Consider the following 72,089-nt stretch of genomic DNA (forward strand, 5'->3'; position numbering starts at 1 on the left):
CCTTACGGTCTTTTAGCGTGGAGGCTGCCAGATCCTGTGTGATCCCAATTGCTGTTCCTTGATATTTGAATTGTCTCTTTCTGGCTTCTTGTAAGATTTTTTCTTTTGCTTGAAAGCTCTTGAATTTGGCAATTATATTCCTGGGCGTTTTCTTATCTGGATTGAATGTCGTGGGTGTTCTATGGATCTTTTCAATGTCTATATTGCCCTCTTGTTTTAGGACTTCAGGGCAATTTTGCTGAATAATTTCTTTTAGTATGGAGTCAAAATTTCTTTTAATTTCTGTTTTTTCTGGAAGACCAATTATTCTCAAATTGTCTCTTCTAGACCAGTTTTCTTGGTCTGTCACTCTCTCATTGAGGTATTTCATGTTTCCTTCTATTTTTTCAGTCTTTTGACTTTGATTTATTTGTTCTTGTTGTCTTGAGAGATCATTAGATTCTAATTGCTCAATTCTAGCCTTTAGGGATTGGTTTTTGGCTTTCATCTTTCGATTTTTGGCTATGATCTTTTGATTTTTGGTTTTAATCTTTTGGTTTTTGGTTATAATCTTTTGGTTTTCGGCTATAATCTTCTGGTTTTCCTTTTCGCTCTGGTCATTTCTGGTGTTCAATTTGCTTATCAGTTCATTTGATTTCTGAGCCTCCAATTGCAAGATTCTACCTTTTAGACTGTTATTTTCTTGCCAGATCTCTTCCATTTTCCTCAAAATCTCAGTTTTGAACTCTTCCATAGCTTGTGACCCATTTTCCTTATTTGAGGTGGGTCTGAATGCTTGTTTGTTCTCCTTCTCTTGTTTGCTCTGTTGTCTGGATTTTCTCTGTGTAAAAGTCGTCAAGTGTTAAATATTTTTTTTTCTTGTTGTTAATATTTCTCTTCTGAACTTCCTGAGTCTGGGTAGCCATCATTATCCCAGCAGCTTCTCAGCTTTATCCTCGCACTCAGGGTCTGTCCACAGTCTTTTGGCTCCTGAGGTCTGAGGTCTGGTTTTTTCCAAGGTCACGCCCCCTGGTGAACCCCCTTGCTTGATCCTCTGCGGGAGGTTCCTTTACAAGTCTCTGGGCACTGCTTCCACAGTTGTATACCATCTGCACTGGTTCCCCACTCAGGGTTTCAGAGCTTTAGCTCATGGCTGTGTCTCCCTCCACCCACGCCTCCACTGCTCCTACGCTCAGCGTCCTGTGCCTGCACTCTGCGTCCTGCACCTGCGTTCAGAGTTCGTGTGCGTTCTTTAGCTTTTTGGGGTCCCAAATCTAGCTGCTCTCAGCAACAGGCCCTGGAGCTTCCAATGACTTGATGGGTGCCCCAAACTTGCTCTATTTCTTTTTTGCTGGCTTTGGTGCTATAGGTGGGGGTGGGGTGGTTGCTCAGCCTGCGATTTAGTGAGAGCTGTTTCACTGCTTTATAGCATGGAAATGTCCCGATTCCATGTACCTTCCACTCTGCACCCTGTTGTGGGGTTCCTCTGTTCGTCTGGACTTTTTTTTATGTCCCCTTAAGAAGTCTTGTGTGTTTTGGTCAGGAGAGGTTAAGAGCTGCTTTTTACTCGGCCGCCATCTTAACCCGGAAACTCCATATTTATAAGTTTATGCAAAGTATATACATGACAAATATAAGACAGTTAGGGAGGGAGGACATTAGCAGTAGGAAGAACAGGCATGTTATTCACATACCATGTTGTACTTGAACTTGATGTTTAAGAAAATAAAGGAATCCAGGAGGTGAAGATGAGGACAGTATGTTCTAATTATGGAAGTAATTCAGCATCAAAGCATGGGAATTGGAGTTACAGATGCAAGGAACAGAGAGAAGATCAGATTGACTGGACTATAATTTGAATAGAGAAAAATACTTTGTATAAAGTATAAAAAGATACGAAGGGATCAGGTTGTGAAGAGCTTTAAAAGCTAAACAGAGCAAGTTGGAATATTATATGTATAACATAAATTTTCATACACTATTTCATTCTCATAAAAAATCTCTCTTAATTTTTCCTTCTTTTCCCTATATATCATATTACTATATATAGTATATGTAACTTTATATATATATGAAGAATATATATATATATGCATATATATATATTACATGAAGAGCTTTAAAAGCTAAGCAGAGCAAGATATGTTATAAATACAAAATATACTCAAGGCAATAGAGTACACTGTGATTTTTTTGAGTAGGAGTGTCACATGCTTATAATCCAATAGCCAGTAGTCATTAAGCACATACTGGGTTTCAAAAAGTGTGTTAAGTGTTGGAAATGCAAATAGAAACAAAAAGAAATATTGTCCCTCCTCTTGAGGAGCTCATAATCTAATAGAGAAAGAAAACATACTAAAGGAAAGAAACTAAAAAAAATAGGATTGTGGAGTTTGAGATAATGGAAGAGGGTACATGGCTGGGATTGGTACATGATGAAACCTTAAGAAGTTCCAAAGCAGTGTAACTGATGGGAAATGTCAAAGCACTATGCTGAGCCCTTTCTTTAAATGGAGAACCTAGAGTTCAGAACATTGTCTTCAGTTGTATGATCCAATCAGGTTGTCAGAGACTACTGATGAAATGTGAATATCAAGGCTTATTCAATCTTTCAGGACAATAAGAAGACCCATTGATGAGATTCCCGGGGCAGGAAAACATGATGGAAAACAAAGAAGTCCAAAAACTCTAGGTGGTAGTGTTATGGGGGGGCTATAGGTAAGCCCCTGAAGTTCAGAATGGGATTGTTCAGAATGCAAGTTCAGAATGCAAGACTCCATAACTTGGCTTAAAATAAAAATAGAAATTCATTAATTTAGAAGTTATATTGAATTTAGCTAGGAGGATAACATACAGGGATTTGACCTTGCCTCCCTGAGGAGATGGATTGTCGGTCTTTTTATACTATATTGACAACAGGTGCCACGTGACCAGACAAGGGTATGAATTTAGGCAGAAGTTGTGGAATTGGTCACCTGGTAGGGGTCAGAGTGGTGTTTTATGTGCCAAAGACATAGGTTTGGCTGGCCATAGCTTAGTGCACAAGTAGATGTCCTAGATTACAGCCTGATGGTTTTGGGGCATAACCAGAATATGTATATCTGTGTCTATCAGGAAATCTAGGGAAAATCCAAGGGGAATATTTTTCTCAGGGGTCTTTCTTATCATGAGTCTTTGATATTCAGAATTACCCTTTCCTCAACATTAACAAGAAATTCAAGGAAGCAAAGGAATTTTCCTGCTAACAGTTTGACCAGAAGAACTTCTACAATTTGGGATATGCAAGGGAAATGAAGAGTCCCATGCCTATAGGAGTTGGGGTTACTGTAGTTAAAGAAAAGGGTCTTATTACCTTGGATAGTATGAATTTTAATAGGGGAAAATTTGAGACAAGAAGACTAATTAAGAGTCCATTTCAATAGTTCTTGAAAGAGGTGATAATGAGGGCCTGAACTAATGTGATGGCAGTTGAGTAATGAGAAGAGAATGCATGTAAGAGATAAGGAGGCAGAAAGAGTATATTTGAAACTTAATGAATATTGGCATCAAGAAGAAAAATGAGATTTTAAGCCAGGGAGAGTGGAAAATTTTTCATATCCTCAATGGTAATAATTTTTAATAGTTATGTATATTTTTAGGAATGGAGAAGATCATATATTCACTTCTGGACATGTTGAGTTTGAAATATTTACTGAGCATCTAATTTCAAATATCTAATAAGTAAATGATTATGTGGAATAGGACCTCAAGAGAGAAATTGCCTGGATACATAGATCTGATCATTAAGCCCAACTGGAACTGATGACCTAACCAAATGAGAGGACAAAGAGAAAGCAATAGGCCCAGGATATAGCCTTAGAGTATAACATACAAGCAGGGAGCATGGTGTAGACTATAAGTCAAAAAAAGGAAACCAAGAAGGAACAGTCAGACATGTAGGAAAAGAACAAATTTAGATGATTATCCAGAAGGAGAGTGCTGGATGTCAAATTATAAGAGACTTAAGGATAGAGAAAAGGCCATTATCTTTGAAAATTAAGTGATTATTGGTAACTTTTGGTAGTATAGTTTCAGTTAAATGATGAAGTCAGAGGACAAATGGATGGAAAAAGAAAGTAAAAGAAATTTGATATGAGTAATTTAAATAGGTTTTTTTTTAAATAGGAGTTTGTCTTGGAAAGGAGAAAAGATACTGTTAAAAAACATAAAGAGCACGATATAGGGTCTGTCAAAGGTTGCTATTATCATTACTATTATTATTATTTTGGTTGGAAGAGACTAGGGTTAGGAACTACTAGATGGGGATATATTGAGAGAAAATATGTAAAGAGATTGAGGGAACAGCATGCTGAAGAAGATTGGAAGAGATGGTATTAGCACATGTCCAGGAATTATTTTTTAACCCTTATTTTCTGCCTTAGAATCAATACTGTATATTGGTTTCAAGGCAGAAAAGGGGTTTAGAGCTAGGCAATGGAGTTTGAGTGACTTGCCCAGGATCACACAGCTAGGAAATGCCTGAGGTCAGATTTAAACCCAGGACCTCCCATCTCTAGGCCTGGCTCTCACACCACTGAGCAACCACACTGCTGTTGAAAGGAGTTATTCTTGACAAGAAGAGAATACCCAATTATCAGACCCCTTCTAGCTGGCTTCTGATACTGAACTTCACCACAGTAGTCAATTGCATTCTTCTCTGGAATATCCTTCTTCCATCAAGCTCCATTTTTCATTGGGGAAAGTCCCTCCCAGTCTCCATTTTTGAGGCAGGCTCAAGATGGATACACTTCATTTACCTTCAAACTATGTTTTTGACTTAAAAACTTCACCACCAAGTTACCCATCCAGTGGGTACTTTCTTCATTCTCCATTGTCTTAAACTCATTTTTATGTGTTGTCTTCCCCTATTAGAAAGTAAACTTCCTGAGTATAGGGACTTTTTCTTTTAAAATTTTTTTATTTGTATCCCCAGTGCTTAGCATACTTCTCCCATATAATAGGTACTTAATAAATATGTGTTATGTTCTATCTGTCTTAAAAGAGATTAGGAGAAGATGGCAAAGGGTTTTGAGATGAGAAGAATGAATAGTCTTAACTTTCTCAGTAAAGAGGTGGAGTTCTCAGTTCAGAGTATAGGGGAGAAAGAATTATGACAGATAAGAAAAAAAGATACTTTAAATCAGTCTATGTGAGTAGTGAGAAAGGAACTGATTAGAAAGGAGAGAAAAGTTTCCCTTTATACTATAATGCATATATATAACATATATAATATATATAATATATGTATCTATGTGTATATATCATCCATGTATCTATACATATACATGTACATGTAAAGAAGGAGTGTTTTCCTTCTTTAATATGTATATAAATTATGTTTATGAACTATCATACATGCATGCTACATATATGATATATGTAATACCATACATAATTATCTGGTATCTTCCACATGGCACCATTTTCTCAAGATTGGAAATCAGAAATGAGCTTAGCTATCTTAGTTGACATAGACACCTCTTAAGTGAATATGTCATTTTTACATGTAATAATGCATTTACTTTTATCTGTTCATATTATTTTTCTCCTTAGAATGCCAATCCATTTTCCTCAGCTGACAAATGGTAAAAGGATATGAACAGGCAATTCTCAGTTGAAGAAATTAAAACTATCTTTATTCACATAAAAATGTTCCAAATCACTATTGAAAACCACTCTGAGGTACTACCTCACTACTATCATACTTGCTAACATGACAAAAAAGGAACATGATAAGTTTTGGAGGAGATATGGTAAAACTGGGACACTAATATACAGTTGGTAGAGCTACAAACTGATAGTAACATTCTGGAGAGCAATTTGAACCATACATAAAAGGCCATCAGACTGTGCATACTCTTTGACCCAGCAATATCACTAATAGTTCTATATACCAAAAAGATCAAAGATAATTGAAAGGGACCTATTTGTACAATAATATTTACAGCACCTCTTTTTGTGGTAGCAAAGAATTAGAAACTAAAGGGATATTCATCAGTTGGGGAATGGCTGTAATCTGCCATAAGAAATGATGAATAAGATGATAAAAAAAACCTGAAAAGATAAATGAAATGATGCATAGTGAAGTGAGCAGAATCAGGAAAATGTTGTACATACTAACAACAATAACATACTTTGGTCAACTGTTAATGAATTAACTATTACCAGCAATGCAAAGATCCAGAAAAATCCCAAAGGACTCATGATGAAAAAGGCTAACCACCGCCATAGAAGGAACTGAAAGAGTCTGAATACAGTTTGAAACATTCTATTCTTTATTTTATTTCCTCCGTGAATTTTTCTCTAGTGTAAGTGATACCTGTTTTTTCATAACTTGATGAACATGGAAATATGTATTTTATGATAACACATATAGAACATCTATTATTTTACCTGTCATCTTGGGGAGGGATGAGAGATCAGAGGGAGGGAGGCCATGGATTAAAATATGTCAGAAAACAGTTGTTAAAAATTGTATCAGTATATATAAAACTGTTAAAAAAGAATTAGAGAAAAGAAAAAAGAATTAGAATACACCTTCCCTTCCCACAAAAAAGGAAGGCAATCCATATTTGTCATGCTTGGATGATGTATTGATTAGTATTACAAAACTACTCCCCTTCCTCATTTTATTTAGAAAGACAGTTTTCTAGGAAAGGAAGAAGGAAGGATATGTCCTTTCAGAAACAAAAATATAGATGCATATGTGCCTATGCAGGCGTATTAATATAAATTTCTTGAGGTCAGAATTTTTTAAAATATTCTCTTTGCATTCCCAGAAACTAGCAAAGCATCTGGCTCAAGTAGGTGCCTAATAAATACTTAGAATTTAATCTGATCATAACTTTCTTTATTTTTTTTTCTGCCAGTGAAGGTAATATGTGATGTAGAGTCTCGAGTAGCACAAACTATGTTTCTATCAACTTAAACCCTTGTGACTGCCCCTAATCACCAGAGTGGAATAAGGAAAATAAATCCATAATCAAATACTAGCAGCTTCAATTAGTCTTTCCCCTGAACTTCCTCTATTAACTATGTACTCTCTCTTTACCAAATATAAAGAAAAGCAAGTGAATTCAGCTCCCTTTCATTTATTTAGCTCCCTTAAAAATGCTCAGTAGATGTGACAAAAATTGCTACTTGGTCCAGTCACTAACCAAAGTTCTAGATATAGGGAGAGGAGCCCAAGTAAATTGTCCATGTATAACATGACTGCTGTTTGTTTCCACCCCCCACATCTTATAGTATTTTCTTATTTTTATTATAATGTTGCATCATCCTTCTGCTCTTATTCTCTCTTCTATTGTTTTCTCCTTTACTCTCATCTACACATTTAAACTCCTGAACCTTTGACTAACTAGGCAGATATTGACTGTTAACTTGGTAACACTTTATATAACAAATGGAGATTCTGAGAGCTCAGAAGTCTAAGTGGCAACAGCATCAATTAAGTCACTGAAAAACAGCATTTGCAATCCACACCCTTATTTTCTATCTTAGAATTAATACTGTATATTGGTTCCAAGACCAAAGAGAAGTAAAGATAGACAATGGGGGTTAAATGATTTGCTTAGGGTCACACAACTAGGATTTGAGGCCAGATTGGAACACAAGACTTCCTGTGTCTAGGCCTGACTCTCAACCCACTGAGCCATTCAACTGCTCTGCATTTGCTATTTTTAAAAACATTATAAATTTATACTTAGGAGGAAAAGCAATTGACCTTTGATTTAGCCAACAAAAGAGAATACAAAAGGAAATGCTCTATCTTGCTTCCTGAAATTGCTTTCCATTTGCATGTTGCTACTGGGTTTTTTAATAGAAAGCATAGCTAAAATACAGTAATAACCACACCTAGTTAAGTCTTTGGCTCTTCTTTTATTTTTTATTATAATAAGTTTTATTTTTCCAGATTATACAATTTAATATTTTCATATTTTCATATAATTTAATATTCATTTTCTGATACTTTGCAATCCACGTTCTCCCTCTCCTTCCCACACTTCCTCACCTCCCCAAGAAGGCAGCTAATATGATATAGGTTGTATATATTTTATTACTTAATAAATATTTTCATATTTTTCATGTTGTAAAAGTAGATATATGTGTATATGTATTATATGTTTGTTGCTTACACTAAAAAAAAATTGATGGAAGAAATAAGATAAGGAATGATGTGTTTCAATTTGCATTTCAACTCCATCTGTTCCTTATATGATGGTGGATATCCTTTCTTTGTCACGAGTCTCTTGCAGTTGTCCTGGATCCTTGTCTTGTTGATAATAGTTAAGGAATTCACAGTTGATCATCAAATATTATTGTTATTACTTTGTATCTTTTCTTATTTTTAAAGACTCATGAAGGAAAGGAAAAATTATTTTAGAACTTAATTTTTTTATCTTCATACTCAATTTATTCAACCTCTATCATGAAGATACAGCTGATGAGCAACAATAACAAAGAATAACCTTTGTAAATTTGTGCACCAAGGAGAAAGACTTTAATTTTCAAAAAATTTGTTATACACTTCATGTGCAATTGTGCCATTGTATTTTTCTTATTATAATACTTCAGAGCATGTGATTGTTTATGAAAAGAGAGACCGATGATCCATTTTGAGAGAAGCAAGTGAGTTTCTGCCTCTAACAGTAGTCAACACTTATGATTATGGAGAAAAGGTGTGTAACTCACCCTCACCTAATAACCCAAAAGAAAATGTTATAAGATTTAATACCTGCATTTTCATACTCCTCATACATGTCACCAATTACAGTCATATTCATAAGATCATAAAATGTGATCTTTAGTGCTGAATGGGATCTTTGATGCCATTAATTCATAGGCCTAGAACTAGAAACCATCTCAGAGGCCTACACTCCAATTTCTTCTTTATTTAAAGTGTTGGCTTTTTTCCCCATAATCTATGATGAACAGAGATATTGAGTCAGCACAATACAAAGAGGTCTCTATGTACTGGCTTCAGTGGTCATCCAAGAAGTGACCAAATAGAGTTTCAAGAAATCGTGAAGAGAGTTGTCAAATGCCAAAGTGAAGGCAAATGGTCCTTTCTGGAAAACATGTTAAATAATGTTAAAATAATCATAATGGCTAACATTTATATATCGTTTTATGGTTTGTAAAGCCCTTTACAACCTCATTTGATCCTTACAGCGACCTTGGAAGATAGATGTTATTTTTTCTTATGATAAACTTTTATATTTTTTCCAGATTAGATATAAATACAATATGTTTGTCTGTTTTCTGATATTTTGCAATCCATGTTCTCTTCCATTCTTCCACTCCTTTCCTCTCCCTAAGCAGGCAGGTCACATGATATAGGTTGTACATGCAAAATACTTATTTACATGTGATCATATTGTGAAAGAAGACATATATTCTTTGCACTAGAGAAGTATTCATGGAGGAAGTAATGTAAAGAATAGCATGTTTCAATTTTCATTCCGACTTTCTCTGTTCCTTCTATGGTGTTGGATATCCTTCTTTTGCCATCAGTCTCTTAGAGTTGTCCTTGATCCTTGCCTAATCAATAATGGTTATTTATAGTTGATCATCATGCATTATTTTTACTGTGTACCACATTCTCCTTGTTCTGCTCACTTTACTTTATATCACTTTATATTTTGTTCCAATTTTTTGGTGATCATTTTGTTTGCCATCAGTCTCCTCTTTTTACCATTTAGGAAACTGGGCTCACAAAGGATAAGTTTATCCGGAAAGGAAAGTGAGATTTGAATCTGTCCTCAGACTCCAGAGTGAATATTATTTCCAGTTCATAATATGATCTTACTAAAGGAACTCAGACATGAGATGAAGAGAAATTCTTCCAAATAGGCAGCAGAAATAGACTTGCCATTATTCATTCTCTTTTCTATTTCAATCATTTGAAGATGTTAAGACCACAATTCCCTTACTGTCTTTGCTTATGAGAATCTGATACTCAGCTCTCAAATACCTATAATGTGAGAAAGTTACAAACAAAGAAGAGATAGGTGACAAGCATTTATTAAGCACTTAGTATGGGCCGGGCACTGTGCTAAGTATTGGAGATAATAATGGGAAAAGGATAGATATAGGATAAGATTTAAGAGAAGTAGAAGGCTGTCTTTATGGTGCATACTAGGAACTCAAGGGAAAGGAACTTAGCACGCAGAAGGCAGAGGAGGAAGAATTTGGAAGAGACATCAGGGAGAGTCAGTGACTTCCTGGAGGAGGAGGTGGATCTCTTCCTGTCTGGAAGGGTGGAGGAAAGGTGGCTTGTTGGAGCTTAGCTACCTCAGCCTGCCTATGGAGAAGGAGAAACCCCTAAATCATCTTTGGAGGTACTACTCTGTTTGATTGAGAATATCTAGAAAAGCATCTGATAATAACTGCTGTGCTTTCCAGAAGGGTTTTATCTAAAAATCCTCTCAGATCAGCTATGAGGTTTTATCTCAGGGGTCAGATCCCATGGGGTGGACCTAGCCATTTGAGAGAAATCCTAATGGATTTTGGAGACAGTTTTTGGACTATATCAAACTAACTACTGAGGGTCATAGAGAGGTAGCTTAGTCAGCTTTTGGGGAACACCTAGATAGAACTAGAGAAACTAGTAAGTTAGCCAGAAGACTTGAAGGCTCCCTCTTGCAAGGGACATAGAAGATTTTTTGGTGAATAGTTAGATAGGGATCTCTTTTTCTGATCCTATTTGTATCCCACTTGTAATAAAAGAGAGACTGATTTTACATATCAATTGTCTCCAAACATTTGCACAACTGGCCAAATAAGAGAAAGTGATTTTGCTTCACTCTCACTAACTGGAATTTAGAATATCCAGAGATCCAGACTTGTTATTCAGGGGCATCCCTAAGTGGATCTACTACTATCTACTCTGAGTCTCTATCTACCTTATATCTTTTTTTAGGATACAAATACAAGGAAAAGAAAAAGTCAATTCCTGCCTTCACAGAGCTTAACTTTTAATGAAGGAAGATAATACATCAGAGGAAGCTAAAATGCATTGTGGTGGGAGAATATCTGCACAGGGGATAGTAGTGAAATTCTGGAAATCAGAAGAATCAAGAGGCAAAAATGGAATGGGAATTATTTCTTCTGTTAAGTTAGAGTGTGAACTATATACCACACTATCTCTTCCTCTTGTACCTTGAAATTAAGAGAAGTACCATTCAGGAGAGGAGAGGACTATTTGGAAAAGCAGGCCACCATTTTATATTCTGAGAACTTGTCAACTTTTCTTCAATTGAAGAATGTACTGAACATCTGCACAAACATTCTCCTAAATTACACAAGTTAGTGTCTGGGTGAAAAACAAACAAACAAACAAACAAAACTCAACTTTTTAGAAAAAAGTAAAGTTTAATGTTTTCAGAACATGTTAACACATGTGTGGATTTAGGAAGAAAAGAATAAAACACCCTATTTCTTGCTCATCAAATTATAAACAATTTCTAATGTAAGGAAATTATTCTTTTATCTAATGCTGAGCAGAGTACCTTAAGCAAGGAAAGATATAGAAATATTTTAGTACTTCTAATTCATCCTAACATGAGTGGAGCCACTCTGCTATGGGGGGGATGACATGTGAAGGGATATAAGATTTATAGAATATAACAATTTAACGGAGAAAGACAACAAGATTTTTTGTAACAAAGAGGCAATCTGTTTGCTTCTGTTTCTCTTGGAATCTCTCTCTCTCCCTCTCTAACTGACTGTCATATGCCCAATGTCTTTCTCTCTCCCCTCTCTTCCTCTCTTCTCTTTCACCTTTCCATCTTCCCCCTCTTTCCCCTCTGTTCTTCCCCTCCTCCTTCCCCCTCTATAACTATATATAATAACATAACTAACTATAATATAATTATAAATATGTTGTGTGGGACATTGAATAATAATTAAAAGAAGTAATCCATTAAGACCTCATATTCTTAGAGCATTACCTATAAAACATATTAAATGTCTATTATATAATTTTTTTATTATAAGTAACATTTTCAAATAAATAAGTTATAACTTGGAAGATATTTTCCTCCTCTTCCTTCTCCTTCTCCTTCTCCTTTCTTTCTCCTTTTTTTGAGTCCTTCCTCCTCTTTCATATATCTGAAGATAGAATGAACTTAAATCCAGATCATGTGATATTCATTGTCTAGTTTTATTTGCTTTAAAAAATCCTCCTAAGTAAACAGCATTTATTTTGCATCTCAAAGAGCAAAAAAACCCGCCATTATCTAGTTCTCTAAAGTGTTTCTAATAGTTTTATGCACAGAGGAAAAAATGCTATAAAATATTTCTGATGGAAGATCATTTCCTATTAAAGATAATAAGGGAGGAATATCCTAAAATTCTTTTTTTTGGTAATTTTTGCTATTTAATAATTTTCAATTATGTCCAATTCTCTATGACCCCATTTAGAGTTTTTTTTTGGCAAAGATAATTGAGTAATTTGTAATTTCCTTCTTCAGTTCATTTTGCAGATGAAGCAACTGAGGCACACTGGGTTGTGACTTCCCCATTATTGTCACACACAAATATTGACCATGTGCTAGGCCATAAAAATTCCCCCCAAATTTAACCATATATATATATATTCTATGGACATGTGAGAGACTTTGAAACTACATTTCCCATGATTCTTCATGGCATACAGGAAGTATGATGATGTAAGAGAGGGGTTAAATCTTCGGGGGAGGAGGAAGTAGCTCTCTTTAGCTACCTGAGCCCATGAAGGTACGAAAGATAAAAATGGCTAAGGCAGGAGTTTGAATACTTACAGGCGTGTGGCCTAATGATTTTACCAGCATGGCCATGGCTTTAATTAAAATACTAATTTCTATAATTATAGCAGCCTTTAACATTTTTAATTGTAACATTGATGGCAACCTTACAAAGTTTGTAATTAGAATTCTCAGTTTTCCTGATAGCCTAAAGAGAGCAAGTATCTCCTATACAAGTCTATTTTCTCATAAACAGAGATAAGTCAATTCTTAATTAAAAAAATCATTCTCCAATTGATAAATGGTTAAAGAATTGTAATAGGAGGTTTTCAGATGAAGAAAAATAGTGCTAAATGACTCTTGAATAGTGACATGCAGATTAAGACAACTCTGAGACTCCACATCACACCTATCAAATTGGACAATGTGGCAAAAAGTAAAATGATAAATGTGAGAGAGGATGTGGGAAAATTGGAAAACTAATGTGCTGTTGTTGGGTTTGTGACATAATCTAACCATCCCAGAGAAGAACTTGGAACTCTTCCCAAAGGGCTCTAAAACTGTGCAGACTTTTAGTCCAGCAATATAAATAGTAGGTCTGTATTCCAAAGAGAAAAAATATAGGAAAAGACCTCTTTGTAAAAATTATACTTATTTTTACAGCTCTTTTTTGGGGTAGCAAATAATTAGAAATTAAGAGGTTGTCCATCATTTAGGGAATTCCTGAACAAGCTGTGATATGTGAATTAAATGGAATACTATTGATGAGAAGGATATTTTGGAGAAAAAAATTTAAAAAGAATTACATCTATGAATGACCTAATTTTTCTCATCAATACAGTGATTCATGATAATCCCAGAAAATAAGCCAAAAATAGCATCAAGGAAGGGCTGAAGTTTAAGAGAGTATCCCAACTCCCCAGAAAATGGAGCTTACCTATAATTAGATAGGGAAAATGAGCAAACAAAAAAAGCACCTAACTAAAGAATTTTTATGTAGACAAAGAGCAAGGTGCAAACACAGAAAGGGACAGTGAAAGCAAAAGAAACACACACAAAGTACAAAAGAAAAATAGGGATTCGACACACAGTCTGGAAGAGCTAAAAAAAAGACTTCAAAAACCAATTAAAATAGGTAGAAGAAAAGTGAGGAAGAGAAATGAAGGTGATGCAAGAAGAAATCAATGTGATGCAAGAATTAATGGGCCAATTGAAAAAGGAAAACCAAAAATTGACAGAGGAAAACCAGGCCTTAAAAAATCAGGATTGACCATTTCATGAGAAATCAAGAAACAACAAAGCAGAATCAAAGAAATGAAAAAATAGAGGAAAACATGAAATATCTTATTGAAAAAACAATAGACCTAGAAAAGATATCTGGCAGAGCCAATATGTGAATTATTAGGCTACCTGAAAGCCATGATGAAGAAGAAAAAACCTTGGATATCATATTACAAGAAATTAGCAAAGATAACTGCCTAGTGATCCTTGAACAAGAAAATAAAATTGAAATTGAAAGAACTCACAGATTGCCTCCAGAAAGAAATCCTCAATTGACAACTTCCAGGAGTATAATAGCTAAATTCAAGAACCACCAAACCAAAGAAAAAATACTTCATGCAGCCACATAGAAGCCATTCAAATGCCCTGGAGGTACAATCAGGATCATGCAGGACATAGCAGCCTCTACATTAAAGGATCGAAAGGAATGGGATATGATATTCAAGAAGGCAAAAGATTTGGGTTTACAACCCAGAGTCACTTATCCAGCAAAACTGAGCATATTTTTTCAGGGGAAAAAATAGACATTTGATAAGAGAGAAGAGTTCAAAATACTCATGAGGAGTAAGCCAGACCTAAAAAAAAATTTGAAGTCCAAACAAGAGTCACAAGAGAAGCCCAAAAAGGTAAATAAGAAAGGGAAAAGTTAAGGGACTCATTAAGGTCAAAATGTGTATATGTATACATAGAAAGAGGATTTCTGTAATTCTCAAAAATTGCTCTTAGTAGTAGAGAAGACAGAGGGAATTTACACATAAAGAGGGTGGAGAAGTAAGCTGATTATGATGATACAATGTAAATGATGTGGCATTCATGGCCCTGAGAGGGGATGAAGCTGGATCATAGAATTCCATATTGCCCCCGAGAACTCCAAGGGAGGGGCAGTTAGGGGAAGTTAGAGACAGTTGGGGACCTGGTATAAAAGGCCAGGTCAGCCCTCTGGCAGGGTCTCTCTTGGAACACTCCCTATGGGTTCAAGGGCAAGAGGGACTGTTTCTCTTACCGCCAGAGCTGTTATCTCCATAGTTGAACTCTAGTAGATCTTCAACAAAACCAACTATATACCTTCAATTTAGTTGCATAGGACTTAGGAGAAGACTATTTTAGGGAGTTAGTTTGGAGTCAAGCCATTTGGTATATATCTCCCCCTTTTGGGGGGAAGGTACTGCTTATTTTGACATAGCTGATTTAGATAGCTTTCCCTTACCTCTCATTCCTAAACCATTTCCCTTCTTCCTATCCACAGAAACCATTAAACCCTTACTATTTAGAAAATGTGCCTGGATACAGATAATTTAGGGTGATACTCACATATTCTATAAGCCAAGTTTCTCTTTCTAGTGGCTCTGAAGTTGATCCCGGCTGCAGAGCCAGTGGGCTGCTCCTAAAGAAATTAAGCCTCACCTATTTCTATCCTGTGGGGAAATAATACATATAGAGAAAGATATTATCATAAGGGTTTAGTCTTTACCATTACCAGCTTGAATCCTGAATTTACCTAGCCAGATCTAGCTTCCAATACTTGACTAGAAGATATCAATAACTGATTTTAACATCTCACTGTATGGGGGTGGAGGAAGATTCTACCCCCTCACTTTCACCTCCCTTTAGTGAAGCCTGTCCTGTCACTTCTCAGTTCAGGGACCTAGAGACAATATTGTTAACTGGACTGTATCATCAATCATTCAGTCCCTACTCTTACAATGATGATATATAATGATGATGTATATGTAAATGTAGTGATATAGAATGATATGCATGTATGATATGATTTGTATGCATATGAATGACATGCAAAAAATCAATCAAGGGCTGAAAGAGAGGGTTGCACTGAGAGAAAAGGGAAGGGAGAGATAGAAGAGGGTAAATTATATAATATAAAGAGGTGAGAAAAATTCGTGTGGGGGGAGGGTTAAGAGTGGTGACAGGCAATGCTTAAACTTTACTCTCATTGTAACTGGCTCAGAGAGGGAAAAGTAAGTGTTCTCAGTGGGGTATAAAATTCTATCTTACCCCAGAGAGAAGTGGAAGGGAAATAAGCCAAGGAAAGAGGGAGCAATTGTAGGGCAATGGAAAGGTGGGGGGTAAGGCAATTACAACCATCATCATTAGAGCTGAGAGAGAACAGTGATACTGTCATTCAAAGATCATCAATAGCCTTCCCAAATTTTTGGCTTGGCTCTGGCTGATTCAGGCCAGAGTTAGTGAGAGGGTGAAGAACCTCCAATCTCTACCTGATCTAGCAGCTTGATTATTTGTTTAGACAACTAGCAATAGGGTACCCCAAATCCTCTATCCTTTCCCTTGTTCCTAACCCCATTAACTAGAATTAAATATAGTGGTTTTGTTACAAAGTATCTTTGGTGAATATATCTAAGCCCTTGGGAAGGGGAGTGAGTCACCCAGTCAGATCCACAGCGTTATCCAACCAGCACAACAATAGCTCTTATCAATAATCATTCCAACACCAGGTTGAGGTACTAGAGAAGCTAACTATACACACAGCTTCTCAGTTGTTCCCTACCTGGGTGGCTGTTAAGAAGAGACAGCTGACAGGCTCACTCTATCAAAGCCTGTCAGGTGGGGAGAGGCATAGCCTTTCTGTCAACAGCATCTACACTGAGGCCTGTGGGTGAGAGTGTGTTCCCTTTCTCCCATCAAATACAATCCAACATTTTGGGGCCACATTATCTTCTATAACACCATGGAAGAAATTTTTTTCTAAAAAATAAAATTTAAAAAAATTTAAAGAACTAATATTAATAGTATACAAATTATTTGACAAAGTAAGCAAAGAAGGATTTTTACCAAATTACTTTTATGACACAAATATAGTACTGATTCCAAAGCCAGGTAGAACAAAAACAGAGAAAGAAAACTACAGACCCATTTCCCTAATGAACATAAGGGCAAAAATCTTAAATAGAATACTAGCAAAAAGACTCCAGGAAGTTATCATGAGGAGTATTCTCTATGATCAGATAGGATTTATACCAGGAATGCAAGGATGTTTTAATATTAGGAAAACCATACACTTATTTGACCATGTAAATAATGAAACCAACAGAAATCACATGATTAACTCAATACATGCAAAAAAAGCCTTTGACAAAATACAACATCCATTTTGATTGCAAGCACTAGAAAGTATAGGAATAGAAGGACAATTCCTCAAAATATTAAACAGTATATATTTAAAACCATCAGTAAGTATCATCTGCAATGGGGACAAGTTAAAAGCCTTCCCAATAAGATCAGAAGTGAAGCAAGGATGTCCATTACTACGTCTATTATTTAATATTGCTCTAGAAATGCTAGAGATAGCAATTAGAGAAGAAAAAGAAATTGAAGGGACTAAAGTAGGCAAAGAGGAAACTAAACTATTACTCTTTGCAGATGATACAATGGTATACCTAAAGAATCCCAGAAAATCAACTGAAAGGCTAGTGAAAATAATTAACAACTTTAGCAAAGTTACAGGGTATTAAGGCTGCTATTAAGCTGCCATCTCTGTTCTGGTCCCTCTGAGGAATAATTTTAAAGCTGGTTTTCCAGCCTTTCTTTGAAGATAATAGGAAGTTATTTGTTACACTGATCCAAAAACAAAATTGGAACCCAAAATATCTATATTATAATTTCATTCCTGCTCTTCATTATCTACATAAGCTCGTGCAATCATTTAATCTCCATAAGCCTAAATTTTCTTAACTTAGAAACACTTAAGTTTGCAATGGATAAAATGCTGGGCTTGGAGTCAGGAAAATCTGACTTCAAATTCAGTATCATGTACCTATTATCTGTGTGGCCTTGGGCAAGTTACTCCACCTCTTCCTCAAGTTCCTCAATTATAAAATGGACATAATAATAATACTTACCTCCCAGGGTTATTGTAAAAATTGTATTTTTAAAGTATTTAGCAAAGTACTATGCACATATTAAATGTTCAATAAAATGCTTATTCCCTTTATCTGTAAAAATTGGAATTGATAACAGATTACCTCCAATGTTTATTCTAGCTTAAAGACTATGATCTTTTTTGGAAAACATATGAGTATCATTCTAAAATAAAATCTAAAATAAAATCCAAAGCAGTAAAGCCATTGTATTGAAAAATAAATAAAAATAAAACAGGAATCATATTCTTTCCTCTCCTTAAATTATTTGTAGTAGCAAAGAAATAAAAAATGAAAAGATATCCATCAATTAGGGTAAGGTTGAATAAGTTGTTGTATTGATATAATGGAATACTATTGTGTCTTAAGAAACGATGGACAGGATGAGTTCAGAAAAACATGGAAAGACTTATATGAACTGGTACAAAGTAAAGTGAGACGAACCAGGAGAACAATGTATATAGTAACAGAAATATTGTATGATGATCGATTATGAAAGACTAAAGTATTATCAGCAAAACTGAGTTCTAAGATAGCCTGAAGAAATTCATGATAAAAAAAAATCCCATCCACAGCTAAAGAAGAGATTAGTGGAGTCAGATTACAGATCAAAGAATTCCATCTTTCATTTTGTTTATTTATTTCATGAGTTTAGTCTTGTATCTGTGACATGTATCTTCTTTCATGGCATGAGGAATATAGAAATATATATTTCATGGAAGCACTGGTATAATGTATATAAAATTATTTATTGCATCAGGGAAAGCAGGGAGGGAAGAAGAGAGCAAATGAGGAGGTAGAGAATCCGAACTTCAAGATGTCAGAAAACAATCATCAAAAATTGTTTCCACCTGGAATTGAAAAAAAAATAAAATTAAAATTAAATAATAAAAAATAAAATTAAAAGATTTAAATATATAACTTAGTGATAAGTTACTTCTTTGTGGGCACATTAAATTAGAGGAAAATATATTTTTAGAGAAAATGTGAGTAATAGAATTTTGAGAAAAATTCCAGAGATATATTTGTGGTAAGATGAAAATATTCTGACTATATGATTAATAAGTGTTAGATAATATGTTATCCATAGAATTAATATTTTAATATCATCTATGTGTGCTGGGATATTCTTTAGAATTTTAATCTAGAGTAAACCCATCATTTTCTAGATTAGGAATCAGACTCATTTCGTCTAACCTCAAAGGATAAGCTACTAGGTATCCGATGTCACACTGATAGTTATATTTACAGCCAGGTGCTTTTGCTTGAAATCCTGCACATAATATTATAAAATATAGGAATAATTCATTTTGAGATTTTTTTCTGTGTGTATGTATATTTTTGTATGTTTTCATAGAAGATCCCTTGAGTGTTGTAGTATATATATATTAAAAAAAATAAAAACAAACATATAACATTTGATATAAAAAAAAGTTCAGGGACCAAGTGATATCACAGAAAATTCAGTTAAGCCTTTTAAGGGAAAGAAAAAGGTCAGCAAAATAAAAGATGAAGAGGGGAGGCAAAGTATGTTAATGATATCCAAAGGGGCTTCAAAAGAATAAGTAGGGATCTTATAAAGATATCAGAGAGAAAAATACTGCTAATTAATGAGCAGGAGATAATGAAATCCACAAAGACTTTCAAATGACTTCAGATATTGACCTGCTTTTAAAAATCATCTTAATCTCCCCACCTCCCCACAACAAAGCTATATCAAAAACAAATAAGGAAAGTTCCAAGGAGTAGTATATGAGGTAGGCTTTGTAAAATATAATAAGGAAATAAGGATATTGTAAACTGATTCTGATGTCATGAATTCTAGTATATTACCAAAATAATTATTAAATTTATATTTTATTTTTTAGACATAATGAAAAACACTCACTATAACTAGTAAGTTTGCCAACTAAATTAAGAAAAATAACTGTTATTTTCATTAGCAGTTATAAAGAGAAAGAAAGGATGAAAGAAAGGAAGGAAGGAAGGAATGAAAGAAAGAAAGAAGGAAGAATGAGAATAGAAGCTAATATCACTCAGTAAAATAAGGGAACAAATCTTTAGATAAATATTAGAAGACATCTAGAGGATAAATGAATTATGAAAATCAAGCAGTCAAGTTTTACAATGAGCAAATCATGCCAGGCAAATTTAATTGCTTTTTCTCCTCTTTGGATACAGTCATGAGATTAATAGATGAAAGCAGTAGTAGATGTAGCATATCTTGTAGCACTGGATACCATGGCTTATGAAATTTTACTCAAAGAATTAGTTTAAATTAGCTCAGATATGAACAGTCTTACATAGATGAAAAATTGGTTGAACTAATACATGAAAGGGCTAATGATAAATTACTATTTTCTATTTGGGAAGAGGTTTCTAGATGGGTGCTGTCAGGGTGAGTGTTAGGTCCAGTTCTTCTAAACATCTTCATTAATGATCTGAAAGAGGAAGTAAACAGAATGCTAATTAAATTCACAGATGACATTAAGATGGGAAATGTTGCGAACATCAGTAGGGCTCAAGAAGCAATAATGAGCTCTAAAGAGGTTTGAAATTGGTCAAAACTCAACTTTAATTCAAATCTTACTTGGAAAAAATGCAAGAGGGAAAATTCTAAACCTCACAAAATATTGAGCAGGGATAGACCTGGAAAACCTAATATATTACAAAAAGATGAAAAAAAAAAAGAATCTAGATACATTTGAACAGAGGTAAGTGTTTTGGGGAAACTTTCCAGTACAATTCTATTTCAGGATTAACAATTAAGATTCACTGTGTGGCTCTCCTATGGTCTATCTGGCAAACTAAATTTAATATCATTGATCTTGTTTTGGGAAACATGTTTACAAATTAGAGGAAGTTCAAAGAAGAAAAGATACTGAATTAGTAAGGTGTTTATAATAGAAGTAATTGAAGTAATTTTGGGGATAAAGGAGCTGTCTGAGTTAAACAAAATAAAGGATTAGGGAATACTTGAGGAAAAGAGGACAATATGGATGAGGAGATAATATCCTCTAGTAAGAGTTGAAAGATAAACAGGTAGTCAAATAATAACCTGAAATGCAGATTAATGATCATAGAAATCCTCTAATACAGACAAAATTTAGGCAAAATACCGATAAAGACTGACAAGCAAAACAATCAAAATAAAGAATAATTTATAAAATCATAAGTGAGATGATAGAAGTAACATCCCTAGCAATGTTTCAATATAAGTTAGAAAAAGAATATGAAAATGTTTATAAAAATTGATACCTATGCAGGCAAGTTGATTTTTTTTATTAGAACCCTTACCTTCCATCTTAGAATCAATACTGTGTATTGGCTATAAGGCAGAAGAGTGGGAAGGGATAGGCAGTGGGGATTAAGTGACTTGCCCAGGGTCACACAGCTAGGAAGTGTCTGAGGTCAAATTTGAACCCAGGACCTCCTATCTCTAGGCCTGACTCTCAATCCACTGAGCCACCCAGCTGCTCCTGCAAGTTGATTATTAAATAAACTCTCTCCCACTAACTTAAATGTTTTCACCTGAGTTGTGATTTCCCAGTTAAAATTATATTATAGATCCTTATTGACAATGATAATTGACTCATTTGTTAAAATCTATTAACTCTCCTAAGATCTTTGCAATTAGTCAATGAACATTTCATAGAATCTTATATCTGCCCAAATATTAATGATGTTAGGGATTCTGGAGAATATAAATGAATAGAAGACACAATCTTTGTCCTCAAGAAATTTGTACTCTATTTGGGAAAATATAGAAAGATAAAATAAGCAGTAACATTTATAAAACAATGCACACACATATACAAATTAATAAAAATTTAATAAATGAACCACTCAGAGAACAGAGGACTCCTATTACTTTAATTTTTTGGTTGAAATTAGGATTAATAAAGTATTCTTTTTGTTTCATTTCTGATTATGAAATTCTGCAACAAATGCATTGATTTCATTTTGTGCCACAGTAAGCTAAGTATATTAAACGTAATAAAATTTTCTTCTTCTGATTATGGATATGGTAAATACCGTACCATCATCATAAAAATTATGCTCAACAATGACTCCTTTCAAATAAAAACTATAGAAGAATCTTCTAAATTTTTCCTGAGTCCAGAGGCCAGTTAAAAAAATCCTTACCTTCTGTCTTAGAATTGATATTAAGTATCAGTTCCAAAGCAGAGTGCTAAGGGCTAAACAATTGGGAATAAGTAATTTGCCTAGAATCACAAACCTAGAAATATCTGAGGCCAGATTTTAACCCAAGAACTCACATCTCTAGGTCTGACTCTCTATCCACGAAGCCACCTAGTGGCCCTACAGTATGCTACTTTTAAAAATATTTTTTCATTACCAACATATTAAATTTCTTTTTTTTATTAAATTAATTTCCTCCTACTTGCATGTAAAGTTTCCAACATTTTGACAATAACTTTGAATCTTGAATTTCCTGCCTTTCTCCCTCTCCCCTCGCTCAGATGGTAAATATCTGATCTATATTCTCTATGTACATTCATGTAAAACACTTTTCCATATTAATCCTTTGGTGGAAAGACACTTGAAGAAAAAAATTAAGAAATAAAATGGAAAAAGTATGCTTCAGTCTGGATTCAAACTCCATCAGTTCTTCCTCTGGAAGCACATGGCTTTTAAAAAAATTATTATGAGTCCTTTGGGAGGGTTTTAGATCATTGCTGAGAATAGCTGTTCTTCACAGTTTTACACCATACAGTATTCCTGTCACTTTCTACACTGTTCCCTTGGTTCTGCTTGCTTCATTCTGCTTCAGTTCCTGTAAGTCTTTCCAAGTTTTTTCTTATCTCTTGCTCAACATTTCTTATAGCACAATAATATTCTACCATAATCATATATTATAACTTACTCCAGTCCTCAATTGATGGACATCCATCCCATCACTTCCCAATTATTTGCCCCTTACAAAAAGAGCTATTTTAAATATTTTTGTACATATACTTCCTTCTCATTTTTGTTTTTTTACCTCTTTCAGATAAAAACACAATAATGCTATTTCTGAGTAAAAGTATGTGTACTGTTTTATAGCCCTTTAGGCCTAAGTCCAAATTTCTCTGCAGAATGGATGAATCAATTCACAATTTTGCCCAACAGTACATTAGTGTCTCAATTTTCCCGTATCTCTTCCAACTTTTGTGATTTTCTATTTGTCACAATAGTGAATCTGACAGGTGAGGGATACTACCTCAGGGGTGTTTTAAGTTCTGTTTCTCTAATTAATAGTGATTTATACCATTTTTTTCTGCATGACAATAGAAATCTCTATGTTGTCTGAGAGCTGCCTGTTCATATGCTTTTATCACTTATCAATGAAATTGTTATCTATTAAATTTGTTCTCTATGTATTTAAGAAATGAGGTCTTTTTTATAAAGACTTGTAATTTTTTTTTACTATTATGATGACTATTTATTACTTTCCCTCTTATTTCCCTCTTATTTGCCCTTTTCCTGAACCTTTCTGTCCTTCCTCAAATGTACTTTGCTTCTGACATCTTTTCCAACATTCCCCTCTTCTCTTCTCTTCTTCCTATTCTACTTTCTTGTAGGGTACGAGAGATTTCTATCTCCAATTGATTGTTGTATGTTCTCTGCTATTTGAGCCAATTGTAATAAGAGTATGGTTCAACTGCTTACCTCTACATCCTCCCCATCTTATCTTTTCTATGCCTCTTTTATAGTAGTGTAAGATTAAAATTAATATCCAGCAACTCCAAATATTATATTTTATTAAGTGTATTAATAATCACTTGAAGTAGAAGTAAAAGAACAAAAATAAAAACTTGAATAAAGCCACATGAGTAAACTTTTCCTGTCAAGCTGTCCCCGCAGTCTCCCCAGCTTCATTCTGGGAAGAAGAGCCAGGGCGTAACGTGAGAAGGAACATAGGAAGCTGGGATTTAGAGACCTGGGGTGCAAAATTCTATCCACACAGTAGATAATTTACCCATTCTTATTCTCCCTTCCCCCTTCTCCTACCCCTGAATTTAATTTTTTCTAAATATCTTCTATCATATTCAACTCATACCCCTGCCCTCTGTATTTGTATATTACTTCTAAGTTCCCCAATAATTATTAAGCTCTTGGGAATTGCATAATCATCTTCCAATGTAGGGGTATAAACAATTAAACCTTATTGAATATCTTTTTAATCTTCTTCCCTGTTTACTTACTAGTGACTTAAAGTTCATTATGCTCCTAAAAAGTAGAGTTAAACAATTATTTCAGTTATTTTATGAGTTTGGTTAATTTAATTTCACTTTATTCACTCATTTATTAAATAAGCATTCATTAAATCCTTACTATATTTAGTCCTGTGCCAGATTCTATGTAATAGTAAAACAAAAATTCATCAGTTTCTGCCTTTAAGACCTGTATATTGTATTAGGAGAAACACCAGGTAAATAGATATATAAATACAAAATATGTACAAAGTCAATGCAACATATTTTCTAGGGTACAGGATGATAATAACTATTAATAATGGGGTAGATGAAGGGATCTTGATAGGAATTGGTCCTCTGGGATTCTATAAAGTGTCCATTTGGCTGAACTTTAAATGAACTTAGGAATTCTTTTAAGGAAAAGTAAGAAGCAAATATGTTTTTTAGATATAGTGGCTAGTCTACACATAATCATAAGGATGGAAGATGTAATAGTGTATAACAAGAGCAGCAAAGAGGCTACTTTAGCTAGAAAAAAGAGTATAGGAATAATGTACCATGAGACTAGAAAGGAGTACTGGAGTCATGTTTTAAAGGGCCTTAAAAGCCAGAGACTTTTCTATTTTGTCCCAGAGGCAGAAGGAAGAAATTACAATTTTCTGTAGTATGTATACATAAAAAAAGTCCTGAGGAGATAAGAAATTGCCTGTCCTAAGTAACTAACACTAACTTTATTCCATGCAACTGTCAGCTATTTTCATGAGAGGAGAATAAAAGGTCTCTTCTTTGTTAGGTTATGTAAAATTTAAGTCTGATCTTCTATAGACAGGGAAGCTTTTGGCTTTTTATCTAACAATAATGACATCAACATTGAAAAAATAAATTTAAATCCTTACCTTCCATCTTGCAGTCAATACTGTGTATTGGTTCCAAGGCAGAAGAGTGGTAAGGGCTAAGAAATGGGGGTTAAGTGACTTGTCCAGGGTCACACAGCTGGGAAGTGTCTGAGGCCAGATTTGAACCTAGAACCTCCTGTCTCTAGGCCTGACTCTCAATCTACTGAGATACCCAGCTTCCCCCCCAACATTGAAAAATTTAAGTCAGTCAGGAAGGGAAGATGGATAAATATAAGACTGGATAGATGCTTTTGAGCATTAGAATAGAAAGGCATGCATTTTACTGTTGGAATATAGCATACCTTCCTGGAAAAAGCACTGGGTTTGGAATCAGAGGACTTTAGTGTCCATCCCGTGTCTACTGCATTTTGTCTTTATGTCACTATATATTTTACTTATGCTCTCAGAGACTCTAGTTCTAGAGTAAAATGATAGGGAGGTTCTGTACTGGATGACTTCTAAAGGCCCACCTAACCTTAAATTTATTATCTTATGTGAAAATGAGTTATATAATTATTATGTAAAATCATATTTTTATACATTTCTCTACTTGAATAGAAAGGAATTATAATACCATGGAGGCTGAGACTGGTGGACCTGTTGTGTCCAGAGGTTCTAAACTAAAATGGGCTAAACAGATTAATGAAGAAAAGGGACAGGGACATGGCAATCAAATCTACTGAGCCAGGGAGAGTAGAAATGGACCTGTGGATAGTCTTTGTATTTCTTGGATGACATAAAGAGACCTAATCTTTTAAAAAATAAAAAAAAAGTAATGTAAAAATAAGTAATATAAAAATCTTTCTAGGGTTGGAGATCAAGGAAATCTCTCTTTTTAGTCTATTTACTATACTATTCAAGCAAGCGTCTGTAATGCCTTCGAATGAGATTCAGAATAATATTCTCTATTTTCATTTTAATCTCTGATTTTACAATGTGTATGTGAGGACTTGGGAAAACAATATATAAACATATCATTTTTTTCATATGAATATAAATTAAAACATATTTATGGAATATCTACTCTATATTAAAAGTTGCTAGAGCTATAATTAAAAGCAAAGTGGACTATTTAAAAATGGGAGTTTTTGAAAATGCCAGATAGTTTCTTGTTTATCCTTCATTTTTAAGGAGGAACAATGAAATCATGCCTTATGTGCAAATTCGATTTAAGTGAGTTACAGTTGCACAGAGTCATTACTCTTAGTCTCTTTTCTACTCACTCAATTCCAGTTACAAAACAAAAGTCAGGATGACTGGTGATAGACCAGGATGCAATGGATGGTCTTGACATCTTTGATGTCTGAACACACTCTAAGTGATTCATAGCAGTGATACTTCAGCTGCCTTCATGGCTATTGGAACAAATTTTTCTCATCCGTCCATTCCACTGGGGAGAAGACTTCAGATTCTCAGAGTAGACAACTCTTTGACTTATAAACAGGTTTGTAGTCCATTGATTACCTTTAACATGGATTAGCCCATATACTGAGATGGTTTTCTGGGGTTGTGGCGCCTGTATGTGTTATAGTTTCTTGGAGCCACAAGTGAGAATTGAACACCAGGTGGACACCAAATGTGGATGAGCAGCCCTGAAGAGGGTTCAGAAAGCTCTCATATCAGAGGTGCCAGTCCTTCTTAAACACCCATACACACCCATAGACTGTTTACATCTTTTGAAAACAATAGATAATGCAATACTAAGGGATGAATCAAGATAATTATTCTATTTGCCAGAAAATGGAATTATCAAAAGAAATGTTTTTGAAGGCATGGCACATATTGATAAAGAAAATAAATCATAAAGAACTGCTTGATTCATATAATGGTTAAGTTGCTTATTCGTAGTTTAATATCTAGTAAGTATAAGAAAAAGCCTATGAGCTCAGAACTCTAGCCCCTAGACTCTACTATCTCTATGAGTGCAGTTTTTCCCCTCAAAATCTGTGAATTTATCCATATTGGAAACTCCCAATGTGGAAAATCCCTCTACAAACATATGTTAGTGACTTTTAACTTAGTTGAAGCCTTAGCACCTGGAACACTGAATGTCAGTGCTTTTTCCCTTGAGATGACACTTAGCATCTGTCAGAAACTGGTCTTAAACTATGGTTTTCCTGATTCTAAGTCCGATGTGAATACATTATATCCTACACCTAAGAAGAAAGTATACATAAAATCAATGTAGAAGACCAGATCTAATAGGAGGTCATAATAAACATTTTACATTGGAATAAAAGAATTATAATAGGAGAGTAAAATATGCTAAGAAGAAATTAAAACCGATTAACTAGGAGAAAATGTAAACAATAACATTATGCTCAGATAGTCAAGCACACTAGGAGGAACATTGGCTTTGCAATCAAAGGATCATTATTCAAATCTTGATTTTGATAATTGCCAGCAATGTATTTTTTTAATTTTTCCTTTATATTTTAAAATTAATCATCCTCAAACATACATATCACTACTGTTGCAAGGAGGATTACTTAGTTATTATTTAGGAGACCTAGCAGGAAGGCCTTGAGAATTCAAAATGGAATGGGAAAGCAGGAAGTGTGGCCTTTCTCTCTGAGACAGACTCCACGGTGGTTGGGACAAGTTTTAACTGACCCTGGGAGACCTCAGAGGAAGTGGAGTTTGTACCCTGATTGCCTGAGATCCTGAAGGAAGACTGTCATCTACTTGTGGGAGATTTTTGGTAGAGACTATTAATCCCAACCTGAGTTGCAGGTTAACTTGGGCTGGGTTAGCTCCCAGAATCTACCCACCTGAAAGAGTAGAGCTAGTGGTCCTGGAGGAGCTGCAACATCGCTGGAGTGTGTCAGGACTCTGCTGTGAGGATTCCCACTTCAGTCCTGCTATTCTCTGGGCCCTGCCTGGTTTAGGTCTCAGTTCAGTGTAGATAAGTCCCTCCCCTGACCCTGTGGTTTGTCCATAGTCTGGAAATGTAGAAACCCCTATTCCCATCCTTTACCATAGATCCCTTGATTAAATTTGTTACAAACTCTTGTCATTTGCTTGCTAGTTTCCATAGGGTCCTTGTCTAGATGGTGCAGGGTGACAGTTATGCTTAACTACCACTGCTGTAACAGACATTTTCCTTAGCAGTTAAACCCAGTCTCCCTAACTTGTTAAGTCCCCATCTTTTGTCATTCCTTTCTCCTACACACCCTTCTGGACCCACATTTATAGTTTTAAGTTCTCTCTCCTGGTTTTCCCCATTAGACTACACAAAGAAGAACAAAAAGAGGACTATATTAGAAGTGTAAGCTGTTAAGTGTAGTTTTGTTTTTTCAAAGAAATACAGTATTTTATTGTCATAGCATTAACATATATGTGCATGATTTATTGATTATAGGTAATGTAACAAGGTAATATAACGTATACATATATTTGTGTATATGAAAATAGGGAGAGAGAGACAGAGAAAGACAGAGAGAATAGCATTAGCACATCTTAACCTTAATGAATATACCTAACAAGAAGCTCTATTGGGTAATTTTATTGGATATGAATATCTCTTTAGTTGAGGTATAGAATCAAACAATTAGGTAAACAATGAATTAAAGCATATGATGCTACCTGTGAAATGTTTGGTGGCTGACTGAAAAGACTCAATCATGCCCCATGAGACTTAAATAAAATATTAAATCAGTTTGGAAAAAAGGCATTACAATGGGAAGCTATCTTTTAAAGTTCACTAGATCATCCTCTAGTGGGAAGATGGGAAGAACACTCCTCTCAATCCCCCCATACACATCAAGTGATTGTTGGACTTGATGAAGCAGCTTCAGTTGATATGGATCTAATACAATTTTTATTGTGTGATAAAATTTTATTCCGTTATGGGAATTGTAAGAAAACATTAATGCATTGCTTTAACCTAGCCCTGCATGCCTAAGAACCTGGACCATCTCTACCTATTATTTAGAGATCCTTAACAAAATTTGCCTTAGCTTATGCTGTACAGAATCCCAATCAGATATAAAGATTGATATGAGTAGTAATCTCATAATTATAAATTTCAAGCAACCTATTATCCAAAAATTGTTCCTTTACTGGTCAATCAGTTACTGTTTCCTTGTGCCTTTGATTGAAAATATATTGAAAATGGAAAATAAATAGGAGGGGGAGGGGACACTCCTTTTTCTGATTTCAGGGGAATGGACCTATTTGCTATTCCCCTGACAACATGGAAAGTTCCTAATCTTTCCTTTGATTAGAAGCTGTATCATCTTATCTTTTATGTTCATTTATATCATGTTAATTGTTTGCTTTTAATGCATAAAAATTTGTCTCCCTCTGTATTTGAGGAACAAACAAGCTAAAGAAGTCAAGTCCTTATTTATTATACAATTAATATGTATTGTTTAATAAATTGATATGCTCAGAAGCTCAAATTTTTACCCTCCATAAGGAAGAGGAGTGCTTTAAATTAAATTATGAACTTTAAAAGATTTGAAGTTCTGGTCTTCCCAATAGAGTCATTAGCAATGGCCAATGGCATTGTCTGTGTTGGAACTAATGATAAATTAGATGTATTGGGGGAGGAAGCTTTAGGCTTAGAAAAAAGCATGGACTCTGGAACCCCAGCAGAAAACAATATGCTGAAGAAGAATTTCATAAGGACTCTTCAAAGGGAGAAAAGACTTTAATAATCAAGAATTAAGAGTTACTCCTTTTCTATATGTTTTAAGTGCAAGTCCACTTTCCCCTCAGCACTGCATATATGAGTATGAGAGAGGACATATCAGAATTTTGGAAGGATTGATTTTGTATTAATTTTTTTCATTATGTCTGCTTATAAAATTCCTAAATAAAAAAAAATTCACATTGGCTGGTTATCTTGTAAACACATACAAGATTGGAGGTAATGAGCAACAAATACCATACCCTCCAGCACTTCAGTATTACTTCTAAAATACATACACACATAAATATATATGTATATCTATAATACACCCAGGGATATGTACACACATATGTGAATATGAAATAACAAAGTTTAACAAAATTACTCTGTTTATTATAGTTCTATATATTTTTGTTTCCTATTTTACATTTTGGGAGGGAATAGTATAAATATGATCTTGGCAAGTCACTTAATATTTATGAACTTCTGCTTTCAGTGTAGAATAAAGGGTTTAGAACATAATGTTCTTTGTGATATCTTTCCATTCTCATTCTCTAGTCATATAATGTGAAATAGTTCTATATGTTAAAAAAAAAAGAAAGAAATGGAAGGGGGGGAATTAGAACTAACCATAATGTATCGGAGAAGAGATGAGTAGTGTCTTCCTTACTTAATCCCTTGGATTCTGTTATTAGTGGAATTAGAATTCAGGGAGGTTTAGAAGCAGCAAATCCTTCTGAGATTTGGTTACATATTTAAAATACTCCATGAAAAAGCTATATCCCATTTCCAATCCTAAGTTTAAAAATGGGAAAAGATTCAAGGATTTATTCACTTTAAATTTGTAAGTTGCATCCCAATGGAAGCTGGTGAGGGAGGGAAACATAAATATAAATATAGTTTAATACATGTATTAAATATGATATTTAAGGACATTGTGATGAAAATTAACTTTATTAGTGTAGTGAAAAGATTGCTTTTAACCTATATTTCTATTTCCTGCATTAAGATTACTGCCCATGGGAAGATATTGTCCATATTCACACAAAGATGTTGTAGTTACAATATAGAGAATTCATTACATGCAGGAAAATTAAGGGTTTTGTTCTAAGGATCAAAATATGACTTGTATTTTTTCTACCTACTCAGTCTTTATGAGTCTATACAAATAGGACAGCACATTTACTAAAAAGTGTGGAGCTGTTCATCTTGGTTTGTGTGTGTGTGTGTGTGTGTGTGTGTGTGTGTGTGTGTGTGTGTGTGTTTTACCAAAGGAGATCTTGATCTTTCCTTTAGTTTGTCCACATTTCTTATAAGAATGCCAGCAGGGGCTTTACTGTTTCTAGACTAATGGCAGAGGAAATAGAAATATTACAGCTGCTGCTCTGCATGTGGTAGTCATTTTGAAATACCACATTTTGGATTCTCACATTGAGCTTTCTTTGCAATCCCCACTGTATCGAACAATACGAATATCTGCAGGGCTGTATTAACTTTACAAAAAAAAAAGTCAGTACAGCCAATTTTAGTGCAGATAAAGGAAATGGCTTGAATTTGATGCTTCCCACCCCTCCTTCTTTTCCAAAGATATCTGGGATAGATGTCTGTTACTCTTATTAGCATGTAGAGAGCTTTCTCTTTCCCTGAAGATAACCCTTCAAAGATTTCCCCCAAATTTTCCACTTTTGACTGTCTAGACATGGGAGTCTCTTCAAGCTCTATTCATTCAGTAAGCAACATAACTAGCACTCTTGGAAGATCCATTGGATACAGAGAACAAGTGATAGAGAAAGAAAGATATCTTTCTCTAAAAAGAGCCTTTTGAATTATTATCCAAAGACTACCTGGAAATTTCTAAGTTTAAGGTTTTTTGAATCATACTATTTTGAAAACTTTATGGAATAGGAAAACATACATGAGTTACACAATGTAAAATAATGATATTTACTACATCAATTATTTTGTTCATTTCTCAATTAAAAAGTCACCAATTATAATATATTTTAACATTCTAATTCTAATTTGATTAAAAATGACCTACCACTCTTAATGGGAAGACTTATTTACAAGAAAAGTCTAATGAACCTTTGATAAAAAATGTTTTGTTAATGATGGAATGAGATCACAGACACAAAGTTATGAGAGCCTATTCTTGTGATTTTGACCCAGGTATTTTTATATATTATTGACCAAAGAGAAAAAAATTAAAGTACATGCAAAATTATTGCTAAATTCTTCATATTCAAATAATAAAATGAATATGCAATTAGAATAACAAACTTATGAAATAATATTTAATTTAAATATATAACTATTATTTTTAAACTTAAATTTTTTAATTTAATTTTAAAATTTAATTAAATTTAATTTAAATTTTCATTTTACAATAAGGAAAATACTCTTTTGAAAACCACTAGCATACAAAGTGTCATTATGACTGAAATTTTTCTCTGCATTGAAGTAAATTCACTGTAATACCATCTGAGATTTCTAGCTTGTTTATAAGAGAATATAAGGAATGATATTTTAATAGTCATTGAAAATACTCTCATTTTATATTTGAAATAAAAGTTCTTGATGAAATTGCTTAAATATTTAGTTGATGAAAGGAGTTGGGCTATTTTAAATATTCTTAGTTTATCATTCCTTGACCAATAGCCCTTAATTACTACATAAAAATAAGAACAATTCATATTGCCACATGATCATATTAGTGATTTCTTCACTTTGAATTTTGAATTTAATATTTTAAGTTGGACAAGAAGCACTTATTTTAATTCAAATTATAAGTAAATATTTTGTTTATGCTATAATTGTGTATTATACTTCAGAATCCATAAGACACATAAAGAATTGCTTATGTGTCTTGCTTACCTTTGGTATATTTTTTTAACCCATGATTTTTTTTACCTTTCATGTATCCTTCTTGATCTATTTTGATCACACTTTGCTCATTAATAAATCTATTTATAGTTTTCCTGTGCTTTTCTTGCATCATTATTTCCCCTAGAAATAGTTCCTACATCTGGGCTAAGATGGCTACAATGTAGAAGGAACATCACTATTCTTCCTACTACCAATCAAACAAAGCAACTCAAAAGGACAAAAATAATATCAGATGAGGAAAGGGGCTCAATCACATGGTGTAGCCTGGAAGGTAAGCAAGGTTTGGGCATTTCCATGCTATAAGGGGGTAAAATTACACCTACCAAAATGAGATATTATCACACACACACATACAGCTCCAGAGTCAGAGCTAAGGTCAGGGCAATCTCTAAATTCTTGGGAGCTGGCTGAGAGCACCACTGTCTTACTCCTGAGCCTTGGCAGAGAGACTTGGGACCCACAGAGTGCAGGAGCAGAGATAGTGCAAAGAAAGTTTGCCCACAGCAGATTGTCATGGAGACTTGAGATATAGCCTCAGGGCAAAAATTGCTCTGCAAGTGCTGTTTGCCCTCCTTACTCAGACTGAGAAGGGAAGCAATGGCCACTAGCACCCAAGAACTAAAATCTGCAACTACTAAAAAAATTAGAAGAAGCTTCTGACCCTATATATCTTCTATGAAGAAAAATTGCCGGCTATGGAAGTGACAGCAGAGAGCAACTAACAAGTGAATAAACTGAAACTTTCAAAAAAATTAATTACAAGATCTTGAGGAACTAAAATTGGAGTTCAAGAACAAAGTAAGAAAGATGGAAGAACAATGGGAAGAAAATAGTAGAAAGAAAGGCAAGTAATTCAAAAGGAATATAATAGTTTAAAAGACAGAATCTCCATGTTAGAAAAAGAGGCACAGAAATCACATGAAATAATAAGCAAATTGGAGATGAGAAAAGACCTTCTAGAAGCCATGAAAAGCAGGTTAGACCAACTGAAAAACAAAATCAAAAGATCATAGCTGAAAACCAGTCTTTAAAAACCAGAATTGGGCAAGTAGAAGCTAATGATCTCACAAGACAGCAAGAATTAATAAAGCAAAGTGAAAAGAATGACAAAATAGAAGGAAACATGAATTATCTTAATGAGAAGACAACAGACTTGGAAAACAGGACCAGGATAAACAATTTGAAAATCATAGGTCTATCTGAAAACCTAGAAAAAACAGAAGTATTATTGTCATATTATAAGAAATTATCCAAGAAAACTTCCCTGATATTCTTGATTAAGAGGGCAAAATAGACATTGAAAGAACCCATAGATCACACTTTATACTGAAAAGACAACACACAGAAATGTAACTGCCAAATTCAAGAGCTTCCAAGCTAAGGAGAAAATATTACAAGAAGCCAGAAAGAGACAATTCAGATATCATGGAGCACATATGAGGATTACATAAGATCTGGCAGCCTCCACACTAAAGGATCTCAAGGCTTTTGATCTGATATTCAGAAAGGCAAGAGAATTTGATCTAGGACCAAGGATCACCTACCCATCAAAACTGACTATATACTTCCAGGAGAAAGTATGGGCATTTAAAAAAAGAGAAGATTTCCAAGTATTTGTAAAGAAAATACCAGAACTAAATGGAAATTTTGATGTCCAAATACAAAACTCAAGAGAAACGTGGAAAGGATAACAAGAAAGAAGGGAACAAAATTTTAAGGGCTTCAGTTAGGTAAAGTAGTTTATATTCTAATATGGAAAAATGATATTTGTAACTCTCAAAAACTGTATTCACTATCATAGTAGTTAGAAAAATTATTCATAGGTAGAGTTTGGGGTACTAAGTGGTTTATGATGATATGTAAAAAAAAGAAGGTGGGGAAAAGAAGATAGCACCAAGAGAAAATTGAAGGAAGAAGAAAAAGGTATAAATTATGCCACATAAAGAGGTATATGGGAGGGAGAAGGGAAGAATATTATTATAAGGAGAGGAAGAGAGTACTAATCAGTAATACTTAAATTTACTCTCAGTGGAATCAGTTTTGGGAGGGAAGAACATCTAGATGCATTTGAGTATAGAATTCTATCTTCCCCTACAGTGAAGTTGAAAGAAAAAAAACAAGAGAGGGACTGGGATGGTGAGTACCAAAAGAGAGGAAAAGAGGGGGGGGATGGAATTTAATAGACCCTAAAAAATAAAATGGGAATAAGAAGAGAGAGGTAGGAAGGGAAGCAAAGTAAGAGTGGGGATTAGGGGGAATGATTAAGAGCAAAACACTGGTGTAGAAGGGAAAAATGAAAGAAGAAAGAATAGGACTAGGAGAGGAAATCAAAATGATGAGGAATAAACGTGGTAATCATAACTCTGAATGTGAGAGGGATGAACTCACCTTTAAAATGGAAGTAAATAGCAGAGTAGATTAGAAATCAAAATCCTACCATATGTTGTCTACAAGAAACACACATGAGGTGGTAGATACACACAGGGTAAAGATAAGAGGCTGGAGCAAAATCGATTGGGCAACAGCAGCGAAAAAGCAGGACTCACAATCATGATATCTGACAAAGGCAAATTAAAAATAGATCAGATTAAAAGAGATAGAGAACATAATTACATCCTGAAAAAGGCAGTACAAACACGAAATAACAGTGCTCAACATGTAGGCCCCAAATGGAAGAGCATCCAAATTTCTGAAGGAGAAATTAGATGATCGTAAGGAGGAAATAGATAGTAAAACTATACTAGTGGGAGACCTGAACCTTCCTCTATCAGATCTAGATTAATCAAACAAAAAAATTAGAAAAAGGTAAAAGATGTGAATGAAATCTTAGGAAAATTAGGAGTTAATAGATATATGGGAAAAAATGAATAGAGGCAAAAAGGAATACACTTTCTTTTCAGCAGCACATGGTACATTCACAAAGATTGACAATGTACTAGGGCATAAAAACATGGCAAACAAATGCAAAAAAAAGCAAAAATAATAAATGCAATCTTTTCAGATCATAATGCAATAAAAATAATAATTAGTAAGGGAGGAAGCAAATAAAAAATTAATTGGAAATTAAATAAATTGATTCTCCAAAATGTTTTGGTTAACAAACAAGTCACAAACAATTAATAATTGAAGAGAATGACAATGAGGAAACATCATATCAAAATCAATGAATGCAATCAAAGCAGTACTCAGGGGAAAATTTATATCTCTGAGGGAAGAGGTCATGAATTTGACAGACAAATTAAAAAAAAAAAACCTAGAAAGAGAATCAATTAAAAATCTCCAAGTGAAAACTATATTGGAATCCTAAAAATTAAAGAAGTTAATAAAATTGAAAGTAAAAGAACTACTGAATTAATAAATAAGACTAGGAGCTAGTACTCTGATAAAACAAATGAAATAAAGTATTTGTTAATCTAATAAAAAAGGAAAGAAGAAAACCAAATTAATAGTATCAAAGTTGAAAAGAGCAACCTCACCTTTAATGAAAAGGAAATTAAGACAATTATTAAGAATAATTTTGCCCAATTATATAGCAATAAATATGGCAATCTAGGTGATATGGATGCATATTTACAAAAATATAAATTGCCAAATTCACAGAAGAGGAAATAGAATACTTAATTAATCCTATATCAGAAATATAAATCAAACAAGCCATCAAAGAACTCCCTAAGAAAAAATTCCCAGGGCCAGATGGATTCACAAGTGAAGTCTATCAAACATTTAAAGAACAACTAATTCTAATACTATACAAACTATTTGACAAAATAAGCAAAGAAAACGTTCTGCTAAATTCCTTTTATGACACAAACATGGTACTAATTCCAAAGCCAGGCAGACTAAAAACAGAGGAAAGAAAACTACAGACTAATCTCCTTAATGAACATAGATGCAAAAATCTTAAATAGAATATTAGCAAAAAGACTCCGGCAATTGATCATGAGGCTTATTCACTATGACCAGGTGAGATTAATACCAAGAACGTAAGGATGGTTTACTATTAGGAAAACCATCCACCTAATTGGCCATATCAACAAGCCAACCAACAGAAATCACATAATTATTTCAATAGATGCAGAAAAAGCCTTTGACAAAATACAACACTCATTCCTATTAAAAACACTAGAAAGAATAATAATGGAAGAGCCTTCCACAAAAATAATAAAGAATATATATTTAAAACCATCAGCAAGCATCATCTGCAATGAGGATAAATCTCAATAAGATCAGGAGTAAAACAAGGATGCCCATTATCATCTCTATAATTTAATATTGTGCTAGAAACACTAGCAGTAGCAATCAGAGAAGAAAAAGAAATTGAAGGTATTAAAATAGACAATGAGGAGGCTAAATTATTACTCTGCAGATTTATGATGGTCTACTTAAAGAATCCTAGAGAATCAACTAAAAAGCTAAAGGAAATAATCAATAACTTTAGCAAAATTGCAGGATTAAAAAGTAACCCCACCTAAATTATCAGCATTTCTATATATTTCCAATACAACTCAGTAACAAAATTTAGAAAGAGAAATTCCATTTTAAATCACTCTAGACCAGTGATGGGCAAACTTTTTAAAGAGGGGGGCCAAAGGAATTGAAATGCTCATCTGTCAGTCTGTTTCTAAGGCAACTCTTTCCAAGTTTCATTGTATTGTCCTATTCATTGTAATCATCAGATTAGGAATAATGTTGTGGGGCTGGATAGAACATTTCAGGGGGCTACATCTGGACCACTGGCCATATTTTGCTCATCACTGCCCTAGACAATATAAAATATTTAGGAATCTATTTGCCAAGACAAACACAGGAATTATATGAATACAACTACAAAACACTCCACACAATTAAAACTATATCTAAATAACTGAAAAACTTTAATTTCTCATGGGACAGATGAGCTAATATAATAAAAATTAAAATGCTACCCAAATTAAATTGTTTATTCACTGCCATACCTATTAATCTACCAAGAAATTTTTTTTACTGAATTAGAAAAAATATAACAAAGTTCATTTGGAAGAACAAGAGATCAAAAATATCAAGGGAACTAATGAAAAAACTGTGAAGGAATGTTCCCTAGCACTACCAGATCTTAAACTGTACTGTAAAGCAGTGGTCATCTAAACAATATGGTACTGGCTAAGGAGAAAGAAGGGAGGATCAATGAAATAGGTTTGGGGTAAATGACCTCAACAAAATAGTATATGATAAACCCAAAGATCACAGATTTGGGGATAAAAACCCACTATTTGACAAAAAAAACTTCTGGGAAAATTGGAAAACAGTATGGGAGAGATTAGGTTTAGATCAACATCTCACATCCTACACTAATAAATTCAGGATATGTGAATGACTTAAATATGAAGAAGGAAATTATAAGTAAATTAGTTAACATAGAATATTGCAGCTGTCAAATATATGGAAATGAAAGATTTAAAGACCAAGCAAGAGATAGAGAATATCACAAAATGTAAAATGAATAATTTTTATTACATTAAATTAAAAAGATTTTGCACAAACAAAAGCAATGCAACCAAAATTAGAAGGGAAGCAACAAATTGGGGAAAAAAACATTATAACAAAAACATCTGACAAATGTATAATTACTCAAATTTGTAAGGTACTAAATCAATTGTACAAAAAAGCAAGCCATTCCCCAATTGATAAATGGGCAAGGGACACGAATAGGCAATTTTAAGGTAAAGAAATCCAAAGTATTAGTAACCATGAGAAAAAGTGTTCTAAATCTCTTAAAATTAAAGAAATGCAAATCATAACTCTGAGGTACAACCTCACCCCTAGCAGATTGGCTAATATGACAACAAGGGAAAGTAAAAAGTTTTCAAAGGTATGTGGTAAAATTGGTATGCAAATGCACTGCTGGTGAGTTTGTAAATTCATCCAACTATTCTGTAAGGCAATTTGGAACTATGCTCAAAGGGTTTTAAAAGACTGCCTGTCCTTTGATCCAGTCATACCACTGCTGGGTTAATATCCCAAAGAAATAATAAGGAAAAAGACTTGTACAAAATTATTTATAGCCCCTCTCTTTGTGGTGGCAAAAAATTGAAAAATGAGGGGATGCCCTTTGATTGGGGAATGGCTGAGCAAATCATGGTATCTAATGGTGATGGAATACTATTGTGCTAAAAGGAATAATGAACTGGAGGAATTCCATATGAACTGGAATGACTTCTAGGAATTGATGCAGAGTGAAAGGAACAGATCCAGGAGAACATTGAACACAGAGACTGATACACTGTGGTACAATCGAACATAACAGACTTCTCTACTAGCAACAATGCAAGGATCCAGAGCAAGGCTGGGGGACTCATGAGAAAGAAAACTAGCCACATTCAGAGGAAGAACTGTTGGAGGAAAAACACAGAAGAAAAACAACTGCTTGAACACATGGCCTGATGGGGATATTATTGGGGATGTAGACATTAAACGATAACTCTAGTCCAACTATGCATAATATGGAAATATGTTTTGATCAATGACATATGTAAAATCTAGTGGAATTGCTTGTTGACTATGAGAGGGGGGAGAGAGAAGAGCAGGGCAAGAACATGAATCATGTAACCATGGAAAAATATTCTTAATTAATTAATTAAGTAATTAATTAATTCAACTTAAAAAAACCAAATAGTTCCTGAATATCTCTGAACTGCAGAAAAAACAAACAACTGCTTTACAGATAGTATGCACTTAGTAAATAATTTTTCACATATCAAATCTCATCCTTCTTTCCAGTTTCAAGTCCTGTGCATCATAATTTAATTGTGAAAAAAAAAACAAAATAATCAACTGAATATGAATCTTTTCATATCTTTACCAAAATTTTACTAATTTTATTTCCCATAACTATATCTTTCCACTCAATATAACATTTTATTGTAGAAAATAAAAATGTAAGTTTGAAGAGAACATCATTTAGCAACCAGGAAATAAATTCTCAATGTAAAGTCATTAAGCATTTTATTCAAGAAACACATTGTGTATTCACTTCTCCATGCCCTTCAACCCACTTGTTTATATTCAGAAATCAACTTAAAAGTGATTGAATCCAAGCAGCTTCCCTATAGTTATGGTATTTTTAGTGCAAGTCCCTTAATCCCAATCCATTCTAGGAAGGAATTTTGGAACTTTAGCATATGTGTAAAAGGCAATGTGTAGTCTTTATCAAAGAAATAAAAGCTATTTTAGTGAGAAAGGGATTTCTCACAAGCTACAACGTCTGTGAAAACAAAATTTCCCTTATATTCCATTTAGAAATTTGTCAACCAACAAGACTTCATTAGGTACAAACTGTATGCCTGTGGTATAATGCTGAGTATACGGAAACAATGAAGCAAACAATTCAAAGATTAAGTAACTAATATCTTTTTTAAATCCTTACCTTACATCTTTGAGTTAATTTGGTGTATTGGTTCCAAGGCAGAAGAGTGGTAAGGGATTAGAAATGGGGATTAAATGATTTACCCTGGGTCACACAGTTGGGAAGTATCTGAGACCAGATTTTAACCCAAAATCTCTCGATATGGCTGTCAATCCACTGACCTCCCTAACTGCCACCAGGAGACTAACATTTTAAATGAAGGAAGACAATAAGAACCAGTACAAACATTTATTTGTATTTTGTAATATACTTAATAAACACAAACAATCCATACAAAGTAATTAAGTATAAGGTAGTTCACAGGGACATATATATTGATATGTAAGTGACTTTGTACATAGACATATATATTTAATTTTAAGTCACTGAATCTTAAAATTTAAATCAATATATTGATCAAATTAGTCTATATAAATATATTTATATATAAATTTGTACATATACATGTATATCATTTGTATGTATATGGGTATCAATATTAATATCTATCTTTATGCTATGAAACATAATTTCACTAATTATGAGTCATTCTTTATATTAGATAGATATGTATATAGACATATGTCTGTGGATGGAAATATCTCTTTGTATTAATTCATCATATTAGCACAGATGGCTACATATATACATACACACATATATGCTGGTGGCTAAGATCTGTATTTAGGACATAAATCTTCATGTCACAATATTCTTAATAAATGTTATTTTTTATAAGACATGCAAGAAATTAAACAGTCCAAATGTAAATAGTCACTAAGCAAGTATAATTATTTTTGTAGGAATAGGCACTATAAGCATGTCTTTGGTTTCATAGATAAAAGAGTGAATTAATAAGGAAACTTTCTTTAACAATACACAAGATGATTCCTCTCCAAACCACTTTAAAATAATGACTCTAAACAAATTCTTAAGGGGCAGAAGCAATAGAAGGATGGGGTAAAAGGGAAGGCAAAAGATTTGGGTTTACAACCCAGTGTCAACTATCCAGAAAATCTGAGCATATTTTTTCGGGGGAAAATGGACATTCAATAAGATAGAAGATTTCCAAGCATTCATGAGGAATAAGCCAGACCTAAACAAAAAATTTGAAGTCCAAATGAGACACAAGAGAAGCCCAAAAGGGTAAATAAAGAGAAAATTTAATGGATACATTAAGGTAAATATGTTTATATGTCTACATGAAAGATAATTTCTGAGAAGTTTAATATGATGATGAGATATATATGATGATATATGATGATATGATATATATGTAAATATGATGATATGGAATAGAATTCTATGCATTATATGATGTTTATGCATATTAATGATATGTAAACAAGAGTGAAAGAGAGGGTTGCCCTGAGAGAAAAGGGAAGGAACAAATAGAATGGGGTAAATTATATGACATAAAGAGGCAAAGAAAATCATTATAGAGAAGGGAGTATAAGGGTGATGACAAGCAATGCTTAAACTTTACTCTCATTGTAACTGGCTCAGAGAGGAAAAACAAGTATACTTAATGGGTCATAAAATTCTATCTTACTCTACAGAGAAATAGAAGGGGAATAAGACAAAGGAAGGGGGAGGTAATAAAAGGGAGGAGAAAGTGTAGGGTGACAAAAAACAATACAGTGGTGAGGAGGAATGGAGAGAAAGAGAATAGAGCAGGATCTAAAGGAGATAATTCTATGGAGGGAAATACATAGTAATCATAATGTTGAATGTGAATGTGAATTTCTTAAATAATCCAGTCTCAGAAAATGAAATTAAACAAGCCATCAAGGAACTTTCTATGAAAAAATCCCCAGGGCCAGATGAAACATGTTGTTTCAAGCTGGAATAATGTCTCACTTTGACCTTTGTTCCCTCTGCCATCCTAGAATTTGACTTAATCCATTAATTTAAAGTTGTTTGGAGGAAAATATTGGGAGAGCCCAGGTGAGTGTTTTCTCTGTTCCTCTATATATATACTCAGACCTTGCGGCCTTGTTCTAGGCTTTCAGGTAGAATAATAATTCTCAAACTGTATCTCCTGGCTAAGTTTCTGAGTGAATAAAATACAGAGAAGGCATTGAATATTATAAACAGAGATAGATCCATCGTCTAAGACATAGTAAACAAATAATAAGTCAATTTTCTATCTAACAAAGTCTACTAAAATACATATGCATTTTCAGTGTATCTTTCTTTTGCCTTTTAGTAGTGTGGAGGTTACTTTACTATATAGCACTCTAATTAAAGAATATTTTTTGGCTAAATTTTGGGGAAAGGGCAGTGAATCCTTATTATTTCTTTAAAATTTGAATATATAAAAGAGTCTTCTCTTCAAAATAAATAGGTTTTCTTCCAGGTTAAGATGGCAGCAGAGTAAAAAGCAGCTTCTTAACCTCTCCTAACCCACACACATAGGACTCCTCAAGAGGACATAAAACCAAAGCTAGATGAACGAAGGAACCCCACAATAGGGTGCAGCATTGAACGTATGTGGGATCAGGGCATTTCCGTGCTATAAGGGGGTGAAATAGCTCTCATTAAAATATGAGCTGAGCAACCCCCTCCCTTCACACCAACTACAATGCCAAAGCCAGCACAAAAGAGTTAGAGCACATTTAGGGCATTCATTAAATTATTGGCAGCTACCTGGGATCACCACGGCCTGCTCCTGAGAGCAGCAAGACTTAAGACCCCAAGAGGCTAAAGAATGAGCAGACTTTAGAAACAGACCTTGAGTACAGGCATGGACACAGGCACAGACACAGACACAGATGCAGACCCTGAGCACAGGAGGGGACCTTGGGTGGGGACCAAGCATAGAGGGGTACCTGACTGTGGAAGTGGTACCCTGAAATTGTTAAAGGAGATTTGGGCAGAGAAGCAAGCAAGGGGACCACCAGGAGGCTTGACCCTGAGAAGAACTAGACTTGAGACCTCAGGAGTCTAACACATGCAGAACAACCCTGGGGGTGAGGATAAAGCTGGGAGGAACTCACCATGCTTTGACTCAGAACAAAACTGCTCCTTAGCTCTATAGGATAGGCAGAAACCCTGTCTGTCTCATCCAGACTTCTGCCTGAGAAAGAAAGAATAATAATTGCAAGCCAGTCACAAGAACCCCAAGAGAGAAAAATCAAGAAGAAAACTTTAACACTTGACAACTTTTACACAGAAAAATCCAGACAACAGAGCAAACAGCAGAGCAGAACAAACAAGTAATCACATCAAAACCTTCCCCCAAAAAAGAAAATTCGTCACAAGCTCTTTAAGAGTTCAAATCTGAGATCATGAGAAGATAGAAGAGATTTGGTGAGAGAAGTGGGAAATAGCTCAAAAGAAAATTAACAGGTTAAAAGACAGAAACTCCCAATTGGAGAAAGATGCCCCAAAATCAAACAAAATGATAAACAAATTGAAAACCAAAAATTAAACAGCTGGAAAACAGGATAGACCAAAGTGAAAAGGAAAATCATAGGATTATAACAAAAAACCAGTGTCTAAAGACCAGAATTGGGCAAGTAGAAGCCAATGATCTCTCAAGACAGCAATAACAAATAAAACAAAGTCAAAAGAATGATAAAATAGAAGGAAACGTGAAATATCTCACTGAGAATTTGACAGATCAAGAAAATACATTTAGAAGAGACAATGTGAGCATTATTGGTCTTCCTGAAAAAGCAGAAATTAATAGAAATTTGGATTTCATACTAAAAGAAGTTATTAGCAAAACTGCCCTGAAATTCTACAACAAGAGGGCAATTTAGAAATTGAAAGGATCCATAGATCACTCTTTACACTAGACCCAGAAAAGACAACCCCCAGGAATATAATAGCCATATTCAAGAGCTTCCAAGTAAAAGAAAAAATATTACAAGAAACCAGAAAGAGACAATTCAGGTATCAAGGAGCACCAATAAGGATCACACAGGATCTGGAAGCCTCCACACTAAAAGACCTCAAGGCTTGGAATAAGATATTCAGAAAGGCAAAGAGAACTGGGTCTACAACCAAGGATCACCTACCCATCGAAACTGACTATATACTTCCAGGGGAAAGTATGGGCATTCAACAAGATAGAAAATTTCCAAGTATTTGCACAGAAAAGACCAGGACTAAATGGAAAGATCGATATCTAACCACAAAAACCAAGAGAAACATGAAAAGGTAAATAAGAAACAGAGGGGAAAGAAAGAAAACTCTTATTTTTAAATTTGCCACTTTACGGGCTTTAATAAGATCAAATTATTTATATTCCTATATGGAGAAATGTTATGTGTAATTTTTAAAAACTGTATTCACTATTATAGTAATTAGAGGAATTATTTATAGGGAAAGGTTGGAGTGCTAAATGTTCTAAGTTGAGAAGGGGAGGGAAAGAGGAGAGTGAATAGTAGATGGCACCAGGAGAAACTTGAAAGAATGAGAAAAATAGGACATTCTATGCCACACAAAGAGGGCATGGGAAGGGGAAGGGATGAATACTATTATAAGAAGGGGAGGAAGGCAGCATTAAGAGGTAATATTTACACCTTACTCTCAGCGGATTTAACCCTGAGAGGGAAGAGTAGCTATATCTATTGGGATATAGAATTCTATCTAACCCTACTGAGAAAGTCAGAAGGGATTAACCAAGAGGAGCAAGGGAGTGGGGAGGTCAAAAAAAGGTAGGGGAGGGGAGGAGGAAGGGAATTTCTTTAGACCTTAAAAATTAAAAAGAGGGGAATAATAAGGGAGGCAGTGGAAAGGGAAGTAAATCAAGGGATGGGCCAAGGGGGGCTGGTCTAAAACAAATCACTGGTTTAAAAGGAAATAGAATAAGAAGTTTTCGAACTAGAAGGGGATAGCAAAATTTTGGGGAATACACAACTGATAATTATAACTCTGAATGTGAATTGGATGAACTTGCCCATAAAATGGAAGCAAATAGCAGAGAGGATTAGAAACCAAAATTCTACCATATGTTGTCTACAAGAAACACATATGAAGTTGGTGGGCATACACAGGTTTAAGGTCAAGGGCTGGAGCAAAATCTTTTGGGCCTCAAATGAGAAAAAGAAGGCAGGAGTGGCAATCATGATTTCTGACAAAGACAAAGTAAAAATATAACAATAAAATAGATAGGGAAGGTAATTACATCCTGATAAAAGGCAGTATAGACAATGAGGAAATAACAGTACTCAACATGTATGCACCAAATGGTATAGCATCCAAATTCCTAAAGGAGAAACTGGCAGAGTTCAAGAAGGAAATAGATAGTAAAACCATACTTGTGGGAAATCTAAATATTCCTCTTTCAGATCTAGATCAATCAAACCAAAAAATAAATAAGAAAGAATTAAGAGAGGTGAATGAAATCCTAGAAAAATAGATTTAAAAGATATGTGGAGAAAACTAAATATGGGCAAAAAATTAATACACCTTCTTCTCAGCTACACATGGTACATTCACAAAGATTGACCATGTAATAGGGCATAGAAACATTGCAAACAAATGCAAAAGAGCAGAAATAATAAATGTAACCTTTTCAGATCATAATGCAAATAAAATAATAATTAGTAAGGACACATGGACAGGCAAATCAAAAACTAATTGGAAATTAAATAATATTATTCTCCAAAACCAGTTAGTTAAAGAAGAAATCATAGAAACAATCAATAATTTCTTTGAAGAGAATGACAATGATGAGACATCCTACCAAACTCTGTAGGATGCAGCTAAGGTAGTACTCAGGGGGAAATTTATATCCTTGAGTGCATGTATTGACAAATTAGAGAGGGAAAAGATCAATAAACTGGGCATACAAATTAAAAAACTAGAAAGGGAACAAAATAAAAATTCCCAGCTAAAGACCAAATTAGATATTAAAAAAAATTAAAGGAGAAATCAATAAAATTGAAAGTAAAATTACTATTGAATTAATAAATGAGAGTAGAAGCTGGTACTTTGAAAAAAAACAAATAAAATTGACAAAGTATTAGTCAATCTAATTAATAAAAGAAAAGAAGAAAACCAAATTACCAGTATCAAAGATGAAAAGAGAAACCTCACCTCTAATGAAGGGGACATCAAGGCAATCATTAAAAACTATTTTGCCCAAATATATGGTAATAAATATGGAAATCTAGGTGAGATGGATGAATATTTACAAAAATATAAATTCTCTAGATTAACAGTAGAAGAAATAGAATACTTAAATAATCCCAAATCAGAAAAAGAAATTGAACAAGCCATCAAAGAACTCCCTAAGAAAAAATCCCCAGGACCAGATGGATTCATAATTGAATTCTATCAAACATTCAAAGAACAACTAATTCCAATACTATACAAACTATTTGACATAATAAGCAAAGAAGGATTTCTACCAAATTCCTTTTATGACACAAATATGGTACTGATCCCTAAGCCAGGTAGATTAAAAACAGAGAAAGAAAAGTACAGATCAATCTCCTTAATGAACGTAGATGCAAAAATCTTAAACAGAATACTAGCAAAAAGACTCCAGCAAGTTATCATGAGGGTAATTCATTATGATCAGGTGGGATTTATACCAGGAATGCAAGGTTGGTTCAATATAAGGAAAACCATTGACATAATTGACCACATCAATAAGCAAACCAACAAAAACCACATGATTATCTCAATAGATGCTGAAAAAGCCTTTGACAAAACTGAACATCCATTCCTATCGAAAACACTAGAAAGTATAGGAATAGAAGGACCTTTCCTAAAAATAATAAACTGTACATATCTAAAACCATCAATAAGCATCATGTGCAATGAGGATAAATTAGAAGCCTTCCCAATAAGATCAGGAATGAAACAAAGATACCCACTGTCACCTCTATTATTTAACATTGTACTAGAAATACTAGCAGGAACAATTAGAGAAGAAAAAGAAATTGAAGGTATGAAAATATGCAATGAGGAGACTACGCTATCACTCTTTGCAGATGATATGATGGTCTACTTAAAAAATCCTACAGATCAACTAAAAAGCTAATTGAAATAATCAACAACTTTAGCAAAGTTGTAAGATACAAAATAAAATGCACATAAAAATCATCAGCATTTCTATACCTTTCCAACACATCACAGCAACAAGAGATAGAAAGAGAAACACCATTTAAAATTACCCTAGACAATATAAAATACTTGGGAATCTATCTACCAAAATAAACACAGGAATTACACAAAAACAACTGTAAAACACTTTCCAAACAATTAAAACTAAATCTCAACAATTGGAAAAACATTGATTGCACATGGGTAGGATGAGCTAACATAATAAGAATGACCACACTACCCAAATTAACTTACCTATTTAATACCATAATTATCAAACTACCAAAAAACTTTCTTACTGAATTAGAAAAACATAAGAAAGTTCATTTTGAAGAACAAAAAATCAAGAATATCCAGGGAAATAATGAAAAAAAATGAAGGAAGGTGATCTAGCAGTACTAGATATTAAACTATACTATAAAGCAGCAGTCATCAAAATAATATGTTACTGGCTAAGATACAGAAGGGAGGATCAGTGGAATAGACTTGCGGTAAGTGAGGTCAGCAAGATAGTGTATGAGAAACCCAAAGAGCCCACGTTTTGAGACAAAAATCCACTATTTAACAAAAACTGTTGGGAAAATTGGAAAACAATATGGGAGAGATTAGTTTTAGATCAACATCTCATAACCTACACTAAGAAAAGAATGGGTGAATGATTTGAATATAAAGATGGAAACTATAAGAAAATTAGGTGAACATAGAATAATATACTGTCAGATGTATGGGAAAGGGAAAATTTTAAAACCGAGAAAGAATTAGAAATAATTACAAAATGTAAAATAAATAATTTTGATTATATTAAATTATAAAGTTTTTATAGAAACAAAAAAATGCAACCAAAGTCAGAAGGGAAACAATAAACTGGGAAAAAATCTTTATAACAAAAAACTCTGACTGAGGTGTAATTACTCAAATATACAAGGAACTAAATCAATTGTATAAAAAATCAAGCCATTTTCCAATTGATAAATGGGCAAGGGTCAGAAATAGGTAATTTTTCAGATAAAGAAATCAAAAGTATCAATAAGCACATGAGAAAGTGTTCCAAATTTCTAATAATTAGAAAAATGCAAATCAAAACAACTCTGAGGTATCACCTCACACCTAGCAGATTGGCTAAAATGAGAGAAGGGGAGAGTAATGAATATTGGAGGGGATGTGGCAAAATTGGGACATTAATGCATTGCTGGTGGAGTTGCAAACTGATCCAACTATTCTGGATGGCAATTTGGAACTATGCCCAAAGGTCTCTAAAAGACTGCCTTTTCTTCAATCCAGCTATAGCATTCCTGGGTTTGTACCCCAAAGAGATCATAGATAAATAGACTTGTAGAAAAATATTCATAGCCTTGCTTTTTGTGGTGGCAAAAAACTAAAAACGAGGGTATGCCCTTCAATTGGGGAATGGCTGAACAAATTGTGATATATGCTTATTTTGGACTACTATTGTGCTCAAAGGAATTCCACATAGGGGGCAGCTGAGTAGCTCAGTGGATTGAGAGCCAGGCCTAGAGACGGGAGGTCCTAGGTTCAAATCTGACCTCAGACACTTCCCAGCTGTGTTACCCTGGGCAAGTCACTTGACCCCCATTGCCTACCCTTACCACTCTTCTGCCTTGGAGCCAATATATAGTATTGACTCCAAGATGGAAGGTAAGGGTTTAAAAAAAAAAAAAAAGGAATTCCACATGAACTGGAAAGACCTCCCGGAATTGATGCAGAGTGAAAGGAGCAGAGCCAGAAGAACATTGTACACAGAGACTAATACACTGTGGTAAAATTGAATGTGATGGACTTCTGTACTAGCAGCAATGCAATGACCCAGGACAATTCTGAGGGATTTATGGAAAAGAATGCTACCCACATTCAGAGGAAGAACTGTAGGAGTGGAAACACAGAAGAAAAACAATAGCTTGAACACATGGGTTGATGTGGACATGGTTGGGGATATAGACTCAAAAAGACTACACCAATGCAACTATCAATAATATGTAAATAAGTCTTTATTAATACACATGTTAAAACCAATGGAAATGCACATTGGATATGGGAGTGGTGAAGGAGGGGTGAAGGGGAAAGTAAAAACAAGAATCATGTAACCATGGAATTTTTTCTAAAAAAATAAAATATTCAAATCTAAAAAAAAACAAAACAAGAAAGTGACCAATATAAAAAAATATTTTTCCATATTTACATGATTCATTTTCTTTCCCTCCCTCCTCCCAAAGGCAAGAAGCAATTCCACAGGGTTACACAAATATTTTCACTTGATACCTATTTCCATATTATTTATATTATTTTAAAATATTTAATCTTATATAGGGGGATAAAATTATGTTTTTTTTTTGTATTTGAATAAGGATAACAAGAATCTATAGTATCACTGAAAATATCTTCAGGATAGCTCCAGTAAGTAGCATACAGGATCACAGAAATGGCATGTACTCTCTCTTAGTGGTTTAATTTCTAAGGTTTTTAAGCTTTTTATTCCTTGCAATTTGGAGATAATGAGTATTAAGTACGAAGAAATGTACTAAAAACTTTATTCCAGGTATTTTGGGGGTGGATTCCATATTCAATAAATGTCCAGTCATTTGTGACCAACAGTTTTACCTATAATGATGCTCTTACTCCAGTATGCTTCATTTGCTAAAATATATTTTGGGGTTTATATTTGCAGTTTGGGAATATTTCATCTTTATTTTGTAAAGGAAACAAGGTTTGGGCATATACTTCAAGAGATCTGTTTGGATCTTCCTAGATATCTAGCAGATGCTAAAAATTTGCAAGCTGTAATGTTATGTTGCATAGTTTCCACCACTTCATTATATAAGCTGTGTTGATCAATAAGCCTGAGATTCTTGAGAACAAAAAATAAATAAATAAATAAATAAACAAACAAACAAATGAATAGTTTTAGGTGGCAATTTGATTATGTCAGAAATAGAGCTAAGCAAATATATAAGGAAATGACCTAAGCCATATATTTATATTGCTGTTTTGTCTCAGATTTCACATGAAAGATCATTCTTTCAAATATAATTATTATCAAATAATAATTATCATGATGCCAGAAAATTATATGAGATAATACTGGAATATACTCTTAATCTGGAAGCATTTCATCTGGAAGGTCACTCAGTAACTACATTCACTGCTCACTGCATAACTCAGATTACCCTTGGCTGAAGTGTGTAGCATAAAAATTCCTAGTCAAAATTAATTCAGTTCAGCTGTATGAGTGCCAAATGAACAAAGTAAGGTTCTTGGGGAATCAGCCACATGAAGGAATGTGTATGTTGCTTTTCCTAAAATACCAAATTCCATTAATGCTACTAAAACTTTTTTACTGGTGTTATGAAGTTGTCCCATTAAAAAAAGACTATAGAGGGGAGATGTACAAACATCTGTTCTTTAGGGAAGTAGGAGAATGCATTTGTGATTTTATTGGAAGAAGGAAATATATTGATGTGGAAAATCCTTCCTTCTAAAAATTCAGTTCTGAACCTTTCTAACCTAGAGTTTTTAAAAATTTCCTAGTTATTAAAACTTAAAATATATTTTAAAAAGGCAGAGTATCTGGTCTGGATGGATTTAATAAGCAAATTCTATGACATTTTAAAGGAATAATTGATTAATATGTGAATTAATAATTCATGTTTTCCTCTGTTTTTTTTCCCATTCCTTTCATTCTGCTTTATTGTTTCTTAATTTCGCATGAAATCATTAGTTTCTAGATGGTCAGTTATGATTTTTTAGGCCTGATTTTCCTCTGTCAGTTTTTGATTCACCTTTTCAATTGGCCCATTTCTTCTTTTATTACTTTATTTTTCTTCTCCATTTTTCCTCTGCCTCTCTTCATTGTTTTTTTGAAGTCTTTTTTGAGCTTTTCTAGAATGTATCCTGTGAAAACGGAATTATTCTCCCTTTTTTAAAACTTAGTCAGGAACTTGAAGATACTTTAGCTTTGATTGCAAGGAAGTTCACACTCTCAGAGACAGGAAGTTGATCACATAGGCACTGCCTTTTAGGCAGTGCCAGACAAAACAAGAAATTATGATTGGTTCCTGAGGTATGGCATGGAATGTTAGAGAGCTGCTGGGTGGAGAAAACTGCACCCAGGGACTGCTCAGTCACTTTTGCATTGCTGTCTTGCTTGGTTTGGTGTCACTGATAAAGTTTCAGTAACACTAGGCATGAAAGTATGTTTCAAAAGCAATTCTATCAGGACCCCTGGTGAGCAACTGTGGGCTGGGCTGGCCCAAACTGGGCCTCTGTGTAGGGAGGGCTCAAAAGGAGGGCTTCTGCCTTCATGCCTCTGACCTCGAACTCACCTCCAAAGACTGGACAGATGGTTGTGTTGAGAGCACTGTAGCATGTAGTCCTGGTGCCTAGAGACTCTCAGGGGCACCTCTCTTCTCACTTTATGCACCACCTACAGTATGCACTGTCCCTAATGGGAGAGGGCCCTGGATTACAAACTGAGGAATTCTCAGAGATCTCAGAGTTTGAGGAAGATGATACTGAGGTCTTATCTACATGCCTCAGTGTCACCCTGAGCTTCACCAGCACTGAAAATGGTGAGGATGAGGAGGAAGGGGAGGAAAATAGGGATCCCTAGAATGAGGGCCCTGGGGTCGATGGAGGATGGAGATTGGAGTCCCCAATCAGATGGGCCCCAAGGCAATAAACTGTAGGACTTCTGGAAAAAGTCAAGAAGTAACATGGCACTCCAAAGGCTGCTTTTTGAAGTGACCAGTGTCAACATCATCAATGAGTCACCTTCCAAGTGCATGCTCTACATCATCACCCTGATAGGCCCTGGGTCAAAGCAACATATGCCCACCTAGATTTCCTGGCTCCATGCAGACTTTGAATGACTACACCACCAATTTTGACAGCAGTTCCATGGTCCTATGGCTGTGGTTTCCATTCCCCGAAAATGCCTATGATGGAATTTTATTGCTAAGACCATTGCTCGATGCAGCAGAGCATTTGAACAAATCCTGGGGCATTTGCAGGCTGTCACTGAGCTTTGTCTGGAACTCAACCTCCAGAACTTCTTAATTCTGCCCCAGCTGAGATGGGTGCCAAGGCTTACTTGCACCAGACTCTACCATGAGGCACTTGGGCTCTGGCCTACAAAGCTAACTGGGCACTACAGTTGGTGCCCTTTGGACACTGTTGACATTAGTAGGCCTAGGTGTGTGCCATCAAGAGCTGGAGCAGCCTAGTGAGACTCTGTTTAGTTGTGAACAGGCTCTTCAGCTGCTAGGGGCTAGTTATTCCTATCTGCTGCTGGGAACTTTTTATTTATTTATTTATTTGTGTGTTTATTTAGTAAATTTAGAATATTTTTCCATAGTTACATGATTCATGTTCTTTTCTTCCTCCCTCCCATAGTCAATGAGCATTTCCACTGGGTTTTACATGTATCACTGAACAAGACTCATTTCCATATTATTAATATTTGCACTAGGGTGCTTGTTTAAACTCTACATCCCCAATCATAACCCCATTAAACCATGTGATTGAGTAAATGTTTTTCTTCTGTATTTCTACTCCCAGAGTTCATTCTCTGGATGTGTGTAGCATTCTTTCTCATAAGTCCTTCAGAATTGTCCTGGATCATTGCACAGGTGCTAGTACAGAAACCCATTACATTTGATTATGCCACAGTATATCAGTCTCTGTTTATAATGCTCTCCTAGTTCTGCTCCTTTCACTCTACATCAATTCCTGGAGATCATTCCAATCATGGAATTCCTCCAGTTCATTATTCCTTTTAGCACAATAGTATTCTATCACCATCAAATACCATGATTTTTTCATCCATTCCCCAATCGAAGGACATCTCCTCATTTTCCAATTTTTTGCTACTACAAGGAGCACAGTTACAAATATTTTTAAACACATATTTTTCTTTATTATCTCCTTGGGGCACAAACCAAGGAGTGGTATTGCTGAATCAAAGGGCAGGCAGTCTTTTAAAGCCCTTTGGGTATAATTCCAAATTTCCTTCCAGAATGGTTGGATTAATTCACAGCTCTACCAGCAATGCATTAGTGTTGCTGGGACCTTTCCTTGAGGCTCATGTTCACCTCTCCTGGAGGCTTAGCATTGACAAGCTCCAGTCAGAGGCCCAGCTCTAGGTGCTTCAAGAAGCTGGCCTCACCCCTATTCCACCCCCAGCCTCAAAGATCTGCTTATCAGGGAGGCTTTGGACTAAATGGCCTTTTCCCCCATCCTGACAGGGATGTTTGGTGAGAAGCTTTGGGAACAGAGACTGACAGGTATCCAAAAGGGAAAGGTGGGAAATAGATTGTATGATCATGGGATTTAGATGAGATCTTAGAGATTCTCTAGTCCTATGATTCCCAAACATTTTTGGTCTACCAACCCCTTTCCAGAAAAAAATATTACTTAGCCCCTTGGAAATTAATTTGAAAAAAATGTAATAGCAATTAATAGGAAAGATAAATGCACCTGTGGCCATCACTGCACCCCTGGATCACTGCAGCACCCACCAGGGGGTGGTAGTGCCCACTTTGGTAATCATTGCTCTAGTAAAATCCCTTTGGATCTATTTCATTCTCTTTAAAATGGCATATAACTTGCCCCAGGTTACACATGGTATTTAGTAGAAAGTCTCAAATTTGAACCTAAGTTCTTGGACCATAAGACCCTCATTTCCTTTCAGCCCCTGTCACCATTTTGTTATGCCCTTGACCAACCTAGCATATCTGTGGCCAGACTTACCTGTAGGTGGCAGTAATGGGGATTAGAGATGTCTAGTATATGTTTTTCAATCAAGGAGCAGGGTTGGACTCCTCCCCAGGCTAAGTCCATTGCCACTGATCCACCCATTCTCCCCTTCCCATTAGCTTGGAAGGATAGGCCAAAAGTGGTGGAGCAACTGCTCCAGGCAAAAAAAAAATTAAAAAAAAAAATATATATATATATGTATATATATATACATATATATGTTATCATTATTAATATATATTTTCATGTTCATCATGTTGTGAAACAAGATGCATGCTTCTTACATTAGAAGTGAAGAATGATATGCTTCAATGTGCTTTGCAGTGCATAGCTGTTTTTGTCATGAGTCAGCATTTCTCTTCAATATGAAAAAAATACTAGCTAATTAAAACTCAAAGTAAGACATATATAATTGGCAAATATTAGAAACCTTCCCCAAAATGCAAGAGTAAAGCAAGCATGCTTCAATTCTTTTCTGCTATTTGGTAACAAGCACAATAAAAAAGGAAATACATCAATAACAATAATAGATAACATTTATATAATGCTTAATGTATGCCAAGAACTTTATAAATATTAAATGATTTGATCATTACAACAATCTTTTGAGGTTAGATTTAAACTTGGGTCTTCCTCACACTAGACGTGTGCACACTAGAGGTGTTCTACCACTCTACCACCTACCTACCCTATAAATAAAAGCATAAAAAACTTGGCAAAGAGGAACTAAAGCTATCAAGCTACACCTTTTTGCTTAAGACATGATAGTATATTCAGAAAATTCTAGGGAATCAGCAAATACCCAAATTTAAACAAGTAAAGCTCCACAGTAAGCATTAGTAAAATATCAAGATACCCAATAAACCTAAGAAAATTAACAATGTTTCTATATAGCAATAAATTCTCAGAACTAATGGTAAAAAAGAAAAGTTCCTTTTAAAAGAACTATTAAGTACATAAATTATCTGAAATTGTATGTCCTCAAGTATAACCCAAAAGATTGATAACATTTTTTTTTGCTTTTGTTATTATTTCCCTTGTGCCCGTTGTAGTCTTTCATGTATTAGGTAGGTCATAGATTCATAGTCCTAGATCTGAAAGGATCCTCAAGCTGCTTTTTACAACAGAAGCCCAGAGTTATTAAATTATTTGCTTTGTGAGATAGGTAGGAAGCATAAGAGATGTGATTTAAACTTATGTCCTCTGATCCCAGACATAATGTTCCTTCACTATAATATCAGATCTTAAAGTGCTTAATAAATATTTGTTGAAATGAACTTCAGTACTTAACTAGTTGGTGACCATGACCAAGTCACTTAACTACTTTGAGGTAACAATTCTTCATGTATAACAAGGAGTAATTATACTGGTATTTCACAGATTTCATGCAAGAAAAGCACTTTGTAAACCTGAAATAAACATGTGAGGTAACAGAAATAATAACATTCATTACAAATGACTATTCCTTTAAGTAGGGAGGAAATTTTTCCTCTAAAAGAAAATTTAAAAATTTAAAGGAAGTAAATAAAATGATTTTAGCTTCATATTCTCTTGGTAAGAATCATCATTAGAGTGATATATACATACATACATATATATGTATATATATGTATATATACATATATATATATATAGGACCTGATCACAGTGAATAATGAATTGCATGTATTTGAATTCTCATTAATTGAAGGTATAATTATGTAAAATACTCATTCTGAATTTGAATAATGCAGTCTTTTCAGAGGATCCATTATTCGCAGTAATCAAGACCTCACTTATTGCTATCATCACCAAAGCCTTGCTTAGGCATCATCATGCCCATTGAGTTGCAGCTTTTTGGAACACAATGTGGTGTGACCATAATTCTGAGCATGCTATTTGCTGGCAGACTGACAGTTATTTTTTTTTTTAATCTGTATCTGTTATGAAGAAAAATATATTACCGTAGTGCTTTTAAACCAAGACCAGACATTTGAACTGTCATTTCCACCTCTGATTTCCATCAAGGTTCACAAAGCTTTTAGAGGCGCACTCAGTAATGTATCCTGCATATCAAGATCCACAAAAGGCAATGCTTCTGTTCTACAGCAGGGTGAGAGGCAGAGCCCTGGACTCTTTGTAGTCCTCAACCAGGGAGTTCAAAAGCATCAACAAAGGACTTTTATTCAGCCAAGGATTTTTTTTTCAATGACTTTTATTCTGAGTGAAATGTATTCAGCTAAGAAAGAATAGGAAATAGTGGTCTTAAAATAATTTCCATGGAAGAAACCAGATTTCAAATGATATAATGAACTAATGTGTAGTAACGATAGACATAATTAGCTCGGAGTATTTTATAAATATAGAAGTAATTGATCTTCATTTTATGTAACTCTTATAAATAGGAACATATAGATAAATGAATTTAGTTATTCATAGCAGTTTTCTGATACAGTCATGATCTATGATAAATCGTACTATACTGCATTATGTTGTACCAAGAAGTGAACGATTAGAACACTGGTGGGTACCATCTCCTTGATGTTCCAGGGTCTGAACTTTCTACAAGGGAAAGGTTGTTTCATTATGTAAGTGTAGAACGTCAACGAATGTAAAAATGTACATATATACATGTGTGTAGTATATGTATGTTTATACACATATGTGTGTATATGTGTATTCTTTCATATATACACATATATATTCTTTTCTATGTATGCAAATATATCTTTTATAAAACACCTTAATATATTATAGAGCTTAGTTTTACAAATCATTTTACATCCACTACCCCATTTGATTCTCTAAACAAGTCTCTGTAGTAATGTATTATCAAAATTTTATAGACTAAACATTAAACATAGTGAGGATCTTAGAGATGATCTATCTTGCTGAAAGTCACACCAATGGATTTGAAAATAAAATCTTGCTTGGATTTGAACAAATATCTTCTGATTTCAAGGTCAATACTATTTTCCTTTCATCAAACTGGTTTATAATCTCTAATAGGTTTAGTAAACAGATTACTATTATAGAATATTCAGGATTTGGGATTTGGGTCCTTCATTCTGCTATGGCTTTAGTTTGTGCTGATCCACACTCTTCCCCAGCATCCCTTGTGATTAGCAAATATCATGTATTTGCAAGTTTGCAGATCAGGGATAGGAGGGAAGTCTCTGGTCACAGCATTTGGACATCATTAGCTCTGACTTCGTAGATATTTATCAGTAACATCAGAAAAAGTGCAGTGTACTATTCTGTAATTATTAGCACAATGAATTAATATTAGCTACGTCATTTGTGTCTTCATTGCTAGTATTTTTTATTTTAAATATTGTGTAAGGATTTAATGTTTTAAAAGTAATTAGCTCATTCCATGTGTAATTGGTGCATACACTTGATTTCTTTTCTGCTTTCTTTATTACACACATCCTAATATTTCCCAAGTATAATATATGAAATGGAGCAAAGAGAACACAATGCCAATTAACCCCCTAGGCTTAACCTAAGTCTATCAAAACTGAGAATGGTACACAAGTAATCTGGTCAATGTGGGTCTCCATAGCAAATGTATTTACTCCTGGGCAATGGGAAGCTCTGGGGGCATCTTCTATTATTTATTTTGGCACCCTTGCTGTTTGAAGGCAGTACTTTCAAGGTTGAGTACATGCAGCCTGAGCTAATCAGCACTTAATGACATTGGGTTGTTATTCCCATAAGCCCTGCCCTAGCCTTCTTGAAATGGCAGAGAGCATGCAACATGACTGAGTTGGATGAGTTCACAGGCTGTCCATGGGGACTAGGCTACATTGCAAACTATATATGAGCTGTCCAAATGTTTGGTAGAATCAACTTTTGAGAAATAAACAGTATCTCCATTCACTGTTCATTTAAATCTTGAAAAAGAATATACCGAAGATTGGTAGTGGAAAGGAAATGAGAGGGGGAAAAATAACGATTTCTATAAGAAAGAGAAAATGAAAACAAAGTTGTTTAATTTTGTAGAAGTCACATACTTCATTTTCATCTGTAAAAATGTAAATGACAGATTCTTTTCTGACTACTGTACTAGCCTGGTAAGAATCAAATAAATAATGATCATAGAAAGGTTTCATAATCTAAATGAAAGAACATTCATGAAAATTATTATTAATATTTTATGAAGTAATGTGGCAAAGTTGGATAAAAGACTGATCTTGGAAACAGGAAGATTCCTTAGGAAAAGTTCAACTCCTAGTTCCTATATATAGCATCTGTACTGCCATGGACAATTTACTTTACTTTTATCCACATACAGGGAAATCTCTTAATCTATAAGCAATAGACCAGTTGCTTATCTACATTGCTAGAAAATGATTTCTACTCTATTAGTTTCATAGCCCTGTCAACACAAATGCATTTGCACACACACATAAACATGAACATAAATATATACACACTTGTGCGTTCATGCCTTTTGGTGGTTCAGGAGCTAGAGACCTGATTTGGTATCAGGAAAACTTCTAATACTTAGTAACTATATGACCCTACAAAAGTCATTTCACTTCTATCAAACTGTTTCCTCATTTGAAAAAAAAGAGGAAAAATATTTTCTACTCAAAGAGTATATTTTTTATAAATCAAAGGAGATAATACTTTATTTCACTTCACAAAAAAGGAACATTGTAAAACTTAAAGCACTCTACAAATTTTGGGTTTACACATGCACATATGTGTATAAATATGCAAAATAAGTAATAGTAAAATTTCCTATTAATTATTTTGCATATTTACACAAATGCATGTGCATATAGAAAACCAGAATTTGTAAAGTGCTTTAAGGTTTATAGTGTTCTTTTTTTTTGTGAAGTAAAATAAAGTATAATAAGAGATACAATCCAAGCCTTTTTGGTGTCCAAGAGGTATGTTAGGTGCCCACTGATTTCAGTTTAATTCATTATTTTCAGGTTCTTCTAATAGCAAATTTACCTTTGGTTATAATAGTACATTTACCATTGTGAAATGTGATAATCAATACCTCTCTATCTCTCTTCCACACAAATTTAACAGTCAAGACACACATACAGACACACACACAAAAACAACCCAAAATAAAATGTATGTAGTATGCTGAGGCAAACAGTTCATTCTTACCGGGAAAGATATTGGAGTCATTTTCCCATTCTCAGTATATTGGACAGAATAAAAGCTAAAGCTTCAGTGAGAGGATATCCTTTTCCACGATGTTTGGTCCTAGGGTACATACCAAGAAAGGACCAAATAGAAGCTATTGAAAGAGAAGTCACTTAAAACAATAGAGTAGCTTCTAGGAGATGATAATAATGATGAAAGTGAAGGAAGCTACAATGGATAAAGGCTACAACTAAAAAAAGACTGTCAGATGTGTATGAGATAAAAGGAGAAAAAGAGGAGAAAATGGTTTTGACAATGAAATACTAGGAGCTAAGAGGAATCTTCATTCCTTACCACAGAACAGAAATAGAACCAAACCACAGAGCAGACAGAGAGTAGCTGACTCTGAATTGGCCTTGAAACCTACAATTTTCATTTTCAATCAATCAATCAAACATTTTCAAACTATTGAAAAATTAACATTTGTGTCATCTTTTTTTGTGGACATGTGAACAACAATTTTAGGGAGTGGTGTCAATATGAGTAGTATGAGCAGTACTATCATGACATTAAATCAAATAATTATCTCATTTCTTTAAACTTTATTTTATTATTATTACAGGAATATTTCCAAATGAAATGTAAGTATTTCATATTCTGACTTTTCCAAATGTGTGGTAAGGTAGGTTCCCAACTCTTCAGAAGTACTTAATATAATGTGGGAAGGAAAGAGAAGGGAATTAAAATAATCCTCTCTCACCAATGGAAGTCTATCATTTATTGGGCTTACTGAGAAAGGCTTCAACTATTCAAATAACTCATGAGGCTAGATATCTTACTTCCTTAAGTCACAGGTCCCCTTCACTTCTCTTGCAATCATTGCGTCCACAGAACTTTTTTTTTTTAATAAGAAGCATGCAACTAGGAAATGTTTCCCAAGACACCTATATTTGTGAACTCTTGAAATTGGAAACTTTTGAACTTAGAGCAAACCCATTCCTTTTTTTAAAAAAAAAATTAATTAGTTATTTAAGAATATTTTCCCATGGTTACATAATTTATGTTCTTTCCTTCCCCTCCTCTATCTTTCCCTCCCATAGCCAAAGAGCAATTCTACTGGGTTTTACATGTATCATTTATCAAAACCAATTTCCATATTATTAATATTTGCAATAGAGTGATCAATTAAGGTCATCATCCCCAATCATATCCCCATTGACCCATGTGATCAAGCAAATGTTTTTCTTCTGTGTTTCTACTACCACATTTCTTGATATGGATAATATTCTTTCTTATAAGTCCCTCAAAATTGTCCTGGGTCAATGCATCGCTGCTAGTAGAGAAGTCCATTATGTTCAATTGTACCACAGTGTTTCAGTCTCTGTGTACAATGTTCTGTTGGTTCTGCTCATTTCACTCTTCATCAATTTCTGGAGGTCTTTCCATTTCACATGGAATTCCTCTAGTTCATTATTCCTTTTAGCACAATAGTATTCCATAATCAAAAGATACCACAATTTTTCATCCATTCCCTAATTGAAGGGCATCCCCTCATTTTCCAGTTCTTTTTGCCACCACAAAGAGTGGCTATAAATATTTTTGTACAAGTTTTTTTCCTTATTATCTCTTTGGAGTACAGAAAATGCCAAATGAGTCATACCAGCAGTGGTATGACTGGATCAAAGGGCAGGTCATCATTTAAAGCCCTTTGGGAATAATTTCAAATAAGCAATCCCATTCCCAAGGTAAACAGAGTTTCTCTTCTTTGTTTCTCCCTTCTCTACATACAACAATCAATTTTCAGTTCATATTATCTTGTAGATAAAAATCAAACAACTTTATGCGGGATTTGGAGATTCAGGAATATTACCCTTCAGTTACTTTCTTACAATGGGTTAGCATGAATATAACAATTCCTGCCACATGGGAGGACTTCTGTTGGTGTCCTCACTGCTGTCATTTCTTTAACTTGGAAAAGGTCATTTCCAGAAATTCTTCTCTTAGGCCAAGAGGTCAAGAAAAATTGTGGGCCAGAATATGTATCTCCCATTCTCTTTGTTGCAAGGAGTATTATTACCAACTCTGGGTAGAGAAGTAGACATGCTTTCCTAAAATTTCTTGTATCATAGGGTGAAGGTCAAATCTGCTGCATGCTGGTCTTTACTTTAAAAAAGAAAAAAAAAATCTAATGGTCAGGGTATAGTCAGTTGCTTGCTTTTAAAGGATGGCAGTAAAAAGATGTGACTCCCATAAAAAGAATCTTTATGTTCTAGCCATGCAATCATTTTGGGAGATTCCCTACGGATTAGAAACAAATCAGAAGTTACTTGTTACCTTCTTAAAAACTGGGCAATGTGCATATCATGCTTTAGAGGAACTTTATAAAGCCTATCTTTGGTCAAAATCATTAGGAGGAGCCACATTGATTATTCTCTCCTCAGTTTATTAGTCATTGAGACATTAATAATTCCTAAGATTATTATTTATTAGGAACCTCTGAGATTGAATTCAGATCTGTATGAGTTTAAATCTTAAGTTCTAAATTGAAGGGACACACAAATTTAGTAGTTATATTTTGTTCTAGGATAGATGGGGAATTAAAGTAAACAGAAAGGAAAAGAAAAAATTGTAAATGAGGCAGAGAATTAATGGAACTATGATATTTTAAGAAACAGAAGCTTTGTTTCTTCTCCACACTGAAAGTATTTGCAGTCTTTCAAGAGAGTGACACGAAAAAACACTTTAAAATTACAACAGATTGTTATATGTAAGTGTCTAAAATATACCTTCATAGGAAAAAAAACACCTCAGGAGGCTGTCATTCTTTCACTCAGCTCCAAAAATTATTATGGAAAATTTATTAAAAATAGATTAGCCAGCCTTGGATCTATCTCAATTTCCTTTTTTTGTGAAATGAGGGATTTGAAGTAGAAGCCCTCCCCCTCCTCATTTTATTTAGCTGTGAAATTCTGACTTTACATAAAAATAACAAATTACATGGAAATAATTTATTTGTTATTGTTACTCAACATAAACAATATGCTTTTATAATTTGAAAATTTATGAAATAAATTTAAAGAAATCTAATAATTAGCATCAAACATTGAACAATTTGTACATTAATCATCTTTTTAAAATATCTTGAAAGTTAAATAGGAGGGGGCATTTAAGTGGCTAACTTATTGAGAACCAGGCCTAGAGATGGGAGGGCTTGGATTCGAATCTTAACTCAGACATTTCCTAGTTTTGTGATCCTGGGCAAGTTATTTAACTCCCATTGCCTAGTCCTTACACTCTTGCCTTGGAACCCATACCCCATATTGGTTCCAAGATGGAATTTAAGGTTTTAAAATAAAAGAAAGTTAAATAAGAGTCTTACATGATTAAGCTGAAAAAACTAAATGGTTACTTTATCAGATAGGTAACTAGATAGAAGATTTATTTATTTATTTTAAAAATCCTTACCTTCTGATTTAGAATCTATACTAAGAATTAGTTGCAAGGCAAAAGACTTCCAAGGGCTAAACCAGTGACAGAGAACCTTTTAGAAAGGCAGGTAGTATGAGAAATGCCCTCAGGCACATGTGGAGTGGGGTAAGGGAGCAATTTGGCCCCTTGTCCCTCTGACTTTCTAGTAATGAACTCTGTTGAACTCTGTGCTGGGATCATAGCTCATGTGCCCACAGAGAGGGCTCTGAGTCCCCACTCTGTCACATATGCCATAAGTTGACTGCCACAGGTCTAGGCAATTGGGTTTAAGTGACTTGCCCAGGGTCACACACCTAAAAATTGTCAGAGGCCTGATTTGAATCCAGGACCTCCTATATTCAGGCCTTGATCTCTGTCCACTGAGCCACCTACCTATCTGCCATAGGAACAGTGTTTTTAAAAGTTCTTTCTGTACCAGGCACAATGGAAAGCTAAGCATTGGGGCTATAAAATAAATGAATAAACCAACAAACAAATGAATAAATGAGCAACTAAATAAATAAATAGATGAATAAGAAAAAAGAAAGAAAGAAAGAAAGAAAGAAAGAAAGAAAGAAAGAAAGAAAGAAAGAAAGAAAGAAAGAAAGAAAGAAAGAAAGAAAAGAGGCCATGCTTTTCACATACGTATATTCTAATGGTAGTAGATAGTTAATATAGTGCAGGAAAAAGGAGGAGATTATTCAAATGAAATCAGTCAACAATTGAAGAGTTACACAGAGCAGAGAGTGAGCCAAAGGGCAAGGAGGAGCATGTCTAGAACTTGTAATATCAGTTGAAGCAAAGGACTCACCAGTAATTAGATTGACTTTAAGGTATACTTATCTCAAGATAAAGAAAGTAGCCAGTATGGAAATAAAACAGGATTTATTTAATTTTTTAGAAAGGGTATTTAGCTTTATTTTATTCTTACAAAATTATTCTGTAATCAATGAAAATAACTATGAAGTACCACTTCACATCTATCAAGTGAGTAAAGGTGAAAAAGTCAATGTTGGAGGCACTGTGGAAAGATAGGCCCACCAATTTACCACTTACACTTATGAACTAGTGTATCCATCTAATCATTCTGGAAAATTTCAAATTTAAAGAATAGTTGTTAGAATGTACATCCTCTTTCAACCAGTTATTTCTCTATTCAAAAGAATCTATTGACTTTTTTGCTAAAGGAAATTATAGACAGAAAGAAAGATTAAATTCATTCAAAAACACTGTTTATAATAGCAAAAAGCTGGAAGTGATTTATCTCCTCAATAACTTTGGAATGGCTAAATAAATTGTGGTATATGAACATAATGGAACAGCATGCTAACATAAGGAACAAGGAATAGTAGTCCAGTAATATAGACAAGGTCATGCCCCAAATCAATAAGATCATGTTTCAAATCCTGATTCTGATACATATAACCTTTCTGATCTTGGACAAATAATATAATTTCTCATGACCCTAAGACTATTGACTCTAACTGTAAATGAAGAATATTTGATAAACTGAAGAATCCTTTTAAAAATATAGTTAGGGAAAATATCAATAAACAAAATGAATTTAGAGAAGTATGGGAAAGCATATTTGGAATTAAGCAGAAGTGGGAAATAATGTAAAATGTTATATAAACAGGCAGGCCACACAAACCTCTTTGTGACTCAGTTTCCTCATTTGTAAAAAATTCATAAAATGAAATAAAGACATTGAATGTCAGCAAAATATTCAAGTCAAATGCAATGAATAATATTTATTAAACCCAAAGAACATATCTTTCTTTTCTTTGAACAAAAAATATAAATTACAAAAATAAATTGTCAGTAATAATCATTATATTAAACATTTTTATTTGTTGAACAATGACTATTTGGTCAAAATACAATAAAACAATTAAAATAAATCATCTTACCAATTGTTACTATTATTTAAAAATGGAAAGTATTTCTTATTATGATAAAAATTAATTTTAAATTGAGTAGTTTGTGTTATATGTCATGTCAGGATATTAAAGAGAGATGTCAGAAATCTCACCTGTGAATTAACAATCTTGTCTGGATAACTTATGAAATACAAATAGCTTTTTTCATCCATATGGTATTGACCTTGGAAGATGCTTGCCTTGGTAGTATAAATATGTTGAAATTCCCTCACCTCCCTCCCAGTGATTTCTATTACACATCTGTATTTTAGAGTGGGAATAGCATTATTATTGACTTTTTTAAATGATTGGAAAATCTCTAGTCTTCATTAAATAATGTGATCCATTTTCATAAGTGTGAGATAGCTAGCCTACTAAGTTTTAAAATTATATGTTTTTTTGTACCTTGATTTTAAAATATTTATTAATTACCTCAATTACTGCCTCTTGCATGGAGTCCTCTATATGTGTCAAAAAATTTGATAAAAAAATAAAATTCAGTAGTACCCTATAGTGTTTGACCATTGATTTTCTGAGAAATAATGTTAACCCTGGTTTAAAGCTTATCTTCCAGAGACCTGGCTTTTAGGATCTGTTGAAAAGTTGAGTGAAAAGTCTTCAAAGAGACAGTTGCATATTTCCCTTACCAAATGGTACCCTTTCTGAGAATTAGATGTTGAATGCAGTTAACTCTACACAGATTGTTCCAAAGATGAAACAGCATCTATGTATGTGAATGCATATTTATTTATATAAATACATATATACACATTGAATTCTGATATATATATAGATATATATATACATAGATATGTGTATGAAGTTAATATATATTCAGATATATAGTTAGTATTCACACATATAATACAAATGACAGAAAAGAATCATAATGTGCACATCAACTCTTGCACATTTTGTGTTCTTACAGTGTCACTGTATGACATGTTTAGCCCTGTGGTCTGCATTTTAATTTATTTTTTCAATTGATAAGGATTTATTTTTCTCTCCCTCTCTCTCTAACCTCATATTGGAAAAAAAAGACAATCTTTAATACAATTGTGCATAGACTACTGTTAATTTTATAACCACACCCATGGGTTCTATTCATCTTGTCTGTACCTGAGAGACAGTAAACAGCACAGTGGGTAATGAGCTGGCCTTAGCATAAGAAAGACTTACGTTCATGTCTTTTATGAGCTGTGTGATACTGAGCAAGTCTTAATCATTTAGTGTCCCCAAAGTTAAGTTGAGATCTACAGGTAAGTTGAGGATCCATATGGGAAAAGAAAATTGCCTTGCTGAGAATTGACTACAGAAATGAAATAGGGGACAGCTGGGTGGTTCAGTGGATTGAGATCCAGGCCTAGAGATAAGAAGTCTTGGGTTCAAATCTGACCACAGACACTTCCTAGCTGTGTGACCCTGGGCAAGTCACTTAACCCCCATTCCCCAGTCCTTACCACTCTTTTGCCTTGGAACTAATACATAGTATTGATTCTAAGATGGAAGGTAAGAGTTTATTAAAAAAAAATGAAATCACAGATTTATGCCTTTTTGAATAAGTTATCCACAGTTGCCTCTTTGCTCATCATGACATTAAGGCTATTGTAAGGCATCATTTTATCTGATTATTCCACTTATTTGTCAATTATGATGACATCTACTTCCTCATAATTAATTTGTATCAAATTGCATCTCATCTGACTTCACATTTTTTGTAAAATATAATTGGGATTAGAATTCTATTCTTTGATATTGGCTATTATTAATTACTAATATTTGATAATGGTCTAATCTTTAGTGGTTAAAGAAGGAGGGGGGGCATTTCTTCCTAAAGTCTAGCCAAGAAATCTTAACCACCAGTCCTTTCTGGAAACCAGTCAAGTATAGGACCCCATGTCAGAATAATTCTTTTAAATAATTAAAATAAAAGATAATAAAAGATAAAGGATTACAAATGAAAAAAATGCGATTGAAGTACAGTTATCAACATTTTTAAAAGTCTGTGGAGCCCAGATTTATAATCTCTGAAGTACAAGATCATTTCTCCTACAAATAAAAACCAAAACATTAAATAACATGTCATAATTAAACATTAGTATGATTTTATCCCAGCTTGCTTTCCCTGCCTCCCTTTCCCAGCTTTTATATAAAATATTTCAGCAGTGTTATGAGGGAAGTTTTAACAAACAAGACTGAATGGCAAACTGTGTCTTTCAGAGCTTCAGAAACTCATCATTTCATCTGGTCTTGGGCTGTTAATATAAAATTTGTCCCAGTGTTTTGCTCAGCAAGATGGAAATTATTAACAATAAAGTTCTCTAAAGTGTTGCTGCAAAGCTATTATTCACACAGGGCTATGACTGAGTTAATTTAGGGAGAGAGCTATCCAGACAAGGCCCAGAGCTGTGGCGCTCATGGACTCAGCCTTTTCTCTTATTTCTAATTACTGTGAAATGGTTCCAAAGAGGAGTCAGCCCTACAGAAGTCTGAAGAGAACAAAGCTGCTCTTGTTAACAGATGCAGGAAAAGGTTTTGTTTGGCTGAATAAACAACTGCGTCATTGGGCTTCTTCAGAGGGAATACAATCCGATTTACCACACAGCTTCTCAGTGTTCAATGTTTATATGCATTTGGATCTTTTCTATTCAGGATTAGAGGACATGCTATTATGCCTTGATACAGATGTATATATGTGTGTGTATTGTATCTCCCACTAAAATACCATCCTAGTAATATATTTTTTCTTAAAAAATAAAATTCTACCCTTTGCTTTTGACTTAGTGTTTTTTTAGAGCCACCATTTGTTTCATCTTTAAAATTTCATATGCTTCTCCATCATATAATTTTGATTATACTCCACTTCACATTTAGGAATTTACTCCTGTTCAATTCATTCCATAAAATGGTGTTTATGTCATGACATTAAAAACAATAATAATAATATTCAATAGAGCAAAATGAGGAATATATCTTTGAAATTTAAATAGCTATAAATATATAACCATTACTAAAAGATAAAAAAGGTATTTTCATATGTAGTTGTTTTTTAATCATATTTTGGATCAGAGTAATAGTTTTAGAGCTGATAGATTATCTAGACTAACCACATAATTTTATAAACAAGAAAATGGAAGGCCAGATAGGTGAAGCAACTTAGTCAAGGTTATACATATAGGAGGTGGCAGAACTGGTATTTGAACCCAGACTTTCTGACTTTAGGTTTAATATTTCACTGTACCTCTCTATTGGAATGGCATTATACACCTTGTCTTTCACTTGAAAAATAGTACTGATGGATACAGTGAGTAATTATTGAATGAACTATAAGATCTCATCTTGGACCTTCCAGGAGATTATTAGTATGTGAACTTCTCAGTGGTGCGCCATTGTGTTGTGGTGTGGTGTGCCCATGCCAGAGTCTCAAGAGATTATTGGCAAATTTTCAGTGTGAGCCTCTAAAGCTCAGACATGTATAAATTTTACAAATGTAAACTTAATTTATTATTTTGTTGATCATTTAGACTTAAGAAAGTCACAGAGAAAAAGTGAATGATGCAGATTAAACCTCTTTTCTTTTTTTTTTTAAGCCCTTACCTTCCATCTTAGAATCAATACTATGCATTGGTTCCAAGGCAGAAGAGTGATAAGGACTAAGTGATGAGGGTTAAGTGACTTGCCCAGGGTCATATACCTAGGAAGTGTCTGAGGCCAGATTTGAACCTAGGACTTGCCATCTCTGGGTGTGGTTCTCAATCCACTGCATCGCTGAGCTTCTCCCCGCAGGTTAAATTTAAAGCTGCTTCATGTCTATATCACCCTCACCCCCAGGAAGCTTTATATTAAACATTTGATTAAACATGATGTGCTGGGCATAGTGATAACTGAATCATAGATTTGGGCTAATTAGAAATTTTAAAAGTCTAGGTCCTGCCAACCACAAAATAGCCATGTGATCTTGGGAAGATCATCTATTTAACACTCTAAATGCCATTTCTCAAAAAAATGCAAGGTAGTTTCCTAATACTATAAGTTATAGACTTGAATCAATAAAGAGTTTTCACATTTGGAGGCCAAAGAAATCATAGGCTTAAAAAACAAAAACAAAGACAAAAAAGTCAGATATAATGTCATGAATATAACAGGTTTTCAATAAATATTTATGAGTGAATGAATGAATGCTAGTAATTATCCTATCAACATGTATCATTACATTTATATGAAGGTTAAGTGTTATATGCCAAGTTCTCTGATAGTATAAAATAACTTTAAAAGACATGAGAACACATATATTGATATGAGAGAAATATCCTTTCCAAAAAATTAATATGCTTCATCTAATCTCCTGTTTCTTCCTTTTTGTATTATTCCTAATCATTCTCCTAGATATAAAATATATTTCAGACCCTGGGATCAGAAAATGCAGATATAGCAGTGGAATTTTTCTGTTAGAGGATATGTAGTAAAGACAAATTGCATTTTATATAATTACCATAAGTGGTAATTTGTCGCTAGGTTTATACTGAAATCTTTAAGGTTATTTTGGGAGCAAAAATCAGAGAATTTAATTCAAGATAAATTCTTAAATTCTGTAGTTAGTTGAGGAATATTTTTCAGTAAAATGTTATCTGCTAAAGATCCAAAGTATTTTCAATGGCATAAAGCAGAATAATGTCTATCAAACTCTTCAATTGTAGAGATAATTGCCAATGGATGTTTTAGAAGAAAAACTATTAGCACATTATCATCATATAATTATTGTGATTATTATTATTTTATTATTTGGGGGCAAGTAGTTTGCAAAGTAAACCTAAAATACCATTTCATCATTGAAATTATAACCAATAGTTGTTTAGGAAAGCAAGTCTGAAAATGACAATAATAATTACTAGCATTTAGCCTTAAAGTTAGGAAATTATTTTACATATGTTACTTCATTTGATTTTTATTATACAGATGAGGAAACTGAGGTTGAGAGAAGAAAAGTGAACTGATCTCAAGTCGTAATACTTATTGTCTGAGGTATGATTTGAATTAAGGTCTTACAGATTCCAAGTCCATTACTTTAACCACTGCTCAAAAAAACTGCCACAGACACATATATTAGACAGGACTCACATTTACATGGAGTCAGAATTTAGCATATGAATCTTATATGCATTATGTTGGTTGAATATTAACAAAACCCTGAAAGGTAAGTTCTGAGAATATTAATATTCCCTCTTTTAAGATGAGGAAACTGAGGCATAGAGGTTAGGTGAGTTGACTAAAGTTAACCAAATTGTATTTGAGAAGAGCTTGAACCACTGAGAAGTGACTTAAAATTAGATAACAAGTCTTACAAGACTTTCGTTTTCCTGGTGAAAACAATAGTAGCAGCATCTTAATTAACTTTTCTTTGCTTTATTGTCAGTTATAAATAAGAATGAACAGTTGAAAATTCATATTTCCTTCTCATTTTGTTGTTTAACAAATTGTTCATCATTCATATTTTAAAAAATATCTAGCAAAGCATTATTCCCATTTTCCAGATGAAGAAATTGAAGAAAAAATAAGGATTTTCCTCAAGGAGCATAAAACTGAAAATAATTTGCTAGAAGTCAAACTCAGTTGTCCCTCTAAAAATTGTAATTACAAATTCTAATAAGTTCCAAGTCAAAACTCTTCCTCTCTTCATAACCTATACTTTGATTGTTGACATCAGTTTTCTGCATCCAAAGAGCTGCAATTAATGACTTCAATGTCATTTCATATTGATCAAAATGCTGTGAAGTGGTGCTTGTTAATAATAAACACAGGAAATCAGATGAACTTGAGATTTTCCTTTTTGAATTGGTATCTCTAAATCCTTGGGAAAGTATAGTTTCATAGACAGTAAACTGGATTTGACAATGAGAAACTTGAAATTGAATTCTAGATTCTCTTACCTATCTAGGTGAACCTAGGAAAGTAGGTAAACTTGGAATTATTTTCTGATGTGAAAAAAAGAAGAGTGTTGGAATAAACAATTAATTTTCCTGCCAAATCTAATTATATAAATATTTTGTAACTCTGATCTTCTTAATCTCACTCTTAATTGTATCTGGGTGTTACCTTCTCTTGCAGGAAAATTGCTCTGTTATCAACATTAAATTCCACTCTGATTTCCTTCACATTTTGTGGATGCAAATATCCCTTTTATGATAAGCAAATTTTCTTCTTTTTTTGAGTTTTCTGCCCCCTTGTGGATTTTCACAATTGCTTAGAAGTTAAAATCATTATGCAGAATGAATAGGTCCAAGTGAAATGATACAGATTTGGGCTTCTAGGCTGTTTTAGGAATACTGAAAATGAAGTAATGTGAAAATAAGTTTCAGAAGAACAGTCTTACCAAAAGAAAACAACACAGTGCTACTGATCACAGCTTCATATTCCATTTCTTTCTACAATATTTTAGAATTTCATAAGACAGAATAGCTGAAATAGATAGTATACATTTGAAAACATCCCTAAAAAGGGCAACATGAGTTGATGTCAAATATAAGTTGAGGGAAACTTGAAATAAAGATGTAGCTCAGGTTTGTCACTAGTGCTAATTTAGAACAAATGAGCAGAGCAAGTGATTCTCTTGCTCCCACTGCAAGCATTGGGGTATGCCTGGAGCTTACAATTGAAAAGTTCTGGTAATGTGAAGCGAGCATTCATTTAGATTTCACATTAAAAGGACAATCCAGGGTGAAAGTCAAGCACTAGATATCTTTAACATTGTCACAGTGGAGGGGTCATAGATGAAAGAGATGAAGCAGAGATTCCTCCACCTAATGCTCCTCCCCGTACCATAGGATTCCCTTACCTGTAGTTAGCCTAATTAAACTGGATAGGGGACTGTTCTTAATTGGTTCCCTGCTCTATTAAGTAATGCAGATTTTTTTCCCTAGTTGTGTAAGGTACCTTCTCTGTTCAGTCATACTCTGTTCCCTTAAAAAATACATTTCCATTTCTGCAAGCCTATGCTTTTCCTTCTGTATGCTTCTGGAATCATGGATGCTTTTAGTCAATTATGTCTTAAGAAACAATGCTCCAAAATCATAGCAATTGAAAAAAGAATACTAGAGTTTCAATATACATGATAATTTGGTGAAAGAATTTTCTGTGTGATAAAAATTTTACAAATTCTACTTGTTTATCACTCTAAACATTTTCTCCATATCTTTTTACTTTATATATTCATTTAAAATAGAGAAACTCTTACCACTTTTCTTCTGCCATTTTGAAACCTGCACAACCGATTAAAAATTTTAGGCAAAAGCACAAAACACAATCTCTACAGCTAACAATGTATACAACCTTTTGCTAGCAGTTCTCTGCTATGAGGATGGAAGTATTATTCATTATCTTTTCTCCAGCACCATTACAATTTTTTCCAGTTTCTGATAGTACATCTTCTTGTTAGTGATATTTTCATTTATACTGTTGTAACAAGTTTATAGAGTTTTTTTTTGTTTTTATTATTTCAATTGCATTACGGAAGGCAATCTCATTTTTCCTTGGATTATTTTTATCTACTAATTATTTCAGCAGAAGTATAATCCATTGCAGTTATAAACCTCTGTTTTTTCAACTATTTGCCAACATATATGTACTCATATTGTTTTTAGATATTTGCAATCAAAAGAGAGCTGCTATGAAAAATTTTATTTATATTGATTATGTTTCTGTCTTTGATTTTCTTGAGGTACATGCCAAGTAGTAATATTATTGAGTAAAGCAGTGTTTAGTCATTTTCCTAGCATAATTATAAATTGACATCTTAGAATTAGACCGATTCACAGCTTTACCAATGTTGCATATTTGTCTTACCATAGTACATTCCACATTAATTA

The 72,089-nt window shown here is 34.0% G+C and overlaps 1 pseudogene; it reads left to right on the forward strand.

Moving 5' to 3' along the window:
- The first annotated feature begins 4,756 nt into the window (after positions 1-4,756).
- LOC123249500 lies at positions 4,757-53,213 on the forward strand (annotated as a pseudogene).
- Positions 53,214-72,089: the final 18,876 nt, after the last annotated feature.

This window comes from Gracilinanus agilis, chromosome 1, assembly GCF_016433145.1.
Source record: "Gracilinanus agilis isolate LMUSP501 chromosome 1, AgileGrace, whole genome shotgun sequence".
Lineage (NCBI taxonomy): Eukaryota > Metazoa > Chordata > Mammalia > Didelphimorphia > Didelphidae > Gracilinanus > Gracilinanus agilis.